This window comes from Megascapheus bottae, unplaced genomic scaffold (assembly GCF_031878675.1).
Source record: "Megascapheus bottae isolate mThoBot1 unplaced genomic scaffold, mThoBot2.hap1 HAP1_SCAFFOLD_40, whole genome shotgun sequence".
NCBI lineage: Eukaryota > Metazoa > Chordata > Mammalia > Rodentia > Geomyidae > Megascapheus > Megascapheus bottae.
In genome coordinates, this window is record NW_028327715.1 from 6,539,286 (window position 1) to 6,611,374 (window position 72,089).

Sequence of the window (72,089 nt, forward strand, 5' to 3'; positions counted from 1 at the left end):
TTCCTTCCTGGCTTGGCATCAAACCATGATTCTCAAGTCTCAGTCTCTTGAGTAGCTCAGAAAACAGGCATGAGCCACAGGCACCTAGCTAGGAATGTTAATGTTGATCAACTGAGTATGTTGTTGAACTATCTTTGTAACTTATGATACTTTTCTTTAGTAAATAATCAATGTGGTTACACTCTGATATCAGGAATCAGCTTTCGACCCACTTGAAATAAGAATCTTAGACTGTAGTCAGAATCATAAAAGATGAACAGATAGCAATTTTTTGTTTCTACTTTTCCTTTCTGGGCATTTCCTTGTCAAAAGTCTTCCCTTTCTAATGGAGAAAGGCCCTAGAATTGTTTCAGAAACTTTGAAAGTTCTGGGTTCTTTATCTCTAATTCCCATGTCCATGGTAAGAAGTTGATATAATACTTACTTGCCTTTCTACCGAGGAAAATTAGATTTGCCCTGCCCCCACATTAGACCAAATGCTTGGATTCTAATGCATTTTTTCGGGGGGGGGTCAGTTTGAGGCTTGAACTCTGGGCCTGGGTGTTGTACCTGAACTCTTCAAGGCTAGTGCTCTACCACTTTAGACACAGTGCCATTTCTGGTTTCCTAGTGGTTAATTGGAGAGAAGAATCTCATGGGCTGGCTTTGAACTGCAATTCTCAGATCTCAGTCTCCTAAGTAGCTAGGATTACAGGCATGAGCCCCCAGTGCCTAGCTTGTTTTTAAATTCTTATAATCAGTTCTTTATTATTTTGAATGCTTAATTCATGATGATCTTTTTGGCCTGTGAAAGCTTTCTGTGAAAGCTGAATACTTAAAACATGCCCTGATTATTCTTCATATAAGTTCTTCTAGGAAATCCTTTGACAGCTAAGACCCTAGGTCTTAGGTATCCCAGGAAATTCTTTGGCTTCTACCCTGTGTCACCCAGAATCAGCAAAAATAAAGTGCTAGATTGCTTCCCTACCCCACCAAATCTTGGTTTAATCCAACAATTGGCATTCAGAATCAGCCTGAAATTTCACAGGGCCTAACCAAGACCATAAAAGCCATGGGGAGGAAACTCCCTCAACTTACAATGCCTGAGCAATTTATCTTACCTTGCATAGTAGTAATTGGGGGGGACTGCTTCTTGAAAGAATTGGAACTGATATAAATAAAGCCCAATCAGATGCCCAGCAGTGAAAATTGCCAGCAGAACGCAGAGACAGCTGAACAGCAAAGGGTCAAAAGTCCGGCACCAGGACCACCAGGTACACAAGCCCAGGAATACAAAGAAGTAGACAGCTGATGTCAAAGATGGTAACATCATGCCTAAGGAGAAAGAAACACAGTCAGGTAACAGGGAACAGTCATAGAACTTCATCTTTCACTCAGCACATGTACAAATGGAAGTGATGTCATTTTCCTTTCTACATATGAAAATAATCACTCCAGTTTTCAAAATATTCACCACAATCTATCGATGTAAACAGAATATTGCTATATGTATTGCAAAAAAGTCACACATGAAATAGTAATTTGACAAGTACTCTAAGAAAGCACTTGAAGAAATTATCCCAATGGTAGTTGAGCTGAAAAGATCAATTTTTCACATCTGTAGAATTTACATTTATATTCAAATGTTTCCCTCTTTCTTCTTCTGGAGTCTTTCGGAAGCATATGTAGATCCATTCCATTGTTTTCTTTAGAATCCCTTATATTTTTCTGTTGACTAAGACTTATAATAATATGCATGATGGCAGCTTAAGTCTCATGAAAACTTTGTCCTACCTGGTAAGGTCTCCAGAAGAGGACATGTAAGATCAGGCAACGCTTTATACATATTTTAAAATATTCTTGACCATTTAGAAAGATTACCTCATTGAAATATTGGGTTATTCCTTGAGGAATTTCCTATTTCCTTGCCCTGTCCCATGAAGAAGCAGCTATTTTAATTTAATTTTATGTGGCCTGGGTATGTGATAGTATATGGCTTTAACTCAGGACCTGAGCACTGTCTCTTAGTTTTTTCACTCAGATTCTATCACTGGATCCACAGCTTCCCTTTTGGGAGCTGATGGGAGAGAAGATATTATGGATATTTTTCCTGGGGCTAGCTTAGATCTGGGATCCTCAGATCTCAGCCTCCTCAGTAGCTAGGATTCTAGGTGTGAGCCACTGGCACCTGGCCAATTGACTTATTTTTGTCTTTGTAATGGAAACAGTTGGAGTGCTAGTGGGCAGCAGGATGGAAGGAGGGCAAAGAATGAGACAATATTATCATGGAATAAGTAAATGGTGGCCAAAATTGAAAGGAAGTAAGTGTCTGCGGTGGAAGACTGCTATCTAACTTGAGAAGGAAAAGAAATTTACCCTGGAGAACTCAATTAAGATTTCAAATGACTGCATGTATACAGACATGCCTCTGCAATATACTAGTCAGGGGTACATTCACATCACTAATTGAAACAGATCACCATTCAAAGGTTTAGAGGATGAAGAAGAGCTGTTATTCTGCTCTAAACACAGAAAATGAAGTGACTTAGATACGGAAAAAAAGATTATTTGATAGAGAAAACATCCGCAAACACCAAAACTACAAATGAATAGGAAAGGAACTCTCTATGGGTGGTTTGTATATGTGAGTGGCTTTAAAAAGCTTCAGTGTTATTCCAGTGTCCTGGAATAGAATTGTTTCCTTGCTTTTCTTTGCTTTAACCATGCTTTTCATTATTCCTTTACAGACCAACCTGTTTTCTCAGTAGATTCTTAGTAAAGATCATACTCACCTGAGGAGCCCAGTAAGATGGTCACCACAACTTTGCCTGCTGTGGTTATCATGTTGCCAATAAATTCCTTAAGCTTGGAAGCAACTGAGGCCAGCCTGCGGAACATTTTTAACTTTGCACTTTCTTCCATCTCTCCTTCCATCCCATCTCCTTCATCTAAATCCTCCTCATAGATTAGTGCTTCTTCTGAGTCCATTTTTTTCTCCTCCAGCCTAAATAGAAAACAAACAAAATATCTTCCAGTGTACATCTTTGATGACTCAACATGGTAGGTGATACAGGTCCCAATTTCTGAATTAACCATACAGGTCAATTTCACCAATCAGGAAGCATTCAGATCACCAGTTTATCCCTAGGTTTCTGATAGCCCTGTACTGAAGTTCAAACATTTGGATCCATCCTGAAGAAGCCATTTCCTAGGAAAGGCCTCTAGTCATAGAATCCTGGGTAGTAACCTATGCGTGCTTGTTTTTGATAGGCAGAAGAAACTGAGACACATCTATTAACAATATCAATGTGGGGATGTCTGGGTTTGAGTCTTCAAATTTAGTTTTCCCTCGAGGTTCTGGTGGTTTAAACAGCAGCACCTAGCTGTCAGCAGGTCATCTCTTAGTTCACCACCTGCAGTGTTTTCTGCCCAGAAGATGAGCAGTCTCCAATTGCTTGGCTACTTATGGCAGTGTTTCTTAACCCTTACATTTCCAGAGATGCCACCCTGGCTGGCTCCTGGTGAGCACAGTGTAACTGCCATGTAGGGGAAACTCAAGGACCACATCTACACACATCTCCCTGTGCTACTTCCCACTGGGAATGCAATGCGGTGGGGATCTTGCTACTTTGTTGAAGTCTTGGTCGGGATTTTTATTTTTGCTCATTAGGAGGGTAAGGAATTTTAACAAATCTCCCATATAAGCAATAACTCTAAGACAAAAAATTCTGCCTAACTTGTGAAGCTGTTTGCATTTGTCCCTAGGCCAATAGCCTGCACATCTGAGGCAGCACAGGGCAGCTGGCCACAGAGCCACAGCACTTAGGCCCTGTCAGACATCTTCAAAGATGAAAGAGAGAAGCCTGGCCTCCAGGTTTCCATGTCACAAGTTCTTTCTGGAGATGTTCAGCTTAAACATTTGCACACTGATGGTGTCTGGTCCTCAGCATGTTTCATTCCCTGGCTGGGAGGGAAAAACCCAGGAAGGATAATACCATGGTTAAGGACATCCTGAATAGCCCTGAGGATTCTGAGAACTTCTGTTGATCAGGGAAGGTACAAACCACAGGAAATTGAGGAATTCAGGTTATAAATACACCTCCACCCTTCCCCCTCCAAATGCACATGCACACATGTATGCACATACACTCACACCCTCATAGACAACATGTACACACCCATGCCATACACACACAAATCCCACACACAACATACCCATAGAGACATATGTACACACATGTATACATACCTATGTCCACATACATGCTTTCAGAAATACACCCCAACAACACATGCATATACACAAACAATCCCTACATACCTATACATACAAATACACACATATACAGATGCACCTCACATACTTACACAGATTTTCCCAACATGCATGTACACACCGTTGCACATTATCACCAAATGCACACACCTTTTGGACATGTGCATATGTGCATAGACATGTACACATACACCCCAACAGGACCTCATCTTGGGCTGACTCCTGTTCACACGGGTAAACTGGATTCCACTCTGTTCTATTCCAAGTATTTGGAACTGTGTACTTGTGTTTCATTCACATCCATGGATTTAGCTTAGCACAGTAGAGATAAACTTGAAGACAACCATGTCTATCCTGAATACACAAAACATTTTCCCTCTAAACAATATAATGTAATAACCATTTTTATGGTATTTGCATTGTACTTGAACTTAGAAGCCAACTAGGGGTGTTTAAAGAGCATGTGGGGAGATGCACATTTCTATGCACTTTAGGTAAGAGACTTGAGAATCCACCTACTTTGCTATCCACAAGGGATCTTGGAACTAGTAACTGTGAACATTAAGAGATCACTGCTTTTATATTTTTCCCCTGAAGCAGAAAAAATATCTCATGCTATTTTTTACAACAATGCTTGTATACATATAAGGCCAGTCCCCCGTCCCCCCCTTTATATGTGTGTGTGTGTGTGTGTGTGTGTGTGTGTGTGTATGAAGAGATACAGCAACAAAAATGTAAACAACTAAAAGATAAGTCAACAAGTTAAGCATCTCAGGAATAAATGCTACTCAAAAAAGTCACATAGCATGACATGACTATGACTTAGGTTTCTAACCCAGGGAGGGCCTTCCCAAGGAGGTGAAATTTAAGCAAAGACCTGAGTGTCACAAAGTCACCAGCCATATGGAGGTCCCAGGGGACAGCATTCCTGGCAGATGAGGAAGATGGCCAAAGGCTCTATGGAGTGCCCCGAGGGAAGGGAATGTGTCCCATGCCATAACCTCTCCCACTCCCTCAGAGTACGACTCCTACATTTTCATTCCTCTAATTCTCACTGGCTGGCCATGCTTTATATTTCACAGAGGGAAGATGAGAAAGCTGTGTCTAGTCCATCAGATTACCTCTCCTCTGGCTGCCTATACCCCATACCCTCGGCCTTCCTCTTGGAGTTAGGCAAGCTGTACATGGCTGTACATGCCTCAGACAGTAGGTGGAAGTACAGCCTAGTCATTCACACTTCAGTCCTGTCTTACTTGGTCTCCATTTCTCTCAGATCGCTCCATTTAAGAAACAATATTCCCTGATTTCTGGCCTTAGCCATACACCCCTCTCTCACAAGTATTCTAACTCCCAAATGAAATTTTCCAAAAATTTTGGGTAGATATTTATTCCATGTGTCCATGCATAATTCCTCTTGAACCTGCTCTGATTGGACTTTGGGCTCTAATAAAGGATATGGTAGGCTTCATTTTACAAAGTACTTCTGTTCTCTAGTGGTTGCCTGGAATGAACATGAGTGGGAAGGAGCAATCAGAAGTGGAGCAGATGATGCTTGGGGGTGTGTGGGGGGGGAGTTGAGTTGAAGCTGAGAATCTACAGAGTATGGCTTGGCAGTCAAGCTGCCAAACCTGAGGTGGGAATGGCAGGTAGAGAGCCCAAGTCATTCCTGTCTTTATATCTTTTGTTGAGATAGAGCATCTAGAAGACTGTTTCGAAGTTCTGTCTGGAAGTACCAAGCCAGCAGCTAGCACAGTGGGTTGGACAGAAATGGTCCATCTGGGATTCCCTGGCACACTGGTAGATTTTACATGAGGGCTCTGCGGGGTTCCCTTAGAGAGAATTTAGAGGTGGCTCACCTGTATGCTGCCCACCTGAGACCACCTGACCTTCCTAGAAGCCTAGAAGCAGATCATGCAGGGAAAGATATAGGGAACCAGAACCTACAAACTCTTTGCCTCTGGAACTGGAGAACTCTTTGCCTTCCCTGCTAGAGGCCCCCTTTCCTCACACTTAAGGCAGAATCACTATTAGAATCCAGTCTGTATAGCATCACTTTCCTGGTGCCTAGAGGAGTGACACAGGGAAGGTCTCTCTCCTGGTAGGAAGTTTGTTTCAGCTCTTTCCTCACTTCCTTTGAAGAGGAAGGAAAAAAAGAACACATCCAGGGCCTCCTGGGTTAAGTTAACACACTGCAAAGTTTCCTATCAAATGACTTATGATTCAATTACAGAATGGCTACGGATGTAGATGAAATCAAATAGAAGTCTGGTCCAGGAGCCTTAGTGAGGTCACACATATGCATTGGGCTGACCTCTCCTGGGTATTTCTCCCTGTGATTTCTATCAACAGACCACACTGTACTTGAGACATTTGTTAGTTTTATACCACATTCCTGGGGTCCCCTTTTAGAAATGCTTTTGAAACCCTAAGCTGGGAGAGAGAACAGAGTGAGGTGGGCTCTGAAACTCCCTACTGTCCCAGATGGTGGGAGGCAAAACTATCATTCGTCACCTCCATTGGCCTCTATGCCCACAGGATTTCCCTCTCAGTGATTCATCTGCTGATATGTAAACAGGAGCCCTCCAAGCGCAGAGACTCACCCCGTCGTATTTACTAACAGAAATCTTGCTTGCTGGAGTCTCCATCTGTCCCTGCTGAAAATTCAACTTGGTCTTTAAGCCAACAAGACGTAGCTGGATACAAAGATTTAATTCCCTTGGTTCTATGAGCTATGTACAACGAAGTGAACCCTACACAGTTTAAAGAGTCAAATGAAAAAGCTTGGAGACTTATTAGCCTTGTCAAAATCTGAAGCGCACAGAAAGACATTTTTAAAGTCCTTCGTTTCATCGCTTTTAAAAAGCTGCTGCTCTCCACAGGAAATCCTGTCGTTTGTGACACAGGATGAGCCCAGAGGATTTATACTAAGAGACATAAGCCAAGCTTGAAAAGACTAACACTGTATGATCTCACACAGCATAGGGGAATCTAATGTCAACCGCCTAAGTTGATTCCACAGAGTGGAATCGTGTTTGTCAGCTGCGAGGGTAGGGAGGTGTGCAGAGAAAGAAGAGAGACTGGCCAAAGGGTATAATGTAACACTTGAGTAGGAGAAAGTTTTCTAGTTACAGATGGTACATTGTGGTGGGCCACTGTATTTACTAATGTATTGTGTATTTCAAAATAGCTAAAAGAGATTATTTTAAATATACTCAATACAAAGAAATAAGCATTTCAGCTAATAGCTGTGCTAAAAATGCAAGACTTGATGAGATTATACCATGACTTAATCAAGAATATAGCAAATTGAATGCTATAAATATTATAAATGCTCTTAGCAACTACAAATAAATTTTAAAAAACACCATGAATACTGCAAAACATCCTTGATTCCAAGCTTTGATCCCCTGCTTTAGGAGATCTCAGCCTCCTGAGTAGCTGAGATTGCAGGCATGAGCCATGTATGCCCAGCAGGGTAGAACTCTCATTTTATATAGTGCTGTGGAATTAGCTTCATACAAAGCTTCTTTTTCTCTGTATCCAGATAAGAGCCTAACTACAAATCAGCTTTCACATCTCACCCTAATTACTACAAGCTGTCCTTTCTAATCTTTTGACACAGAGGACATAATTATTTTTGGTAGGATCCAAGCATTCATGTTTCCATATCCCTAATAATCCCTATATAATCCCATCTTGGGAGGGACAAATACTAAAATAAGAAGGGCCATTTGGGGATGGGCAGAAGCAAGGTTCACCCAGCTCAATCAGACCTCCTAGAGCATTATGGGATTGGGTTCTCAGAGAAAAAGCCCCTTGGTGGCCATGCTGGACCCTATACCCGAGCTGTTGTTGGTGAATCTTACAATGGAGTGGAATTCACAACAAGCACGAAAGGAATACAACTTGTTTGAGCAAAAGCTCAGCAGACTCCCTTCCTGAGAAAATATTCTGAAGAAGTCTCTGTAACCTTCTTTAGGCTTCAGTGATGCTTCTGACTCCAGAGGAAAGCTTTATGTTTGAATCAAATCTGTTTCTTTTTCCCTATGGTGAAAACTAAACTTTAAAACATTTCTTTAGAAGTTTATCATATTCACATATAATGAGCCAAAAAGACTGGGAGATATAGGGAGCATTTTTCTCAAGTGTCACCATTGTTTGTTATTAAAAGTTAACAATTTATCTTAGCAGAATGGGCTCATCTCACCAGATGAGCCAAAGAAAGGGAGGCAGCGGTGTTGAGACATACAGCAGGCAACAAATGGCCTTTCCAGTATTCTCTGAGAAGGCAAGAAGTAGGAGAGAGGAAGGCAGAGTTATTTGTGAGTGATCACGTGTGTTATGCAAGCCTAACGTGACAGCATTTCACAGATGAAGCAAATATTATGTTCTTTGGCTAGACTTGCTTTGGGGAAGATTATTTTTCCATACTTATAAAGGCAGTTTTATTACTTGCCTATTCCACCTGGAAAAGTGAATATGTAGGTTTCTCTTTCAAACTCCATATAGAGAGCAATGAGAGTTTAATAAAAGACGGGCACAGACTAAGATGACATGGACCAACTAGATTGTTAGCCTTAAGTCCTGGCAGTCCTGTTTCTAGCACACACCCTTTAAACCTGAAAGTTCATAGCTCTAGGACCTATTTTGGCCCCAGAGTAACACTTCTTGCTTTAAATCTATTTTCTCTTATAGGAAGTATCTAAGTTTGGCCCTTTTACATGACACATCCCACATCCTGGTGCTTTTCTGGAAATTAAAAAAAAAAGTGAAGACAAAAGCAGTCTTCTGACAATAGACAAGTCTTTCCGGTCTCAAAAGTTTCCTGAAAGACACATAACACATAACTCATATAATCATTTGTAATAAATTAAGAAACATTTAAAAATATCTTTACACATGCGTTATAAAGGTATAAAGGTTGAGTATAGCGAAAGCTGTTTGTCCAACAGTCTTCCCTTCTTCCCCATCCATATCCATCCATCCATCCATCCACCTACCTATCTACCTACAAATTCATCTATCCTCTGTCCATCCTTTTGTTTGTCTTTCCATTCATCTACCCATCTATCCATCCATTTGTATACCCATTCATACATGCGGCCAGCTAGCCAGCCATCCACTCACCCATCCATTAATATACTTACCCACCCACCAATCCACCTGTTTACCGGTCCATTTATCCACCCATCTGTCCATCCATCCTCTCACTCCTCCAATACTTATCCTCCTATCATCACCTTATTATCAAGCACAACCTCTACTTCAAGCCAAATCTTGAGTTCAGGATGCAGTAGAAAAGAGAGCCTGGAGGGCATCCTTAGGAGAGGACCACGAAAGCTCAGTAGCTATGTGTATATGATCATATAAAATAAAGCTTATGAAATTGAAAACAAAAGAATTTTTATTTTACTTTTTGTGTTGTTTTCTTCTTTTTCTTTTATTTTTTCTTTTTAAATTTATTTTAATGTCAGGGTAATGTACAGAGGGGTTACAGCCATTCATCAGGTAGTAGGTACATTACTTCTCACATATTAACACCCCTTCTCATGTTTTTTCCCATGTTTCCATCACCCCTCCCCCTCCCAATCATCTTGTTTTCCCCTTTCCCTTCTCTATTTCAATAAACAAATAAATGCATATATAATATACCAGGTGTTTTTTCTTTTTTATTCTATTTTTTCTCTTTTGTTGCTGTTTATGATTTATGTACCTTTTGTCTTTTTTAAAATTTTATTTTACTGTCAGGGTGATGTATAGAGGGGTTACAGTTATATTTGTAAGGAAATGAGTATATTACTTCTTGAATATTGTTACCCCCTCCCATGTTTTCACCCATTTCCCTCCTCCCCACCCCCTGAGGGAAAAAAGTCAAGAGAAAATGAGGAAAGAGTGGAGAAGTGACACTGTCACTAGCCTTATATAATTACAACCCCACTAGATATCACCTCTGCAATAAGGATATATATATATATATATATATATATATATATATATATATATACAGAGAGAGAGAGAGAGAAAGAGAGAGAGAGAGAGAGAGAGAGAGAGAGAGAGAGAGAGAGAGAGAGAGAGAGAGAGAGAGAGGAGAGAGAGGAGAGAGGAGAGAGGAGAGAGGAGAGAAGCGAGGCAGAGGCAGAGGGAAAGAGAAAGAGAGAGACAGAGAACCTTCACAGAATATCTAGTACTCAGGGGAAATAAGCCAAGTATATATAACTCAATAAAGTTGAAATGTAAGATCCTAAGGACATTGTGAGTGGAAAGGATTGGACCTGTCTGCAGGGATTTGGAAAGCTCTACTTGACTTATTCCCAAAGTTGATGTGATTTTAATGAGGAAAAAATTCTTGGCAAGCAAATAAAAAAGAATAAAGATAATCCTTGTTAGATATCAGTTGCAGATCGCCTGACACATAGTGGGAACCATACAGAAGAAGTGTCCAGTAAGTGAACTCCTCTTTGGATGAATAACATGTTCTTAGCTTCTAGGGGAATGGCTGATCAAAACAACATTGAGATTCAATCTCACCACAGGTGATAAGGTTTTCTTGATAATGGCCACCATCAAGAAAGACAATAACAGCAGATGCTAACAGGGATGTGGCCAAAGGGAACTATTACATTGTTGGTGGGAGTGAAAACTGGTTCAATCATTCTGGAAAGCAGTATGGAGGTTCCTCAAAAGACTAAACAGGGACCAGGAGTTTGGCCTAGTGGTAGAGTTTGATTCCTCGGTACTGGAAATGGTGCTGTGGTTCAAGTGGTAGAGCTCTAGCCTTGAGAAAAGTCCAAGGACTGTGCTCAGGTCCTGGGTTCAGGCCCCACGACTAGGAAAAAAGACTAAACAAAGAGCTCCCCTATAACCTGGCAACCCTACTCCTGGGCATTTACCTAAATGATCACAAACCAGGCCATACTAAAGCTACCAGCACAATCATGTTCATTGCAGCATTGTTTACCATAGCTAAGATATAGAATCAAGCCGGATGATGTTTCTCAGTAAATGAATGGATCAAAAATATATATGCACAAGGGAATTCTATGTTTCACTAAGAAAGAATGGCATTGCCCCATTCATAAGAAAATAGAAAGACTTAGAAAAAATCATATTAGGTCTAGTAAGCCAGACCCGAAGAAACATAGGCTCCATGGTTTCCCTCATTTGTAATAGTGTATGCCTAGAATAGTCCTAACAGAGGTTCAGAATATTTCAAAAACTATGTACTTATGACCACATAAATGATACTAATCAAAATGATTTCTTTGATATGGAAAGAACAGTTTTCGTGGTTATTCTCTCCCTCTCCCTCTCCCTCCCTCTCTCTCTCTCTCTTGCAGTTATTTCATTTTTTTTCTCCTCTGGTTTATTTCTCATGGTTACAGTTTCTGATTTTGATACCCTTTTGTCTTGTGTATAAGTTTATCTGATTTGGGAAAGAGAAGGGTAATCACAGACAAGGGGTAAACCAATTCAACAGTGATACTGACACCATGTTGGAAATGAACTTTAAACTTGGGGGGAGGGGAGTCCTAGGGAGAGGGTAAGGGAGAATACGAGGGATGAGTAATACTATTTAAAAAGAAATGTACTCATTACCTTAATATGTAACTGTAACCCCTCTTTACATTGCCTTTGCAACCAAAAAACAAGCAAAAATAGGCCTGCCAACATATAGCTGCACCCCATATTTCTGGAGATAAAAACTTTTGAGCCACACTTGACCTAAGTCATATTCTTGTTCTTTGATTCCTTCAGTTTATATTTGGATTGCTTTGAACAAGCTTCTGTGTGAATCAGTTAGTGTTTCGTCAATGAACTTGGTAAGCATATGAGCACTACGAAGTGTGCAGTTTTCATTGATTTTGTCATGTTCCAGTCTACAACAGAGAATAAGATAGTAAGGATCCTCATCCTCATAGACTTAGTGTGAGAGAGGTGATAATTACCAATACAGAGCAGTATGGAGAATAACGACAGGTTATGATCTTAACAAAGCAGGTACAGCAATAGCTGGTATTCTGGGAAGCTCATGTGGGAGATCAGAATCTGCCATGAAGGGACCCAGAACTCTGTAACTTCTCTAATTTTCCATGCAGATACTTTGTTTTTGTACATTGCTGAATAAAATCACCTATCATTTATTCCAAGAACAGAAGAAAATACTCTTAAGAATTTGTAAAAATATTGTTTTAGAAATCTCCTTACGGACTAAAAAATCCTTTGACATTTTGATTCCTTGATAAAGGCAGAGAACAGGTACTGTTATACATGGCCAATAAATCGATAAAATAAGACAAAAATATTTTGTAATTGTCCTCCCTCCCTCCCTCCCTCCCTCCCTTCCTCTTCCTTCCTTCCTTCCTTCCTTCCTTCCTTCCTTCCTTCCTTCCTCCCTTCCTTCCTATCTTCCTTCCTTTATTTCTTCTTTCCTGGAAATAACATCCTCCCTAGAACAATCACAGGACAGGTTTTCATTCGGCACAAGTCATAAAATGCAAGGTTTGCAAGACACCTGGGCAGCTATCCAGTTCTTCACTGCCCTGAATGGTTCCATGTTGCAAATAATTGCTTTGTCTACTTGAAAAGCATGTCTAGGAAATTTAAAGCCAATGGCTTCAGAGGAAATCTCAGGTTGGAATGGAGAAAATGTATAATGCCTAATTAGAAGGCATCAATAAAGACTGATTTCTCCCTTTCTTGCTCATTTTTTCTCTGTAAAGAAACATTAACTAAAGTCTGAAAGCTGAAGTAGAAAGCACAGCATGGTTGGTCATTTATCTCAGATGTCACCACAGCCCAAGAGGTGTGGTAGATAAGAGAGCAGAGGGCAAAACCTGAGATTCAGAAGGAGTTTGCCAAGAATATTAGCAGGGTCTAAATTCTGCACCCCCCAAATGTTGGCAATTATTGGTATCAAGGCCTTCTGCTTGCTCTCCTACTTGAGCCATACCTCCATCCCTGCTTTTTGTTGTTTATTTTGAAGATAAAGTATCATAGACATTTCTGCCTGGGCTGGCTTTTGGAGATGAAATCGAACACACTTTTCTGCCTAGGATGGCTGCCAAGTGAACTAAGGACACCTGGAAGAGTATATGCTTTATACTTCATGTTTCTATTTGTTTGATTTGTCTGGCTATTAAAAAGATATATTTCGATCACTTGAAGGGTTAGGCGGGGTTGGACTAGATGGAAAAAAGAAGGAGGGAAGAGGAGACACTGATTATTACACAATATACACATAAATTAACATCATGAATTGGAATCCTCTTGAATAACTATTTAAAGATACAAAGTTAATTGGATTTAAAGACACTTTGTAAAGATACATCTAAGTAAGCAAGATATGACTGTAATTGCTACTGGATAAAAAACTGAATCTGTCAGAAACGTGGTTTCAAAACACATGAAATTTTATTTGCTTAAAAACATCAGGCTTCAAAACTATGCTTGCAAATAAAGCAACATACACATGACATCAGTCTAGTATTGTTTCATTGCGAGATAACACTTTCTACCTAATTTTGCTTTCACAATATAAAGTTTTATAAGCAAAATATTGGAGGATAACCTATTTTTTGGCTCTGACTGGTGGATCTGTTTCTGAATGAAAACACACAAAGGAAATGAATCATGTCTATCCAGACAGAACTTCTTTGAGGTGAGAGATGGGGTACTTTGCTTAGGTCTGTCTTCTGTGCAATTTCAGAGCAAGCCAAAGGCAACTGATATGGCTTTGTGGCTTCCACTTTTCCCAGGTACTTTCCATAGAAGCCTGGGATTGGTGAACACTTCTCAAAGCTTCCTTATCACATCAACCAAGACCCAAAGACAGCAATCCTGTCCTGATGTTAGCTGCTACTTTAAAACAGTGCTACAGCTGGAAAAGAATTCTCTTGGGCTCCAGAGGATTAATCTTGCCATTTCTCCACTGAGATAAATGAAAGAAGAAACAATGCCAGCAAACACTATTCTTCCAGCATCCTCAAAAACCAAACATTCTGGAGTGTAAAAGCCAAGAGTTATAAGCAAGAGGAAGTATGTTGGGCCCTTGAAAAATAAAATAAATTCTTCTGCTTATTTTGGCTGTGTATTCCCATTCCTTTCAGACTCAAGTCCAGATTGTCACAAGCAGGAATTATTTCCCTGTAGATTAATTGGGAAGAATTCACCTAGCACCCTGTTTCTCTTAAGTTATCTAGTGGACTGGAATGGCCAAGAAAATGGAAAATTAGTATCTATAATTTAGTTGAGGAGGAAAATAGCCCCCCCTATTTGCCACAGTAGTTTCAAAGCTGGAAATGAAAGATATCTAGAATATTTTGTTATCTTTAGGTAATGTAATTAATAATACATAAGTCTTAAGCCTAAACATAAAAATGGGGTATGGTACAGGAGGAAACATGATTTGAGAATTAACACATGCTCTCCAGAAAGAATTAATATGTTCTCTAGATGTAAAACCCTCACTCAGAACTTAACTGCCTTTCTGGGGGTCAGCAAATATTTCCCTAGCCTTGGCAAGCCAAACAGAGTCTATGATTAACTATGAATGTTGTCTTTATAAGAAGTCTTGTAGTTCACTGATCTGTTATGATTGGCACAGATCACTTGTTTCACCTCAAAAACACTGTCCAAATTAAGCTTCTAAGCTTCTGTAAGTCTTAGAGGAGCCCAACTTTGAAATTGCCCCACTACCTCTCAAATCAAAGAACGGCATAAAGAAACAGCAACCTTTAAGCTACTAAAATGAGCAAGCACTGTGGGGGTGGGTGTTTAGAAGGGTATGAAGGGGTAGTGGCTTTGTTTGTCAGTTTCTTTGGTATTGGTGACAACTATGTGCTAAGTGATTAATGCCTTTGTTTTTTTCTGGTGCGGAGATGGATCATTCCACTGTGTAGCAAAGAAGAGAATCAACAGTTTTCTGAAATATGACCCAACCATCATTGCTAGATAACCCAATCAACATGAATATTTTTCAACTCCAACTGTGATAGGAAAATAACTGACAAATTATCATCTCTTAATAATACAATGTTCTAAGTTTGCAAAACCTGAGTTATGAGTTAGATTGCTCACACATGTTACCTTAGCTACTTAGGAGGCTAATATCTGAAGATCTGCTTAGGCAGACAAATCTGAGAGACTCATATCTCCAATTAGCTGGCATAAAGCTGGAAGTTGAGGTGTGATTCAAGTGGTAGAATGGCAGCCTTAAATAGGAAAGCCAAGTAAGAACATGAGACCCTGGGTTCCAGCCCTGATACGGGCACAAAACCAAACCAAACCTGAGTTAATGGATTTATTTCCACCAAACTAGGGACAATTAGTAATGATTAAAAAGAATCTTAACACTGTACATAGTGTAAAATCCAAATGTAAAACCAGATATTCAACATTTTAGTTCCCTGTCTTAAAATTGTAAAGTTAAAAGCAAATCACTTTTATAGCTTTCTCCGGTTTTAGGAGTTGTAAACTTGAGGGAAAAAAATCTCCTCAGAAGCTGCTTTGCTTTAATTGTCTTTTACACTTTGCAGCTTTTTGCCCTAAAAACAGCAGAATATCGACACATAATATGATTCCATATCTTCAACTCATAAAGTTTATGGCAATAGTTTCTAGTTTCAATAGGATGAGATGGAATTATATCTTTACTAGTTACTTTCCTTTAAAGCATATGAGGCAATTTTCTGCCTTTTTATGAAGGACAAATCATTTAATATAATTGAAATCCTTCTTCCTTTAGCTCTTTCTTAGCGGTTTACATTATTAAAGCAAACAATGTCAATTAATTTTAGTTTTACATGTTTAATTTCTCCCCACAACCTGTGACTAAAAACATCTGGGAGTTGTATCTTGTGTCAAATATCTAGTCTAAGTGTTTTTAAATAACTTTTTCCTTTGTCAATTTAAGCTCTGTGTTAAAAAGCTCAATGGCTTTGTAGAAATGAGGGATACCTCAGATTTTGTGACATAGTAAGTTATTATTATCATGTAACAGTATTCCAGAGCAAGCCCCAGGACATTGTGACAGGTGTCTGACCTGTTCCCACACACCATGACAGAAACAAGAACACATTTCTGATCCAACAGCTGTGTCTGAAACCTTTCCACAAGCTAACAAACACACAGTTCACTCATTATTTGTGCCACTCTTTAAGTTCTCATACCTTTAAAAGTATAGGATTATATTTAATTATTAGTCATCTTCAAAATCACTTAACCAAGGCAATTAAACTTGGAGGGACAAGATACAGGGGAAAACTTCAAGGGAAAACTAATATTTTCTTTCACTAAAACCCACTAGATGCGACTTCTTTGCTGAATATTTTGCAATAACTAAGGTTTCCAGACCAAGTGGGTCAGAATTCTGTGCATGACTTTTCGGTGTTGGGCACTTGAACTAATACAATGCAATTGCTTGGGTGTGATGAAGAACCATGGGGCGAATGCTGGCTCCTAGCTGCTGAGGGCCTCGTGAAGGGCTGAGGTCAAGTCTCCTGTATCTGTCTCCTCATCTCGGAGGTCTGGGAGAGGACATGTGTCTGGGGCGATGCCTTTGGCAGGGCCATTCATGCCAGTGCATAGTTGGCCATCCTCTGCTCTGCCCCTTTAGCTCTTACTGTCCTGTTCTATGTATCTATCATTCAAGGAAGGATGAATCACAGCCCTATCATTCAAAGAAGAAAGACACATGGAGTCAGACTTACCAATTCTTCCTCTTCACACTCTGAATTATACTGTGCTGCTTCTTCTGTCTCTGGCTTCTGAACAATGTTTCTGCACACAAGCCAGATGGTCAGACTTGCAATGAACATTCCAATATCAGGCACAAACACCCTGATGCCATTGCCAGCATCAGCTCCTTTTAAGCTATGAAGGGAAAAAAATGAGAAGAGGACATTTAGTAAGTTCTTCTAGTTGTATTATTCTATTCAGTTTTAATGATTTCAAGTCAAAGGTGCTCAATTTCTACCCAGTAAGTCTCAGAAAGCTTTGCACTGACTTTGGCATCTTATGAAATCGATTGTTCAGGAAGATCCCAGCATTTCACGGTAGTTGAAGAACTACAAAGAACTCTAAGTCAATGGTTACTCCTAATGAATGCTAGCCAATTATATTGCTGTTAAATAAGGCACATGAGCAGTAAGAATACTACTGCTTGTGATGTAGGTGAAGCAATTAACAACAAAACAGATGCTAACAGCTAGAAAATACCTTATCCTAAATGTAAATCAAAGCCAACAGGTAAAATGGAGAAGACATGAAATCCATCCTCTAATCTGGGATCACATGATTATTTTGTGTCTAAGTTGCTATTATTTCTCATATTATTCAAAGACAGGTAGACCTCGATTAATTCTTCCAATCTCAGGGAAGAATATTCAATGTAGGATAAGAAGAGTCCTCATATCTAAATATACCTACAGCTAAAAATATTAAATCTCAAAAATAAATCCCCAAAGAAAGGTAGGTTAAAGAGAAACTTCTCTGAAGAGGAAATAAGAATGGCCTATAGACACATGAAGAAATGCTCTTGACATCTCTGGCCATAAAAGAAATGCAAATCAAAACAAGTTTGAGATTCAAGCCCCAAGACTGTCAAAAAAAGAATAGAACATCAAAGAAGGAAATGTTCATCAGAGATAAAACTTGATCAGGGACATGAATCAAAAGTCAGGGGCAAATAGTATATATATATTCGTGAATGACTGTCATACATATCCTTTTGTTTAACTCTTCTCTAAATGACTTGGAACAATGCAAATACTGTTGAATGCAACTGTATTGCTTAGAGAAGTGAAAAAAGTCTGTGTATGTTCAACACAGATGTAATTTTTTTCCCTGAGTATTTTCAGTCTGTGGTGGTTGAGTCACAAATATGGGACTTGTAGGTACAGAGGGCTGACTAAATATGTATTTATATCCACTTTGTGTGATTGCATATTATACTCATTGACATTATCTGTATTTAAAAGAATAATAAATAACATGACCTTCATCAGTTGGAGATGACCACTATTAACATTTACACAATAAAAATATCTGAGTAAGATCTCTACTTCCTGAGTACTTTGTTTAGGCTAAATAAGAGATATTTAATCTAATTAATCCTGAATAGAGTTAGGTATCTTTACCTGTCATTCACATATGGAAAAGAAAACCCTGCCAGATTCTGATAGCTCACTCCTGTAATCCTAGTTACTCAGAAGGCTTCAATCTGAGAATCCTGGTTCTAAGCTAGCCTGAGCACAAAAGTTGTAGAGACTCTTATCTGCAGTTTAACTTGGAAAAAATGCCCAATGAGTATATGTGAGTGTACATGTATTTATATGTGTGTATGTATGTATATGCACGCACTAATAATGGGGATTGAACTCAGGGCCTGGGCATTCCCCCTGAGTTTTTTTTTCCTGCCCAAGACTAGTGCTTTTTCACCTGAGCCACACCTCCACTTCTGGCTTTTTACTAGTTCATTGGAAATAGAACCTCAGACTTTCCTACCTGGATTTGGGTTCCAAATCTCAATCCTCAGATCTTAGCCTCTCAAGTAGCTAGGATTATAGGTGTGAGTCATCAGCACCCAGCAACATTATATCATTAAAGCATCTTTGTGCAAAATAATTGAGGCACTTCATGAAATTCACAAAGAAAGTGAAGTTGTGGGGAAAAGTTCTTTTTTTAAATTGCTGGGGTGATGTACAGAGAGGTTATAGTTATATTCATCAGGTAATGGGTACATTACTTCTTGAACATGTTTTTTTTTTTTTACCAATTCCCTTCCCCTACCCCCTCCCGCTCATCTTGTTTCTCTCTTCCTTTCCCTTTTTCAAATAAACAAATAAAAACATACATAATATATCAGGTACCATATTCAGATATAGTAACAACATGGGATAAACCATAAGGGGAAAAGAATAAAAAATAAATAGCTTCACATAGTACATTAAGAACAACAATCACAAATATAAATCTCTTGTTTCCATATCCTGGAGTTCATTCATATTAAGTGACGTAAGCATGACCCAAAGAAACACAGGCTCCATGTTTTTCCTCATTTATAACTATTAGTATATGTCCAGAATTCTCCCAGCATAGGGTCATAGTAGCTCAAAAGCTATGTATACACGGTCATATAGGATGAGGCTAAGTAAAAAGTTATCAAAGAAAAAAGTTATTAAAGAAAGGTAATATGCTCCGATGTGAGCTCAGTTTCTTGCACACAATACAGAGGAGAAAAGCCAGAACTTGGCTTTTCCCACCTGTGGATTTCATTAAGTGTCCAATTTGCTGTTGCTTTGAGTCAACAGCCTAAGCTTTGTGCTTTGTGGTCCCCAAAGAGACATTTTATGGCATACACGTACTGAAGAATGAAATGAACATAGCTTGCAAAAGCAATCATACCACCTGCTGTGGTAAAACCCAGCTACAGGCTCCAGGGCTGGGCTCTGATTTTCATTTGAAATAGAGTCAGGCACTGAGGTACTAAGCTATAAACTTGCCTTGTAGATTTAATGTTCATATACTGTCATCACAGAAACAATGAGACTTTTGAAGAGCATAATAAAGTGTATATAAAATGAACAGGTAGGTCATAGAGTAATTGATACATCATTCAGAGGCCATCTTTTCAATAAAACTTTCTTTTTTGTTTTGATCATTGTTTTATAAAGAATATTCATTTCAACTGAAATCTTCAGAACGCTGTGCAGTAAAAGTAAGACAAGGAAAATAGTCTGGTGAAAAAAAGTGTTAGAAAGTCTGGTACGAGTAGCTTATGCCTTAATCCTAGCTACACAGGAGGCTGAGATCTTAGTATCAAGTTCAAAAAAAGCAGCCCAGGGAGAAAAGTCCATGAGACATTTATCTTGAATTAACCACCTAGAAGCCAGAGTAGATCTGTGACTCAAGTGGTAAACTGCCAGACTTGAGTTTGAAAAAGCTAAGCATTAGTATTCAGGCCTTGAGTTAAATCTCCAGTATAATCACATGGCACAAAAAGGTGTTAGAAACTCCTAATTCATATTATTATCCTAAAAGACTTGAGAAGATCTGAAGTAGAACAAATGATTTGAATGTATTGAGCTGTGTTTCTCAAATTTATTTGACCACAAAATAACATCTGGCATCTATGACATTCTATGGATTTTGAGAGACACTAGCTGAGACCATGCTCATCAGTCTAGAATTTTTTTAAACAAAATTAGATGGCTAAATTAGAAACTATACTAAGGTACACAAAGACAGGCCCAGTCTGGCCTGTACAGCCTGTAACAGTATCCTGATAATTGTCTCAGGATGCCCCTCTGCCAGTCAAGCTTCCACATTGCTCCCAGAGTTTAATTTCTAGAAGCATTGAGCTGATGATGCCCAGTCTTGTAGCCTCAGAAAACACCCATTTTGCCTAGGCAGGGAACTAAGTTCTTGTTTCCCCAGGACTTGATTGCCTAATATCTCACTATGATTTCCTTCTATCCTCAATTTGTTTCTCCTCCCAACTAGCATGCAGATAAGAATGCGTTTTCAATTCTCTTCTGAGCTGGGCAGGGTGGTTCATGTTATTAATCTGAGCATTTAGGAGGCTGAGTCAGAAGGACTGTAAATCTGAGGCCAGCAGACGTTACGAAGAAAACAAATCCAACAAACAAATGTTCTTGCAAGTCTCATTCATAGCATCCCCATTGTAGAGTCCTTTCAAACTTGTTATTCAGCTACATGGTCCACAAATAACTGACTTCTTGCTATAGAAACCTGTGCTCTGCACACACTGGGGTTGAAAATGACTAATGCTTGGGTCAATCCCTTGTTTACCAGTGTACCCAGTACCAGGCTTCCTTCTAGTTTATCACTGGGTCCTGGGGACTTTCAGTGTGTGGAACAGTATGCATGACTCAGAGGACGGCTCAATGCATGTCAGCCCAAGACACTGTGGCCCTTCAAATATTCACTGTGCTTCCTAGAAATGAAGATTGCACAAACATGACTGATGAATTAGATAAGATAGGACCACAAGACCCCTCGTCATATAGTTTGTGGAAAATAAAGCACTAACATTTGTGAAGAAAAGGTTATTATTGCCCAGAAATGGCATGAGGATCACAGGATCCATGAATAAAACCCCAGTTGTATTTACAGAAAGATTTAATTGTCAAAATTGGACATTTTAAAGTATTAATGAAAATATTTTATGCATCTAGATGCACATTTGCCTGAGATCCTAGCCACACAGAAAGCATGGGTAAGACTCACAGTCCAGGCAAAAAAAAACATGTGAGATGCTATCTAAAAAAAGTAACTAAAGCATAAAAAGGCTGGGTAACAATCTAGTGACAGATCCCCCCTCCCACCCTTACCTACACACACACACACACACACATACACACATACTCATCACACATACTTATATATATATATATATACTTCATTTTAGTATATATGTAAGAGAAACATTTAAAAATAATTGCTGTTGTGTTATCTATGAATATTAAATGGATCAATCTGGTAGAAATCTTCATCATTACTTTAAAAATATTAAGTTTTTACTCATCACCATATACTAAAGAATTGAGTATGGGCCATAATGGTTTATCAAAGAAATGGAAAGATAAGGCAAGGTCAGATTGCACTAAGCTTAGAGATTTTTTTTTGAAAGAGTTCACATAACCAGACTTTAAAGATATAGAGCAAAGGAAGAAAGACCCTGATTATGAAGGCCACTGAGCCACAGGAGAGATAGTCATGGGTTCTGAAACTAAAGATGTGCATGAGGGATGCCAAGAGTCTGGAGTGCAAAGCTGCAGTTCGAAATGAAAGTCATATGGGCTTTGTACATGCAAGAAAGGAAGTCCTGGTTACAGGGGAAGAGTCAAGAATTATCCTTTCATATGTGTTCACCAAAGTCAGTAGGGTAACTGCATCCTAGGCAATGAATAGTATAAAGAAAATATACGTTCAAGGCTCTCTTAACTAGTCTATGTATTGTAGGACATTTAACAACATACTACATTTCCTTTCAAGTAATCCTAAGACAACAGTTTTCCAGACAGAGGCAGGTTCCCTGATTGCCAGAATAACAAGACCAGGGCATTGGCCAACCCAATGAACAGTCACAAGACCTAGCACATTTCTCCATATCCTAAGATTCTGAAAATTTTCCTTAAGTTTGACTGACTAGTGCCATGTCCTAATAATGAAGGAGTGTGTCAATGTATTGATAGAAATAAAATCCTCCAGTTACAGTAGGACAGGACTGGGGTAAGGCTCAGACAGAGCATTTGCAGAGTATGTGCAAGGGTCTGGCTTCTACACCCAGCCCTACAAAAACCCAAAAACAAACATAAAAATTTCACAAAGAATAATTACACTTAGGCAGCTCTTTAGAAGAGTGAATCCTTTGGTACAGAGGAGTTGGTAGAAAGGTCAACTTCAAATAAATGGCAATAACATGATTAAAATATCAAATGAGCACAGTTTAAGCAAATAACAGCTATTAAAATGCTTGCGCATGATTTTCTGATGGCTTCTGAAGTTCACACACCAAGACATACATCCATTGTTTTTTTCCTTTATCTTAACTACAGTTCTGTTTAGTTCAGGCATCTTCACTGGGTTGAGCTGTAATAGCATGGCAGGGACTGTGTATTTAATAATAACATACTAAAAGAGAGAAGACCCCAGAATCCAACTGCTTCACTCACCAAAAATTCTAAAGGTTACCTGGGTTGTGGCTGTACCTCATTTAACTTACACACTCCAAACCACTATTTTGACTAGGAGTTACCGGAGGACATGACTGTGTGTACATGTAGTCAACTCAGAGTAAATAAAAACTAACAACAGAAGCTTTCATTTTGAGTCTTTAATTCCTCCATTTCCAGTTCCTTGCTGGTTAGTTGGCTATAAAAACTTCAGGGAATTGAAGCCTGGGCTGGCTTCAAACCATGATCCTCAAAGCTCAGCCTCCCAAGTAGCTGGGATTGCAATGGTGGGCCACCAGTGTCTAACTTTAATTCTTTAATCCACCCAGGCCAGGAAACCATGGCCCAAAGATCAAAGATAATTTGTAGATCTCCTCCAGCCCTGGGATATGGACCGTGCCTTGAACTACTCTTAACAGAAGAGAAAACGGCACCATAACATTCTCAAGCACAGGGATGCATCCTCAGGGGCTGGCCTTCCAGATGAAAGACAACCTCAGTCACACAGACCAACTGAGGCTCCTTAGAGTGCACTTCCTGGGAAATTTACAACACGTCTCCATCATTCCACCACACTGACACAAATGCAATGCTAGCTCAGGCCTTCTCATCTGCTTAAATTGGTTCCTGGAATAGCTTGAGAAAATGAGCCAAATTCATTCTGCTAGAAGGAAAATGGGATGAGAGTGGCACATATATCCTCCTGATAAACATTCTAAAAATTCTCCTCAGGAAAGAGTAGGGATATTTGTATGTCAATAAATACATGTGTGTCTACTGTATCATATACATTTAACAGGCATTGTCCAAAGGGATGAGGAAAACAATGAGCTTTTTTAGGACAGGAGAGATCGATATAAGGTCAAACAAGTCTCCAAATGACATATAAAGTCTTCTGGTCATGTGTGTGAGCATGTATACATGTGCAAGAAGCTATGGTATGTGTATGGAAGGCACCATAGCATCCATGTGTGGAAAGCACCATAACGTGTGTGTACCAGATGTCATGATATATTAGCAAGATATCATGCTCAATGTGTTTACCAAGAAATTGCATATGTGCATGGCACTATGACAGCATATGTGTGAGCACCATAATGTCTGTGCAACTATTCACAATAGCCAATAATGTCTGTGCAACTATTCACAATAGCCAATCGATGGAAACAACCCAGATGCCCTACTGCAGATGAATGGATACAATACACACACACACACACACACACACACACACACACACACACACAATGGAATTCTACATAGCCAACAAACAAGATAAAATAATGGCATCTGCAGGGAAGTGGATGAAACTAGAGCGAATCATGTTGAGTGAGAGAAATTAAGACCAAAGAAACAAAAGGCGCAAGGTATCCTTAAATATGTGGATATTAGATCCAAACAGTACAAAAGCAATGACTCAATACTTGGGTCCCCAAGGTTATGGACATGGTCTTGGAGATACAAACATAACTACATAGACATAATGATGGGCTATATACTCTATAGACATAATGTTTTATTACATAGATTAATATAGATCTATGACATACAAAGCCTCAGCTTAATTTTAATTATGTTTTAAAATCTATGTGCCAGTGATTGCATATAGAGATTCCTTTTCTGAATGCTTGTTTGTTAAACATGACATTTGCATTAGGATGTAAAAATCAATGTTAATAAAATCTTTAAAAATAAATTAAGATAAATGTTTATTAAGTATAAATAAAACGTGTTCATATTTTGTAAAAAAATGTGTATAAGGTACTTTGCTATGTGGGTAAGGCACTATGATTCATGTGCATTGGGTTTCATAAGGTCTTCATGTATAATGAACAGTGACAATGAACTACGGTCAATAGAGCATGTGAAGTGTGTGTGTGTGTGTGTGTGTGTGTGTGTGTGTGTGTGTGTGCACATGAGAGGCTCAGCCAAAAACAGGAACTGGGACTGGGGTTGTAGCTCAGGGATTAGCACATTATCAGCACGTATGAAGTACTAACTTCCATTTACAGTACCCCAAAGGAGAAAAGGACAGTTCCTTCAGTTGGTCAAGTCTGAGATGGGTTTTGAAGGATATCAGGAAGAATATGATACATCCAGTGAATTAAAAGCCATGTGGTCATGTTGTAATATAAAATATAAGAATGAATGGGGGCCGGGAGTTTGGCCTAGTGGTAGAGTGCTTGCCTAGCATGCACAAAGACCCGGGTTCAATTCCTTGGTACCATATACATAGAAAAAAAGCCAAAAATGGTGCTCAGGCTCAAGTGGTAGAACTCTAGCCTTAAGAAAGTCCAAGGATAGTCCTCAGGCCCTGAGCTCAAGCCTAGGACTGGCAAAAAAAAAGAATGAATGGTAGAAATACTTTAGAAGATTATTTGGTTTCAGGTCTGTGAGAATCTTTGACATTTGGAGAGGTATTGGCAAAGCAATGTTAAGCTACTTTCTTGTTGGTCAAACATAGAACAAGTTATTTAACTTATTACTTAAATATTGCATTATCTATTTATTGTTAATATTATATATAACAATATATATTTATTGGTATATATTGCTATATAATATACAATATATTAATACAATATGTTTATATATTAATATATAATATGCCATATATTATATAATATATAAATTATAAACATGTTATATATTAGTATATTAATTCTTATAATATTAATATACATATGAATGTGTAAGATATATAATATGTTGTTATACTTTTATAACAATGAATATATAATGTAATATTTAGGTAATATACATAACATATATAACACATATAATAAAAATCACCATTTTTCTGACTGCAGTTGATTTAAAATTTGGAGGGACACACTCCCCAATTATATCAGTGTTCTATCCCTTATTTGAACCAACAGATAAAGAATATTCTTTTCTGTATTAACCACCCTATATATGTACATATATATATTCTATAGTAACCATGTAGCAATGAACTATGCCTATCTTTATTACTTAGTTTTCTGCTGACTGTAAACATTTCCTTTTCTCTCCACTTATTTTCCTAACCACAGTGTTGATCCTTGAATTGTTTTTCATTAGATGGCCTGAGATGATTGTTATTCATATGATGCTCAAATTGCTTTTGACTTGTGGGAGCCCCTCCAAGCTGGCATCTGTGACTTCTTCCCACAATTAATGGGGTTTTGGCTTGTTCTCTATTGCAACAAGATTTTCAGACCCATCTTTTACTTCTCCACCTTTCTTGTTTGTGGGCTTGAAGTGTGCAGGCATAGATTCAGAGCTGGCCTACATATTCGGGCTTTCTAAGTGAGCCGTGCTCCTGGGATCCTGGTTCTGGGCTCTTTCACTTGACCAATAGGAAATATATCTCTATGTATTTGCATATACTCGAATGTGCATATTAGGAATATTTCCATGACTCTCTGTGTTTGTTTTTTTAAACCTATGCATTCATTCTGATCACTTCAACTTAAAATTACCACCTCAGGCTTCCTTCTTGCCTTTTCTTTCTATGTTTATAATCTTCACTTTAGTGGTGAGAAATCTGGTTCCCTTGATTTCTAATATATTTAATTATATACCAAATCACTTAGTTGTTTAATATAACTAATTTGCAAACCACCACAGCTGCTTTAGCTCCTGCACTTTTGCCACCCATGCTGTAAACCACCCCTACGTGGAGTCCACTTCTAACACGCCCCCATTTGATCCCTGCCCCCAAATCCTGGCTTCTGCCAGGACTAACGAGCTTCAGGTAACCATTCCAGGTGCCATGTGATCCCTTTACTAGGTGCATGTTGCAGAAACCAATCCCTAAATGCTTGATGGGAAAGGAAAGAAAACAGGGCAAGGTGTGCAGAACCGGACAGGTTCTACACATGAGATGTAGCCAACATGGAGCCAGGTGACTTGAGAAGATGAGTGGTGTTAGGTGAGATGAGGGGAAATGATGGATGAGGTGGCCCTGATCAAGATTCATTGTACTCGTAAACTGATATGATGAAGTGAAATCCTTTTGGGCAACTACTTGAAGATAACAAAAAATTAAATATTAGATTTTTTAAAAGGCTAATGAAAAAGCTAAAAACCACAGGTGGAGAGAGATATGCAACCACATGCAGGTCAGCCCTGAAATACACAGAATCTGCTATCCACCATGTTGTTGACTCCAAATCCAGCTTTCCAGCCCTTCCCAGGACTTTGAGTTTCCCCCATTCTCTGAGGTACCAAGTGAAAAGAGTCCCAAAGTGCTTAAAGAGAAGGAAAAAGACAGCATAAGAGTTTTTTACCAATGTGTGTTAAATAGAACTCAGAATACTTCCTGAGAAATCTTTTGCTTTTGAAGCCCTTAGGCTTTGAACCACAAAGCCAATCACTGTATTCTACATAATATGACTGTTATGTCTTTTGAGCCTTCAAGAAATTCATCCTTCATGTTTTCAGAAGATGATGTAGGGAATGAATGTATAAAACAGTAATTTGCACTTTAGAGTCCTATCCTAAGTACTGGGCTGTGGCTGTCCCAAATCCATCAAGCTTGGGACTCCTCCTAACCCTCTATGGTTCTGAATTAGACACAGATGGACACACAATCTGAATTACTGCTTTTGAAGGTCTTTGTGCAGTAAAAGATAACATTGAGGCACAGGCAGGTTGCATCTCCCTTATGTTCCTCCACAAGGGATACAGTGCTTCTCGGTGAGGCAGCCCAGAGTGACAGCAGGCCCATTTCTGGAGGCTTCACTGACACTTCTTCAATATGGCAGCCATATCCAGGAAGGAGTTCCCTGAGATCCTCCAGAATGTCACCCATCTAGACACTTCTGTTCTCAGATGGACTGGTCTTCTTCCCTTTCAGACTTCACTTCCCCAACCTTGCCACACTTTATAGGGCCCGAATCCTAGGATGAATTCTTCTACCCACAATGCACTGACTCTTCTACATACTCCCACCCACCCAGACTGCTTCCAGACAATTCCTGTCATAAATATTTCATTGGCCTGCAAAACTTTGATGAATCCTTGTCAAAGAGAAGCCAGTGTAAACCTGCTCTGCTTGAACCGAAGGCCTCACTGCAGAGATTGGGATTCAGTCCCTCCTGCCTCCCCACCCCCTCTGCCCCTGCTCAAACCAGAACATATCCAAAGAAAAAGGAGGACTCCATTTGTTGCTTGGTAGGGTAAGGATTGTGATTTGAATACAGAATGCACATTGCTGAGAAAGAGCAGCTCTCATTTCTCCAGGTGGGGAAGTTTGCAAATGTCATGAAATATCAGCCTGTGCTGCCTTTGCAGGGAGTCAGCATAAAATAGCCACAACTAAACTAACAGGTATGTCATTATAGTGTGCTATCTAGCTTGCAGTTCCCTTACTGGGCATTACTTTTCAATAGTTAAGAAAACATTATAGCCATGATTAAGGATTTTTTAATAATACAAATTAAGGGCATATCAACCAATATTTTATGTTTTCAGAAATGTAGTAGAATGCAAGAAATTAAACCCTCCCCCATCTGCAACCACCTGGTGAGTTCAGGCTAGGTCAGGCTTAGTCATTAAGATTAAAAACTTTTCAATGCATTTGAACTGTAAGGCTGCAGATAAGGTATTTCAAATTTGTAATTATCTATTCTAACAAAGGTCTAAGCTGTAAAAACAGATCAAAATTGTTACAGAAATAAAATATTCAATCAATGAGAGAGAAACTGAGTTGTAAACTGTCACAAGGTTAAGAAAAGGGAACCTTTACAAACCAAGTAGATATTAGTTTAGTTACTACTAAGTTGTGGAAAGCAGCATGGACTTTTTAAAAAAAAATCACAACTGGAATGACCATGTGATCTGGATATATAGCCAGAGAATGAAATGCTGTTGCTTAGAACCACATAGATGAACCAGTAGGACACTACGTTAAATGAGGAAGCCAGGAATAGAAAGTCTGATACCACACAATCTTCCTATTTTGTGGAATAAAAATAGTTGACCTCTCAGAAGGCTGAGATCTGAGGATGATGGTTCAAAGCCAGCCTGGGCAGGAAAGTCTATGAGACTTATCTCCCACTATGGACCAAAAAAGCCAAAAAATGGAGCCATTGCACAAGTAGTAGAGTACCAACTCTGAGCAAAAGAACTAAAAAGATAGTACCCAAGTTCTGAATCCAAGCCCAAGTGCTGGCATATACAACACACACACACACACACACACACACACACACACACACACACACACACACACACACGCAAGCACACATGCACGCACACACGCACAGTAGTTGATTTCACAGAGTGGAAAGGCAGCTACTATGACGTGATTTATGAATGGCTATTAAGTCATGATTAGATAGGAGCAACAGTAGTGGTGTTCTGCTGACAGGAGGGTGTATATTTTAGAGCAGCTATAGGAAGGATTGTTAATATTTCACCCTAAAGTAAAGATAAATGTTTAAGGAGCGAAACCAACTGATTTAATTATCACATAGTATCTAAAGTTTATCACAGCCCATCGCAAGACTCAAATCCGTGAAGTTATTATGTATCAATTAAAAATAAGAAGGAAATTAAATAAACCCAAGTAGTGAATGTATATGTTTATAAAATAAATTCTAACATGGATATAGTTACATATTATAACAGGGATATATTACAGGATATAGTTGCTAAAATTAGATTATACTTCCTTGGGCAATTCAATTGTGATGGTATTCAAAGGCACATTCAAGTCAGGTGCTAGTGTTTACACTTGTAATCCTAGGTAATCAGGAAGTTGAGAGCCAGAGGTTTGCAGTTCAAAGCCAGTCCTGACAGAAAAGTTCATGAGCTACCTGGCCCCACAGGAAGAGTAATCTTCATAAAGTGTACCTGGCCATAGAGGAGGCAGATTTCTTTGCTATCAATGGGGAATCAGTGATGGACCCTCAGTGACCACATTAAGTTATGGTTTTGACACTCCAAAAGAGAGATATCAGAAGCTTAAAAGGCATTCCATGGACTTTTTGCCGTTTCAGTTTGGCCTTTGCACTTTTAAGTACACAGACCACACAGATTCAAAATATATAACAAAGTCATTGAACTTCTATGTTTTTCCCAAACCCTTCAGTAGATCCTCACCAGATGTCAAATTCATTTGTCAGAGCTCCAGCACTGATTTCCTAGCAAGCCAAGGATTTGATTTTAATAAAGTTTTTCTCAATGGAATTCCATATTTAAATCAGGAAGAATGATAGCTGAGAGAGCAATATGATGAAAAACGTTCTCAGGCTAATGGCGAGGGGGCACTGGCCTACATGTCTCCCGACACTTCACAGTGTCCTGTGATGATTCCTGAAGATCAGAAGAAGCTTATTGAGCAAGTTGTAATGAAAATAGAAGACTTACTACAAAGCGAAGAGAACAAGAATTTGGATTTAGAGCCATGGAGTGGGTTCCAAAGAAAGCTAATTAATCAAACTTTGAGCTGGAAGTATCCCCAAAGCATTCATGTTGAGACTTGAGAAACAGAAAAGAAGGAGCGGTACATAGTTGTCTGCAAAGTAATGAGGGCGAACGCAAGAGAAGGGAGCAGCAGAAACATGCTAAAGAACAGGAGGAACTTAATGACGCTGTGGGATTCTCAAGAGTCATTCATGCCATCACTCATTCTGGGACACAATATGCTCCTGAACATCATGCACTCAGTCCACCAGTTCTACTGCCCTCTGCCTCCGCATTTGAATGGCTTTAAGGAGATGATGATGTGTGTCTTTCCCAGGCTCTGGGATACTAAATTGATGGCCAGCACACAGCCTTTTAAGGAAATCATTAACAACACATCCCTTGCAGAATTGGAAAAGTGGTTAAAAGAGACACTTTTCAACCTTCCTAAAGTTGAAAGTGCGGAAGGTTTTCCAAGCTTGCGAGCAGCTCTGTGATGTTTCTATCACCTGACTGCGCTTCAGCCCCACATGAACATCCGGGTTCTTTTCTTGGTCCACCAAAAATTCATGTGTCTGCCAAATCAAAACTCACCGAGCTTTTTTTAAACAAGCTATCTCTCATGGGGATCCTAGACCCCCTGATCTAAACCTGGAAGGGCCAGACTTGCAGTCTAAATGTGACCATGACTCTATGTGACATTTCCTAAGGTGTGGAAAACCAGTGACCTTTACCAGCTTTTCAGTGCCTTTGGTAACATTCACAAATCCTGGATTGATGGCACATTGGCCTTCGCATCTCTCAGCCAGCCTGACTTAGTTAAGATTGATATGAATACCAGCAAATATGCAGAAAGCTATGGATCCAAAACTATGCTGAGAATGTTGGGAAGAAATGGGAAGACAAGTAGACCAAGAGAAAATGGAAAGAAGACAGTTGGCAAGAAGTGGAGCAGAAGAAGCTGGACACGAAAACCTCGTCTCATAAGTGACAGAACCATGACTTCTGCACCAACAGCTTCTCGGCTACCAGCACAGTGGGAAAGAAGATTACAATGCAGGAGAAGCCAGCTTGGGAGATGGAGCAAGAAGGAGGGATGCAAGAAGGCCAAGAAATTGAAAAGGATGAAGGAAGAGCTTCTTTTGTTAGGGAGCCGTATGGTCAGCCTGGCCAAGCTCTTCGAAGTTCCTGACACCAGCTAACCAAGACCTGAGGAGCATGCTGGGAAACCACACTGCATTGTGTTACAAAAGCATGGTGTGGGAGGGGCAAAACCATGAGGGTTTCCAGTTTTTACTTTGGTGGCTGCTGCTTTTTTTTTCCTTTCTTTCTTTCTCCTTTTTAATCTAAACTAACTATGGACACACATCACAGCTGTGGGCTGTTGTGAGCATCGGAGTTACTATACTAACCTGTTAATTATTTTCTGCACCTGGAAAGCTTTCCTGCTGGTCTGTATGAAAACAGAGCCCACATCTGGTGTCTTGGCCTCAGGTTCAGGCTTGAGCTCTCTACTGCCTGTCCCAGTCTGTGGGGCAGTCAGAGGTCAAGGGCATGGCTCCTGGAGGCCACAGCTTCCCACCACAGCTGCTTGAAAACATCAGTCAGGCTTGTTTCCTGTGGGAATGATGCAGGGTGGATCCCTGGGGGAGCCGGCGTGGGCCATTACACTCTCCTGCCATGCCAGCTTTTGTGAAGTGGCCCAGAGAAAAATCTAATGCTGTTATAAGTGGGTGCTTGGCTCGCTCTGCAGAGTTTCTTCATTGCTCATCCTTGCTTGATGTTTCTGTGTGCATGTGTGTACGCAATGTGTGTGTGTGTGTGTGTGTGTGAGAGAGAGAGAGAGAGAGAGAGAGAGAGAGAGAGAGAGAGAGAGAGAGAGAGAAGAGAGAGAGAGAGAGAGAGAGAGAGAGAGAGAGAGAGAGAGAGAGAGAGAGAGAGAGAGAGAGAGAGAGGAGGGGGTGGGGAGAGGCAGATCATGGTGAACCCTGACTTGGATGTGAGCACCAGTGACAACTGCATGCTCAGAACCTCCTCCCTATCGTCTGCTTCCAATAGATCATTAGTAGACATTGAACATTTTTGTATTGTGAAAATAAAAATGAGAAAGTGTATTTCCAAAAGGATCAAATTAAAGAAATTTTCATAGAAAAAAAAAGAAAAGTTCAGGAGATCAGTCCCCAAAACAGCACAAAGCTGTCACTCAAAGGAGTGACTCTAGCAAGAGAGACCATTTAAATAAACAGGCTAAGCAGGGGCAAGGTTCTGAGGTCAAGTCCCAGTACCAGGGGCTATTCAACAAACATTTATGGGGGACACAGAGTTGAGGCAGATAGACTAAAAGTGGAAAGTGGGGATCCCCTGAAGGAAGGGGAACCAAGGTGCTCAGCCACACAAAGGCCTGCACGTAATGTTACTAGTAGCTGTATTCATAGTCATGTAAATTGAGTATCATTACTCCACCCAGTGACCCAGTCTATGCTAACAACCCACCCAGTAGAAGTGGAGGCTGATGGATTGTTGAGAATCCACAGATAGAGAAATCTAAAGTTGTTGCTGTGCGGAAGGAGGAAGACAAAGGCATAGACTGCAGGATTCTAGCACACGACTAGCCAAAGCTATGAGTCATTGTAACACATCTGCTTAGTCATTGCTGAGGGAAGACTTTGGGGGTGAAAATACTATGCATTTTTATTGTGGTGGGGTCCCATGACTGGAAGTATGTAGTTGGCATAGTGAATGTAGATAACACCTCACTGGCAGAGAGGGAGGGAAGGTGGGAGGGAGAGAGGGAGAGAGAGAGGGAGGGGGGATGGGAAAATAACAAGCTACAAGAGGGAAAAGAAAAGGTATGAGAGAAAGAAGAGGGAGAACGAGAAATCAAGGTAGGAATGTTGAGAGGAAGGGGATGGGAAGAGAGAGACAGGAGAGAAAAGGATCCAGAAATAAGAAAAGAGTAGAGGTTGAAGCTTGTTTTCCTTACCATGAGCGCTCATGAGCCAGTAGCTCATGCCTGTAATCCTCGCTATGCAGGAGGAGATCTGAGGACCTTGGTTTGAAGGCAAACCAAGTAGAAAAGTTCTTAAGACTCTTATTTCCAATCAACCAGCAAAAAAAAACTGGAAGTGGAGCTGTAGCATAAGTGGTAGACTGATAACCTTAAATGGAAAAGCTAAGGGGCAACATCCAGCCCTGGAGTCTAAGCACTAGTATTGACACAAAATAAAATAACGCTAAGGAGGAACAGAAGAGAGGAAAGGCACGTGTAATACAGAAACATAGAAAAAAGACAATGTAAAAATTTAAATGAATAAGTGAAGAAGCAATGGCAACCAAAATCCAAAACAGACACTTGATATAAAGGAGCATTCTAAATAAGCCATATCTGGTAGTGTGTAAGTGTTGAAAGTAACAAAAATTGTACTAATTTCTAGTGAGAATTCTTTATGACATCTCAGCATGAAAAAGCAATACAGTCCAGAGGTCCATGAGCCTAAAGCATGGTATTATTTTAACAGAAGCTACTCCTGGCTCTTCTCCCCAGGGAGTTCCCTGCTACAATAATTTATGGCAAGGGTAAGATGAACAATTCTGGATGCAGTGGAAATTGTTTCTTTGGTGAATCATTTTGCTTGAAATGTTGGGAAATGATGTCTTAATAAGTTCAAGACCTATTAAAAATCACTGATTTATGTGATTAGGTTATTGAGAGATTTTTCTCCTGCAGAAAGATTTGTTATTTTCATAAATAAGAACATCATGGATCTATCTATCGTTCTATCTATCTACCTATTTATCTCTATCTATCTCTACTGGTACTATATATATATATATATGTATATGTATATATACATGTATACTTTCACATCTGTACAGAATCTATCTATCTATCTATCCATTGATCCTACTGGCCAGATCCAAGCTTTCTAGTCTAATGGGAACCATATCCCACTGGCCTTCACCCAGGTCACATACTACTGAGCCTGTCTTGAATGCTGTCATTGCCCTTTTCTTTCCTAGGGCAAATACTAAACCTCTGACTCACCTCCATACATCCAGCTTCCCAAGTCAGATGCATTTCCTCTCCTGTTCCACCATGATTCCCTCCTTGGGGATTCCTGATCCTTCATACAAGCTTTGTCTGGACGTGGACATCACAGTGTCCTGTGTCCATTCTGAGAACAGTGAACAACACAGAGGGGGGCTTCTGCTGCTTCTCTTCTGTCTCCACATTGAGCTTAAGGCTGGCATGTGGTCCTTATTTACTAAATATCTCTTAATTGAATTGAACAAGAAATCATCATTTATTATGGCCCATCAATTTGGCAAGGCTAAAAGTTCCGTAATGGCCTGTTGGTGCTGTAATGAATTTTTCCTTTTAGCACGCCATTTAACAAGCACTTCCACTCAATGTCCTCTGGGTACCTACAAAGGCCGAGAGCCCCTGGTGGGGCTCCCTATCAGCTTTCTCCTCCTAAGGTTCTCAGACTAGATGTCTTCAGATTATGACATCTCTCTTTTTTTTGCCAGTCGTGGGCTTGAGCTCAGGGCCTGAGCACTGTCCTTGGACTTAGAGCTCTGCACCTGAGCCTCAGCACCATTTCTGGCTTTTTTCTATGTATGTGGTACCGTGGAATTGAACCCGGGTCTTCGTGCATACTAGGCAAGCACTCTACCACTAGGCCAAACTCCCAGCCCCTGACATCTCTCTTCTTATTGGGAAGCCACTAACACTTAAAGCCAAGATTTGGGCCATGTTTCTGGGTACTGAAAGCCCCCTGGATGGTTCAACCAGCTGTCATCAGCCTAGAGAGCTCGTAGGTCACTGCAGTGCTTGTGGGCTGAGGGCGTTGGGCTCCCCCTGACTTGGAGGACAGAGAGTCAGTGACTTGTGAGGCTGAACACAGTGCTGGGTGGGGACTGTGGCTGCTTGTTTGCACCCTTTACTGAGCACAGCAGCAGACCTCAGTGCCTGTCATTTCCACCTTAGGCTGAAGCACTTATCTATTCCTCTCATTTCTCTTAGTAGGAAGTGGCACTGGGCTTGTTGTTTTCCTTGATCATAACTTTCTTCTTTCTTTTCCCTAAACTAAGGAATCCATGACCGTGAAAACACAGTAACTCTCCTAGGGTATGGGAACTAAACCAAAGCCACCCAGGAAAATGTGTCCTAGTGACAAAGAAAGATTCCAACAGAGCTAATATTATTCACTATGATTTTTTTTTCTTGAACAAGTCAAGCACCTGTTTTTTGCATACATCTGATGACCACTCAGTAACTCCAGGCCCAAGCTGATCTTTTGGTTTCAGATTTCTCAGGAGAAAGATTTCCTTGTCCTCCCTACTCCTGCCCTGTGATCTATATCCATTAGTGTTCTAATGCAAAAAGAAGAGGAAGAAGATGAAAATCACTGGCAAATTCACTAAAATGACATCCAGTCCTATAAGAAATTTGATTATCTATGGGGATGACTAAATAAATATGGTTAGCTGGTCAGAGGAGAGTGCAGAGAAGTTTTCAAACCCAAACATTTCTCATGATGGCCGAGTGAAAACAGTGTTCTTTCTGTTTACAGCAAGCAAGTCAATACATGGCTTCTGGTGCAAGCCATTTGAAGCTCTGTCTGAGCCTTTCTGGTCTCTAATCTGATATTTATTCTTTCCTGTGCTATTACCTTGGCCATTGATCAGGGTTTTCCATTTGCTCTTGGAATGACATCCTCTCAGACTATTTATTGCTCACAGTTACAAGGCCAAGCAAACTGAGGTGGGTAGATCTGGCCTGGGTCACCACTTGGCTCTGTCCACTGATGGAGTTTGGTCTGGTACCACATACTGTGGCCAGGAGAGGTGCAATATTCACAGTTATTTGTCTCTCTAACAGGGCCTTCCACACAATCCATAAAAAAAAATTCTTCTGAACCTCTCAGAATAAAGAGCGTCACTTAGAACTCACCTTAGTAGATGGATGCAAAGGCAGGGTGAATACCTTGTGTCTGAAAATCTCAAATCTGGGAACATTGATAGCTTATCAATAATCAAGATGACGACAGGAGAGGAAATTTCCAAATCCTGAAGGTTGGCTTCATATAGAGAATTGTTTAACAAATATCATCAATCAAGATGTATTGTATTCATAAACTGATCCATGGAATGGTAATTCCATAACTATTAATGATAATACAAATATAATTTAAAAATACCATGTAAATGACTCCAGGCTATGTGAATCTGGATCATAAATAATTTTTTTCATGTTAAGTCTATCCAAAAAATAGCTCATTATGTATAAGGAAATATTCTTAAAATTGAAAAATTGATTACAGGCATGAGTCACCCATGCCCAGATGATTTCTAAATCCTACAATTCCTGAAAGAAAAAAATAAAGATACTAAATATCACTAAGTCCTCCTCTGGCCATGCCTGTTAATAGCCTATTGCTTTTTTTTGCCAGTCCTGGGCTTGAGCTCAGGGCCTGGGCACTGTCCTTGGACTTTCTCAGGGCTAGAGCTCTACCAGTTGAGCCTCAGCACCATTTATGGCTTTTTTTTCTATGTATGTGGTACTGAGGAATTGAACCTCACCAAACTCATGGCCCGAGCCTATTGCTTTCTAATAACTTTAAACACTTTTTTTCTTTTGGCAGTATTAAGTTTTGAACTCCGGGCCTCATACTTGCTAGGCTGGTGCTCTATCATTTGACCCAAGCCTCCACCCTTGCTCTTTGCTGGTTATTTTGGAAATGGGGCATAGCAAACTTTTCTGCCTTCGCTAGTCTCAAACTGAGATCTTCCAACTTTCTACCTCTTGAGTGGCTAGGATTACAGGTGTGGCCATGAGAGTTTTCTTCACCATAAGCATATTTAGAATGCACATGGATAGCTTCACATATATGCAGAATAAACGGAAAATGTAATCTGTTGACAATGAAGCGTAACTCTTTCATATGACCCATCAGCAATAAGAACGACTTTTATGCAAAAAACAAATTTACTATTCTTTCCTCTTCCATAGGAAGTGATTGTTCAGCCTTAACGAAGGCAGCTTTCTCTGCTAGAAATGATGGTCTAGCTTTAACAGAGCTCTGCAAGTCCTTTTTTTTTACACATATTTTTTAATAATTTTTATTGTAATTAATAAAAGGGTTCCATGATATTTGAAAGATAGAGGGTGCATTAATTCACATACATTGATATCCTTTCACATGTCTTGTTCCCCATTACCCTCCCCCCCACCTACCCCCCACCCGAATCTTGGTTTTCCCCCCTTCCCTATCCAATTTCAAATAACCAAATACAAATATATCCAATATATCAGGTAACAAAGTGAGATACTGTAACAATATGAGATAACCAAGGAACAGCAAAAGAGATGAGAGATAACATAGCACCTTAAGAACAACAATCATTCATTATGTGGTTTCTGTTTCTATATCCTAGAGATCCTTTCATTTAGCATCCTACTATATGGCCTTTTGTATCAAGGTTTTGCTCTATTACAAATCTCTGCTAGGAGAGCCCAAGGTTTCTACTGATTATGACAAATGAGGGAAACCATTGAGCCTAAGTTCCTTTGAGTCTGGCTTACATCACTTAATATGATCTTTTCTAAGTCTTTCCATTTCCTAACAAATGGGGCAATGTCATTCTTTCTGACAGCAGCATAGAATTCCATTGTGTACAAATACCACATCTTGTTGATCCACTCATCAACTGAGGGACATCTAGGCTGGTTCCGTATCTTTGCTATGGTAAATAGTGCTGCAATGAACATTGTTGTGCTGGTGGATTTAGTATGTCTTTGTTTCTGGATGATTGGGTAAATGCCAAGTAGTGGAATTGCTGGGTCATAGGGGAGCTCTATGTTTAGTCTTGTGAGGAACTGCCATACTGCTTTCCATAGTGGTTGAACGAGTTTGAACTCCCATCAACAGTGTAGCAGTGATCCCTCCTGGCCATATCCACTCCAGCATCTGTTGTTATTAGTTTTCTTGATCCTGGCCATTCTGACTGGAGTGAGGTGGAATCTTAGAGTTGTTTTGATTTGCATTTCTTTTATGACCAGAGATGTTGAGCATTTCTTCATCAAAGAAATAGAACTACAGACCTATTTCTTTGATGAACATCGATGCAAAACTTCTCAACAAAATACTGGCCAACTGTCTACAACAACTCATCAAAAAATTATACACTATGATCAAATAGGTTTCATCACAGGGAGGCAAAGCTGGTTCAACATACGCAAATCAATTAATATAATTCAACACATCAACAGGAGCAGGGACAAAAATCACATGATTGCCTCAATAGATGCAGAAAAGGCATTTGACAAGATCCAACACCCCTCTATGTTAAAAGCTCTGGAGAAACTAGAAATCCATGGAGCATTCCTCAATATAATAAAGGCTGTGTATGACAAACCCACAGCTAGTATTATACTTAACGGCGAAAAGCTAAAGCCATTCCCTCTAAAATCAGGAACAAGACAAGGATGCCTATTCTTTCCACTCCTCTTTAACATAGTACTAGAATTCCTAGCCAGTGCAATAAGGCAAGAAGCAAGCATAAAGGAGATCCAAATAGGGAAAGAGGAAGTAAAACTTTCCCTCTTTGCAGATGACATGATCCTGTATTTAAAGAATCCTATAGACTCTATTCCAAGCTCCTTAAGCTGATTCAAAACTTTCAAAGAGTAGCAGGGTATAAAATTAACCCTCAACAATCAACTGCCTTCCTCTATGCCAACAGTGAGAGGAATGAGGCAACAATCAGTAAAGCAACTCCTTTCGCAATAGCCTCAAAGAAAATAAAGTACCTAGGAATTACTTTAACTAAGAATGTAAAGGACCTTTTTGATGAAAACTTTAAAACCCTGAAAAAGGAAATTTAAGCAGAACTGAGAAAATGGACAAAACTCCCTTCCTCCTGGATTGGAAGAATCAATATCGTGAAAATGACAATCTTGCCAAGGGCAATCTATAAATTCAACGCAATACCAATCAATATCCCAATGTCATTCTTTAAAGAAACAGTAGAGGCAATCCAAAATTTCATATGGAATAATAAAAGACCTCGTATAGCAAAAACACTTCTTAGCAGAAAGAACAGCGCAGGAGGAATTTCAATTCCAAACTTTAAACTTTATTACAGAGCTATAATTATCAAAACAGCTTGGTACTGTCACAAGAACAGGCCTGAAGACCAATGGAATAGAACTGAAGACCCAGATATTAAACCATAGACCTATGGCCACCTAATCTTTGACAAGGGAGCCAAAAAAATAGAATGGAAGAAAGATAGCCTCTTCAACAAGTGGTGCTGGCAGAACTAGTTAAAATATGCAGAAAGCTAAAGTTGGATCCTTCTTTGTCACCCTGTACTAGAATTAACTCCAAATGGATCAAAGACCTGGAGGTAAAAGCTGACACTCTGAAAACGTTACAGGAAGGAATAGGAGATACACTAGACCTCATTGGCACAGGTGGAAACTTTCTTAATAAGGACCAAGATTCACAACAAATCAGACAAAGGCTGGATAAATGGGACTTCATTAAACTGCAGAGCTTTTGTATGGCAAAGGACATAGCTAGTAAACTAAGCAGGAAGCCTACAGATTGGGAGAAGATCTTCACCAACCATACAACAGACAAAGGCCTCATATCTACAATATCTCAACAGCTCAAAAAATTGAATCAATCTAAAACTGATCTCCAAAGTAACAACCATCCCATTAAAAGATGGGCCAAAGACTTAGAGAATTCTCTGAAGAAGAAACAAAAATGGCCTATAGACACATGAAGAAATGCTCAACATCTCTGGTCATAAAAGAAATGCAAATCAAAACAACTCTTAAGATTCCACCTCACTCCAGTCAGAATGGCCAGGATCAAGAAAACTGATAACAACAGATGCTAGAGGGGATGTGGCTAGGAGGGATCACTACTACACTGTTGGTGGGAGTGCAAACTCATTCAACCACTATGGAAAGCAGTATGGCAGTTCCTCACAAGACTAAACATAGAGCTCCCCTATGACCCAGCAATTCCACTACTTGGCATTTACCCAATCATCCAGAAACAAAGACATACTAAATCCACCAGCACAACAATGTTCATTGCAGCACTATTTACCATAGCAAAGATATGGAACCAACCTAGATGTCCCTCAGTAGATGAGTGGATCAACAAGATGTGGTATTTGTACACAATGGAATTCTATGCTGCTGTCAGAAAGAATGACATTGCCCCATTTGTTAGGAAATGGAAAGACTTAGAAAAGATCATATTAAGTGATGTAAGCCAGACTCAAAGGAACTTAGGCTCAATGGTTTCCCTCATTTGTCATAATCAGTAGAAACCTTGGGCTCTCCTAGCAGAGATTTGTAATAGAGCAAAACCTTGATACAAAAGGCCATATAGTAGGATGCTAAATGAAAGGATCTCTAGGATATAGAAACATAAGCCATATAATGAATGACTGTTGTTCTTAAGGTGCTATGTTATCTCTCATCTCTTTTGCTGTTCCTTGGTTATCTCATATTGTTACAGTATCTCACTTTGTTACCTGATATATCGGATATATTTGTATTTGGTTATTTGAAATTGCATAGGGAAGAGGGGAAAACAAGATGAGGGGTGGGGATGGGGGGGAGGGAAATGAGGACCAAGACATGTGAAAGGGTATCAATGTATGGGAATTAATGCACCATCTATCTGGCAAATATCATGTAACCCTTCTATTAATTACAATAAAAATATATGAAAAAATAAATGATAGATATATAGAGAGAAATAAATCAGAAAAATAAATAAAAGAACCATTAAGAGCTGTTCATCTAGGATGATGTACTTCCCAGGATTCTGATGGGAAACCCAGTTCCCATGAAATCTCCTAAATTGAAGCTGTTACTTCAGGTTAACAATAATATCTTTGCCATTAAGTAAGGTATGCTACTGGCTGAGATAAGAAAGGGGTGCAAACCTATAACAAAGCTAATTTCAGACTTCTAAATAGGAATCAGATCAAGTAAGAAATATAAACCTTTGGCTTCTGGATAATCGGTAATTAACACCATGCCCCCAAACACTGCAATTCAACCTCCGCTACTAACACCCTGAGATCCTGCCTCTAATTCATCATGCTGTCCACACTTGACCTGAATTCTTCATGGAATTTGCTGTACAGCTCAACTGTACAAGCCATTAATGAAGCCTAAGACACTATGCTGATCCATTCTGTGCCTATCAAGGTGCCAACAAAGCCCCTGGGGACTCCAGCTGTTACATTCCAGGCCACAGTGTTCTCTATAGTTCAGATCAACTCACAGACTATATTAGTTATAATGACCTTATTTAACAAAGACAGAGTTCATAAGACTGTAGATATTTTCTTTCAGCCATGTTTTCAAATAGATTTTGTCACCAAGTATACATTATCTAGTGTTACTGTTTGAAAAATGAAGAATACATGAAAGAAGGGAACAGGGGACAAATAACAGCTTGCATAGTCAATATATGTCTGTGATCAAGAAAGTTGAAAATGTGAAATGGGTCTGAGGGGAGGGAACAGATCAGATAGTGGGGAATGATGGGAAAGGTAACTCTGAACAGGAGTCACTAGACAGACAGACACATTAGAAATTAGAACTCCCCTGGCCATACAACCTTTTGAAATCTGGAAAAAAAATAAAGTTCAGATTAAACCTTATAAAAGACTTGCTGATTATTTTTCTAGTTGGAAGCAAACAATTTAGGAAGACAAAGCTTTCTATAGCCTGAAAGAATGTAAATCATGTATTTTTTGTTATCTCCTCACAGATACACAAATATAACTAAATAGAAGACTATTATTTTTCAATAGGTGGGAGTAAGATCTCCCAGAAAATAAAGCTTTCACCTCTGCTGGTAGGCTGCTATGCTCAAATCTTATTATTCGATGCAAAAGAGCAAACATTGGGGCCGGGAGTTTGGCCTAGTGGTAAAGTGCTTGCCTAGCATGCACAAAGACCCAGGTTCAATTCTTCCAAACCACATACATAAAAAAAGCCAGAATGGCTCAAGTGGTAGAGTGTTAGTCTTGAGAAAACCCAAGGACAGTGCTCAGGCCCTCAGCCCAAGCCCAGGACTGGCAAAAAAAAAAAAGAGCAAACATATTCAGACCTTGTTCAGACCTGACTGTTGCATCTACTGCTAGAACTTTGTAGTTTTTTTGCTTTTAGTCTCTTTGGAAAACATTACAGAGTCACCTGTGAACCACGAGCAACAATGACAAATGTCATTTTCAGATGGGAGCACTTAAGACACAGTGTGTGATTTTCCAATTTGTTTATCCCATGATATGATGTTTATCCCATGATATGATGGCAGAAAGACAGCCTCTTCAACAATGGTGCTCGCAGAATTGGTTAAACATGAGGAGCTGGGAGTTTGTCCTAGTGGTAGAGTGCTTGCCTACCATGCTCAAAGACCCAGACTTGATTCCTCGGTACTACATACATAGTAAAAGGCAGAAGTGGTGGCTCAAGAGGTAGATTGCTAGTTTTGAGAAAGACAGTGCTGAAGCCCTGAGTTCAAGCCCTAGGAGTGGCAAACAACAACAACAACAATAAAAGAATTGGTTAAACTCATGTAGAAAACTTAACTTGGATCCTTATTTGTCACTCTGCACCTGAATTAATTCCAAATGGACTAAAGATCTTGAGATAAAGGCCAACACCCTGAAACTTTACAGGAAAGAATAGGAGCGTCTTGGCACAAGTCAAAACTTTCTTAACAAAGGCCCAGAAATACAACAAATTAAAGAAAGTTTGGACCAATGGGACTGCATTAAATTGCAGAGCTTCTGTATGACAAAGGACATAGCTAGCAAGTTATACAGAAAGTCCACAGAGTGGGAGAAAATCTTCACTAGCTATATAACAGACAAAGGTCTCATATCTAAAATGTAAAATCCTTTTAAATAAGTGCTGCAGGTGGCTTCTTGTTAGGTGGGTGTTTACAGAAAACAATATTAGCACTTAGTAAAATACTTAGCTATTTCACAATAGTATTTTTAAACACATTCAAAAGTTATCTTGAAATACTTGTACAACAGAGTTTCAACTCAACATGAAAAAGTGTCAGCTCAGGACTGCTCCTGAAAATCTTCAGGGTCTGTGTCTTATAGGAGTGGCTGAGTGCCCTCAAGCAGGGGCTTTATTTATTTATTTTTTAATAAAAGAATGAGTTTGGCCACTTTTCCTATTTTGTCTTACGGCCAATCTCTGTCTGCCTACCTGTCGCCCCCATCTCTCCCTCTCCCTCTCCTTCTTCCTCTCTTTCTGTTACACACACTAAACGCCCACTTCTTAAAGTTCTCAGTTATTTCTGCTCTCTATTTTTCCCCTTATGGTTAATTTCATGTGGTTATGGTAGCTGACTTTGTTACCTAGTTTATTATTATTATTATATATATATATATACATATTTGTTTATTTGAAATAGGAAACAGAAGGGGTAAAACAAGATCATTGGGAGGGAGTGTGGGGAGGGAAAGGGGCACCAAAACATGAGAAAGGACATCCATGTTTGAGAAGTAATGCATCTACTATCTGACAAATATAACTGTAACCCTTCTATACATTACCCCAACAATAAAAAAGAAAAGTTCTCAGTATTGATGTTCTGGGAAACAAAGCTCCAACAAATGGCAACACGGGAACCTACCCAAATATAGTACAGGGTGAAAAGCTGGGTATTTCATAGTCCTGGCAGCATGGTACAGACACAAATAAGTTTTCATTCCTGTCCTTGAGGACTAAGGATTTAACTTGATTTACAGCAGCTCCACCAACAAAACAGGCATGATTCCTGCCCTGGAGATGTTACAACAGGGTCATTTCACTGGGAGTGACTAGTGCTAGGCTTAGTTTATTAACCCAGAGAAGGGAGAGTTGGAAATGGTGTTAGTGACAGACATGTCAGCAACATAAGATAATGCCATGCACATACTAAAGTCACATTTTCCTTCCATTCTTCTCAGAAGCAAGCCTGCTCTATCAGTAGGTAGTGTGACTGTCTACCAGATTACTACAAGGTAGTTGGGAAAAGGTGGAGTCCTTTCCCAGTTTGCTCTTTGCAGAGTCTACTCTTCTGTTAGCACGCTCCAACCAAATGCCCACGAGTTTCCCTATGGAATTTACTCCACAGCTCTGGGCTTAGCCTGCATGCATGGTGGGCTCCTTAGCTGTTCAGGGACTTCTGTGTGGGGAGTACATACAGGAAAATCATGTCCACACAATACATCTAACGTGATGATGGAAGGATGTAAAAAGTATCATGAGAGGTCTGTGGACCTAAGCCCTCAGGAAAGATCTTGCCCAGTGGTAATGCCTAAGCCCTGAGTTGTGAGTCACAGCAGACCTGGACGAGACAGCACTGCAGAAAGCTGGAGTCCCCTCTAAAGACCATGCAGGGCCTTCTGAGTTACGTCTACATTGGACAGGGTCCTGGGAGCATATGTGTTTCATTGCGCTGCTCTATTTTTAGGGTGGCTTATATTCTAATATGTTCTTAGGAAGATTAAGATATTTCATTCCACAATCCACTCCATACATCAAATAAAATCACACACAGTAATGTTATAACTAATGTAAGCTGAATCACTGTACTGATTATGTGCCATTATTGACAATAATGTCTTTTCTTTTTAAGTGAAAATGGCAAGTGATCAATAAAAGACTATTATTTTTCAATAGGTAGGAGTAAGATCTCCCAGAAAGCAGAGCCTTTGCCTCTCCTGGCAAGTTGCTATGCTCAAATCTTTTTACTCCAATCCAAAGATGGATTTGGAGGTGAGATGTATGTAGGTTGCAGATATGATCTGAGATTACTGATTCCGTCACACAAACTGTGACAATGTGTATAATGCATATAACAAACTGTATCTGAATATTCATATATATGCACAACACACACACACACACACACACACACACACACACACACACACACGCACACACACACACACAGGGTTTCCAAAATGGAAATGGCTGGATGCTGCTGTCTTGGACTTCTCTGTCTCTCTATCTCTGTCACTGTCTCTGTATGTATGTCTGCCTCTTCCTATTTCTGCTGGCACCAGGGCTTGAACTCAGGGCCTCGTTCTCTTACTTAGCTTATTGCTCATGGGTGGTACTCTACCACCCCTCAATACATTTCTCCAGTCAGGCTGTTGGCTGGTTAACTGAAGATGAAGTCTCAGAAACTGCCTGTACCCATGCTGGTTTTCAACTCTCATCCTTCAGGTCTTGTGTAAGGATTACAAGTGTGAGTCTATTCTAATTACAAACTTTGAAAAGCTTCACAGAACCACTAGCTCTCTGATGGAAGCTCTAATATGTTAAGTACAGGGTCTTGTTGTTATTGTTTTTTGTTTCTTTTAAAACAAAATATTAAATTAACTTTGAGTAAACCTTTTGGACATGAAGAGACAATTTAAGTATCAAGAAGCTGAAATGAGATTGTGAAGGGGAATGGGAATAGGAAGTAGACAAAGGTGTAAAGGAAGAGTGGACAAACAGCCAGGATCTTCAATATGTACATATGAAAAGGATGTAAACAATGTGAAAAGTGGGGCCAGGAGCATAGCCTGGTGGTAGAGTGCTCACTTAGCATGTATGAAGCTCTGGGTTCAATTCCATGCACAGAAAAAGCAAAATGTGGCACTGTGCCTCAAGTGGTAGAGCACTAGCCTTGAGCAAAAAGTGTCCAAGGACAGTGCCCAAGCCCTGAGTTCAAGCCTCAGGATTACAAAAAAAAATGTGCAATGTGTGTGGGAGAAGGGAACCAACAAGATAGATAAGAATGATGGAAGGGATGACTTTGATCCAGAAGCAGTGAACACTCAGGTGGACGTATTAAATTGTAATCCACCTGGACAAGCTTTTGAAGTTTAGGAAATAAAAAAAATAGAAAACAATTAAGACTATTTTGTTGTGTTGACAGCAACATCGTAATATTGTGTTGGAGGTGACACACAAGACAGGGTACTTCCTTTTCAGGATTCAAAATATCTCTCTATATAGGGAGTCCTAAAATAAAATAAGAATGGAGATTCAATTGTTTGTAAGGCAAACGTGCTCTGAGATCACTAATTTGTTCACACAAACTGTGACAATGTGTACAATTGTGCCTGATGTATATTGCCTCTGAATATATGTGTACATACATGTATATGTGTATATGTACATACACGTGTACATATAATATGTGTGTATATATATATATGTATATGCACATGCATTTATATATATTCATGTGTATGTGTACATACATATATGTATTCATGTATATGTGTGTGTATCTACATATCCACAGGGACAGCCGATCACATCCCAGCAAACATCATCCAAGTAGGGTCAAGTAGGTTGCCCCTCCCCCCAGTAAGCAAACATTTCCCAAGGAGGGCTTAAGGGGTGGCCCCCTCAATTCTTCCTTTAGGTTATCCTATATACACATACACACACATACACACACACACACATATAGTTTGAGACATCTGTGCTTTCTTATTCTAGGAGAAAGCTTCGAAGCTTCGGCTGACAATATCACTTCCTTCCCTTCTAATGTGATCACTTTAACATGATGTAGTGGATGAAAGAGGACGCAGCATTGGCAGGATCAGTATCTCTTAGAATTGCTCTAAACTCTCAGAGATGGAACTCAGGGCCTAGGGCTTGTTAAGTAGATGCTCTACCACTTGACTCTGCCTCCAGCCCCTTTCATCTTATTTTCAAGGTAGGATCTTTATGCCTGGGTTGGCTTTGGCTGTAAGCCTATTACTTGTGAGTTCGCTTGATGGTGGGGATGTCAGGGGTTTGTGCTGGTGCGCAGCCACTGGGTGAAATAGAGTCTCGTGTACTATAATGCTCTGGCAGGCCTTGAACTGTGATCCCGCATCCTCATCTCCCAAACAACAAGGATTATAGACTACTTGTGGAGCTCTCTGGCCCACAAAGAAAAACTGAGAAGTATCAACAGCACTGTATGCCCTCCCCCTGCCAAATCTAAAAAGGCCAGTAATGGTGCCAAGAAGATTGAAAGTGAGCACAGAGAAACAAGAGGCTTTGAATCCATCAACAGATGGCTTTTCAAGAGAGGAGCTGCAGATGGGTATTCTCTGTGGCTACTGGAGAAAGGCTGCATTTTAAACATTTTATTCTTTTTTAAGTCTTGATTTTTTTTCTATTACTCATTCTGGGTCATGAATTCAAGGCCTGGGAGCCATGCTTGAGCTTTTTTTGCTCAAGTGAGGTGCTTTACCATTTGAGACACACCTCCTCTTTTGGCTTTCCACAGGTTAATTAGAAATAAGAATTTCAACAACTTTTCTGCCTGGGCTAGATTCAAACCACAATCCACAAATCTCAGCCTCCTGAATAGCTAGGATTATACAGGAGCCAAGCAGTACAAAGAATTAGTCTGAGCACCAGAAAAAAACTTAAAAGAACTAGTAAAATATACTTTTAGACCAAAAGAAAGTGAAAAGTACTTTTGTCTGTTAGTGGCTACACTTACACTGACAGTTGCACAAACGGTGTAAAGGTCCTGGGACATAGCCCTCTGCTTTGCTCTCACTTTCTTAGCCAGTGGTTCTAGGATGCTGAGCAGGCCCCATACCCGAATGCTGATAATGAATCCATCTTCTTTTCTTGGAGAAAATGCTGATAAAGAGGTGCTGGCAGCTAATAGTGATAGGGTCCCAATTTTTCCTACTCCTGATTTTAATAATTGAGGTACATGTCACTATCTGCACAAATTTCTCCAGAGAAAAGTCACACCCTGGGAAGGTCATATAGGACACTGACAGTTGAGGAGATTTAGCTCCATTTCTAGAGGTTCTTTAGTAGCCAACTTACCTTCATACCACTAGGATCCCAGTGCCAGGACTTTGCACACACACTGCTTCAATTCACTATTTTCCTTGTGAGTCCAGCCCAGGTTTTCACAAAGACCCTGAGACTCAGGAAGAGGTGACTCACCCAAGGCCACAGAGTTGAAGCAATGGTGCAAGACAGACCCCTTAAAGCAAAAATTCCCTGGACACTGGCCTAACAACTGAGGGACAACTCAGTGCCATTTTAAAGTTTTCTTCTCTTAATAGTCTTCCCAAGTCACCTTGGGGTAACAAGATTAATGGGTAACAATTTTGTGATAATAGCAGAAAATAGTCTTCTCAACTGTGACCATCACAAACACACACACACACACACACACACACACCTAAAATTTATGAAAATACTCTGAAGACAACCCCAGGGTCCATGAGCCTCCCTGTCTTTCCAACATGGCTACATTCCACTAAATCTCCTTTCTCTGATCTCTGATGTTTATCAGTCTCTTTAATTGGTGTGTAGGAACAGGGATGGGAAGCCCAGGAAATGAGGGGTTTGAGGATTGAAATCCTCAGAATCGGGGTTTTTCACCCCTTAGGATTTCATATTGATCTAGCATGGGAAAACCACCTAGAATAAAGTGGGACTTGTTGACTCCAGCTTACCTTTCGAAGCCAATCTGCCGAAAAGCCTTCTCCCATGTGGAGCCTGTAAGGGAAGAAGAAGTGGTCAGTGCACTTCCGGTCTCAGACAAGCCTGTTCTATTGTTACTCAGACTTGCCGGGGCATGGTATTCCATTCCAATGAAATGTTCTGGTTTTTCCTTCCCAGGCCTGGCTCTCCTCTCCAGTCTACATGTAGTCCTTATGTTTCAGTCACTTGATTTGATTTGATTTTTCATTGGCAGTCTATGTCTGTGAATGGTGAGATGAGGAGAAGGAGAATATGTGGCACCTGAATTATAGATCTTTTCTTTGTGAGGACATTCAAACCCCTCATTTCCTGTTATTTGGAGATATATAAATTATTAATAATCCTTCTCCTACGGTGCAAATCAGCAGCAGAGTATTTCTTATCGAACTTTGTACCTGGTAGCCACTTTTTTTGCCACACCACCTTTCTCCTTCTCTAGCTTCTGAAGATTATGGTGAGGCAAAGGGTGAACAATTGAGTATATTGGAGAGACCTTGATCAAGTAGAGGTAACACCTCTTCTTCCCAAAGACAAGGCCTGTGATGACCCTAGAACAGATCTGTGCAGTAGACAGGTGCCTTTCCCTTTGGGATGAGGAGAATGATCTAAACACATGCCAGACAGCTCAGTTACCCCAAAGGGCGACAAAAGAGGCACTCCATGAAGCTGGTCTAGTGATAGAGTGCTTGCCTAGCATGACTGAAGAACTGGCTTTGATTCCTCAGTACCACATACATAGAAAAAGCCAGAAGTGGTGCGGTAGCTCAAGAGGTAGGGCTCTAGCCTTGAGAAAGCCCAAGGACAATGTTCAGGCCCTGAGTTCAGGCCCCAGAATTGGCAAAAATAAAAATAAAAAAGAGAAACTCCATTAGCCTCCATCGGGCTACTAATTTTTGGTCCTCCTGTCTCTTTTTCAATGAGAAGTCTGTACTCTTCTCCTCCATCTAGTTAAGAGTACTGGTTGAGGGCTTATAATAATCCAACTATCATAAATAAAAGGCTCTCTGCACTTCTCTGGCTTCTTACTTGCAAATAAATGTTACCTCTACTCTCACTTTTTCTACTTCATAATTCTTTATTTGGTGGAGGAAAGGACCCAAGACCCTTAGACTGATCAACAATTTTGCTCTCCAGTTCCAGGAAATGAACCTTTCTGATTCTGCATAAGGACAAAGCAAAAATGTACAAATGGGAATCCATCAAATTTGATGAAATCTAATGTCCAGACAACCACCCTTCTGAACTTCTAAATATGTCTACTTCAGAAGAATATGAATGAAACTCTTGCTAGGGACAAAAATAAAACATGGCTGGGTGTTGGTGGGTCACACCTACGCTCCCAGCTTAAACATATACGTGAAACCCAATCTCAACCCATCACTGGCTTCAGTAGCATGGACATGTTTTTTCAACTACAACAGAAGCACAAATTAGGTAGATTGCAGCTCAAGCACCAGGTCAAGAAGTGAAACTCTTATCTCAAAAATAACTAGTCTGAAACATGTGCTAGGGGCATGTCTCAAGTGATAACAGCACCTGCCTGGCAATTTGTGACACTCACTTCACAAATTAGGAAAAAAAAGAAGAGGGAAGTAGAGGGGAGGGAAGGGTGAAAGGAAAAGAGAGAAGGGAAGAAGAGAGTGAGATTTGCCCTACTGCATTCAGGTCTTATCTCAGGAAGCTGGCTGATATCCAATCGACACTGCTAATCTCCATCCTTATACATCACATCTTCCTGTTACTAAGGTTCAATCATGAGTTTAATATTTCATTTTTTAAAGAACTTGGAAGGCCAGGCACCAATGGCTCATGCCCGTAGTCCTAGGTACTCAGGAGGCTGAGATCTAAGGATCATAGCTCAAGGCCAGCCTAGACAGTAAAGTCTGTGGGATTCTTATCTCTACTAAACTACCAAAAAAGGTGAAGTGGGCCTGTAGCTCAACTGGTAGAGTGCTGGCCTTGAGCAAAAGAAGCTCAGGGACAGCACTTAGGCTCTGAGTTCAAGCCCAAAACAAGCCCTCAAAACAACAAAAAAGCTTTATGCTAACAATTTTAGTCAGGAGAATGCAAAACTGGGATTTGAAGTCTACAAATTTCCATGTAATAACTGTTCCTCACTTGCTAGGCATATAATAATGATGCCAAAATGTGTTCATTTATGTAAAATAGCATTTAAAAATTATTGTGAAGGTGATGTACAGAGGAATTATAATTACATAAGTCAGGTATGAAGTATATTTCTTTTTGAAAACTGTTACCCTGTCCCTCCAATATCATTTTAATAAAAATAATTCGACATGTGTCATATGTGGGGAACTTGGATTCTTTTTAGATTTTGAGACTAAAACCAGTGGCAAAAGTTCTTTGATTTTAATAACTACTGTGATTCATGTTGCCCTGAATTCCTAGCATGCGATGTTCTGGTTGATAGCCACGGTAGAGTACTAAGCCAGTGTCCCATCCATACTGCTTTTCTGAGAAAGTATGCAGCAGGACTTCATTCACTTTAGGCCAATAACATCTTCTGATGACCATTCTATAGTCAACGTTAATGGGAATGGTGTTTAAGTTTCTTACAAACTCTGCCTCCAATGGTATATCTGTATGTGTCCACAAAGGACATTAGCCAGACTTTGAGGAAAGCCAGGCACTCACTAGAAGGAGTAGCCCCAGGAAGTCTGAGCTAGCTCCATGATAGACAGAACTAGACCTCAAGGAGTCAGACTTAGTCCCTGGGGGGACAGAAATGGTCCCCAGGGAGTCAGGGGTAGTCCCCAGGGAAACAGAGCTATTTCTCAGGGATACAGAAACTAGGTCAAAGATAGTATGGAAGGATCAGTTCATTATAAAGTTGGGTCTCTATTAATTGGTCATAGTAATGTTTAAATATTTTTATGGAATCATTAAGGATTGCACTTTGGATATGAACTATACATAAATTTGAAATAGATTTAAGCTTATATGCTTGGATGATGATATCACTGTGATCCAGCTGAGTTCCAATGTGGTTTACTAAGTAAAAGGGAAAGACCAGGATTTGGACTAACCAGTCATGAGATTTCACTTGGTACCCAGTCAAATGAAACAGAACACCTGTAAATGTCCTCTGTCCTGTGAATATTCTTCAAAACAATAAAACTCCTATCTCAAGCCAGGTGCCAGTGGCTCACACCTATCATCCTAGCTATGGGAAGTTGAGAAGGAGAGGATACAGATTCAAGGACAGATTGGGCAAAATAGTTTGAGAGATCCTCTTCTTCAACCCACAGTTTGTGCTTCAATGGTAAAGCACCAACCTAGGAAGAAGCTTAAAGCTCTCAGTTCAAAATCTAATTACCACCCCCTCCCCACCCTTGCCTGATAGGAACTGTTCAAAGACAAGACAGTACTGTGGCCCCTAGAGATCCTACTAGTTAAGACAGTTTTCAAGAACTCCTAAGATTTTAGTAGCGGCTGCATTGTCTTCTGGGAATGTGGGCCACTGCCTGACTCAGGCTAGTTAGTGGAGGAGAGCCAGCGTTGAGTGCAGCCAAGGTTCTAGTGCTGGGAAAGTGTGGTGATGTGAAGGTTCACTGCTGTTCTTGACTTCTCATGCCTCCAGAGAGGAACAACACACCTTTTAAAGTGTTCTATATTTCCACGGTTCTCTAATAGCTCCTTCGGATATTACCGTTTTTAAAAAAATTTAAGAAAACAATAATTAGGAATCCTTTCCTTGGGCTTGGAGTTTGGCCTAGAGGTAAGAGTGCTTGCCTAGCATGCGTGAAGACCCAGGTTCAATTCCTCTGTACCACATTTATAGATAAAAGCTGGAAGTGGTACTGTGACTCCAGTGGTAGGGCTCTAGCTTTGAGAAAGCCCCAGGGCAGTGCTCAGGCCCTGAGTTCAAGACCCAGGACTGGCAAAGAAAAGAATCCCTTTCTTTCCTTTCTCTTTTTCCCCATGTCCTTTTCTTCACCCCCCCAACCCCATCTTGGGCTCTGTATCTTAGCTTTGTTCATTCAAGGTTGTTGCTCTACCATTAACAAATTATTTTAATGTAAAGATGATGTACAGAGGGCTTACAGTTACATAAGTATGATAATGAGTATATTCCCTTTCAAAGTGTTACCACCTCTATTGTATTCTCTCACTTTCCCTCCTTCCCCCTTCCCCAAAGTGGTAAAGTTCATTTCCAACAGAGTGTGTCTAGTGACACTTAGTTGTTGCAAGGTTTGACCCTTTGTCTCACCCTTTCTTTGCTTCCCCAGCCCTTCCCCAAATCAGATAAACTTATACACAAGACAAAAGGGTACCAAAATCAGAAACAGTGACCTCAGGGAATAAACCAGAGGAGAAAATAAATGAAACAAAGACATCATTTTATGTGGTCATATGTACATAGCTATTGGGCTGTTGTGAATCTCTGCATATATTAATTATTAAAATGAGGGAAACTAGGCAGCCTATGTTTCTTTGGATCTGGCTTACTTCAGTTAATGTAATTTTTTCTAAGTCTCCATTTCCTTACAAATGGGCCAATATCATTCCTTCTGATGGAAGCATAGAACTCCGTTGTATATATATACCACATCTTCTTGATCCATTCATCTACTGAGGGGTATCTGGGTTGGTTCCATATCTTAGCTATGGTAAGTAATGCTGCAGTGAACATTGTTGTGCTAGTAGGAAGTATGCCCTTGTTTCTGGACATTTTGGTAAATGCTAAAGAGTGGGATTGCTGGGCCATAGGAGAGCTCTATGTTTAGTCTTTTGAGAAACTGCCATACTGCTTTCCAGAGTGATTGAATCAGTTTACATTCCTATCAACTGTGTAGTAGCATTCCCTTTTGGCCACATCCCCACCAGCATCTGTTATTATTGGCTTTGTTTTTATTTGCATTTCTTTTATGGCCAGAGATGTTGAACTTTTCCTCATGTGTATATTGGTTATTTTTATTTTCTCCAAGGCAAGGGACAAATGTAAAGGGGATTCAAATAGGGAAAGAAGAAGTAAAACTCTCTCTTTTTGTAGATGACATGATTCTATATTTAAACAACTCCACAGACTTCTCTACCAAGTTGCTTGAGCTGATTTGAAACTTAGTCAAAGTAGCAGAGTATAACTTAACCAACAAAAATCAATAGCTTTTCTGTATGCCAACCAATAATGAGTGAGTCTGAAACCTGAAAAGCAACTCCTTTCGTAATAGCCTCAAAAAAAAAGCCATAGGCATTAACTTAACCATAATCGCTGAAGGAATGCCATGCTGAAAACTTTACAATCCTGAAAAAGAAAATTAAAGCAGAACTAAAGAACCTCCCATGCTCCTGGATTGGGAGAATTAACATCATGAAAATGGCAATACTGCCAAAAGCTATCTACAAATTCAATGCAATATCCATCAATATGCCAACAACATTCTTTAATGAAATAGAAGAAATCCAAAAATTCATATGGAGTAACAGAATATCCTGAACAGCAAAAACAATCCTTAGCTGGAAGAACAGTGCAGGAAGAATATGAATACTAAACTCCAAGCTATATTATAAACACATAGTTTTAAAAGCAGCTTGGTATGTCACATGAACAGACCTGAGGGCCAATGGAATAGAATTGAAAATCCAGAAATGACTCCATAGACCTATGGGCACCTAATCTTTGACAAGGGAGCCAAAATCATCACATGGAAGAAAGACAGACTCTTCAAGCAATGGTGTTGGCAGAATCGACTATACACATGTAGAAAACTGAAGTTAAATACTTAAATATCACCCTGCACCATAATCAATTCCAAATCGATCAAAGACCTAGAGATAAGAGTAGATATCCTGAAGATATTACCAGAAGGGACAAGGCCTACATTAGGGTTGGCACAGGTTGAAACTTCCTAAATAAAGACCAGAAACACAGCAAATCAAAGAAAGGCTGGATACATGAGATTGCATTAAACTGAAGAGCTTCTGCATGACAAAGGACATAGCTAGCAAGACAAATAGGAAACCCACCGATTTGAAGAAGAGCTTCACTAGGCATAAACAGATAAGGGGTTCATATCAAAAATAAACTTAGGGCTCAAAAAATTAAGCCTTCCTCCAAACAAATTCTCAAAGAAACAACCACTCCAGTAATGGGTGGACTAAGGAATTATAAAGAGACTTCTCTGTTACTCTACTATTTGAGCCACATCTCCAATTCTGGCTTTTTGGTGGCTAACTGGATAAAAAGTCTCGCTGACCTTTCTGCCTGGGCTGGCTTTGAACTGGGCTCCACAGTTCTCAGCCTTCTGAGTAGTTAGAATTACAAATGTGAGCCAGTAGCACTTGCCTGAAACTCTCTTCTTCTTCTTTTTCCTCCTCCACTGTGATGCTGATGCTGATGCTGATGTAGTTGCAGAAAGGGGTTACAATTCCCTAAGTCAGGTTGTAAGTACAAATGCTCCTTGGTCAATGTCACCTTTCTCTTTATTCTCCCTCATCTTCCCTTTCCTATCTCTACCCTCAAATTACTTGTTTCTTTCTCTCTCTCTCTTTTTTTTGTGGTCATAGTGCTTGAATTCAGCCTGGGCACTGACCCTTAGCTCTTCAGCTCAAGGCCACTGCCCTGCCCTTGAGCCAAGCTCCACTTCCCATTTTCTAAGCTTCATTGGAGATAAAAGTCTTGGGTCCTTTTGTGCCCCAGCTAGCTTTGAACCTTGATCCTCAGATCTCAACCTCCTGAGTAGCCACGATTACAGGCATGAGCCACCACGCCTGGCTACATGTTTCATATTTTGAAGCCTTTTTTCATCATTGATTATTGTAACTGTAAAATAAGTTCATTATTTTATTATACTGTACTAATAAACTTTGAATATGGAGTTTTGATTAAGAAATAGATCCCTCTTCATTTTAATAAGAAATGTGAATTTATCTGGTGAGGAGAAGTTAATAGTTTGGGGGCATGTATCCCACGACTATTTACAAAGAACATTATTCAGCCACTCAGCTAAGTGCACTGGAGATGAGAATATGGTTTCTGGTCACTAGAACTAAATCTCATTTGTGACTTGAGTGTCTCTTATTCTCCAGGCTCACCAAGCTTAGCAGTCATCTTGATCTGCTCAGAATGGGACTGGATCTATTGAAGTATGGTTTCTGCCCTTAACTTTCAAATACACACGAGAGGATTATGTGTGTTGTGAGTTCTTGGTGCCAATGAAATAAGAGGCACACCATAAATGGAACAGACATATCCAGATCCTTTGGCATTGAAACTATTTTTGGCAGCTCATTATTCAGTTACTGGGGAATTCTTTTAAAGCCATTAACCCCCACTCCCTTTACGTGGTAAGGGGATACTAGTCTCCATTGCCAAAGAAGTCCAAAGCCCAGGAAACAAAAGCGCCTGGCAGACTTTCTTAAATCTCATTTTTAGATGAGATTTACAGAGCCCTCAACTACATTGCTTTGTGAAGTATTTTGGGATCCAAAATATTAAATGGATAGCTTTTAGAAAGAAGTGGGTCCTATGTTTTAAATATCTTTTAGTAAAGGAAATTGCTGTAATTGTTTCAGTTTGTTACTATTTTTTTAATTCTACGGTTCCTAATGGATTCTATATCATAGATATGCGTATGGAAAAGCAAACAGCATGTGCAGGCCTCAGTTTCAGACATCATGGGAGGATCTTGGAATGTGTCCCCATGGGCAAGAGGCACTATTGCAGGACACAGAGCCCTAGAATATACTACACTTTCAAGGAAAAAGCAGGCAGCAGCAACATTGAACCTATGGAAGGCATAGCAGTCGTGAGAGTGATTTTTTTCCTTTCCAAACACAGCTCCTATAAATGAACAGGTCATACACCTTATGTGTTTGGGGAAAAAATGTGTGATATCCTTCCTGGATGACTCCAGGAAGGGATGGTTGCTATTACATCAATAAGCAAATAAACAAAGTTATACGGATTATGTATCAGTCATAATTTTTGGCACTGAAATGTAGGAAGAGAAAAGGAAACCACTGAAATGCTGTTCCCAGTTTTTCACTGAAACCCCACATGTGTGCTTCCCTCTTGAATCTGTTCTTATTGATAAGACCCAGGACACCACACATGCCTTAAGCTTTGCTTACACTTTAAGCATTTGTGAGTGATGTGGTAACATCTTTTCTCAGTTCGGATCTGCATCCACATATGGACTATCTGGGCTTGGTTTTTCACTTTAGGTTTTCCAGAGAGGGTTAGTCCCAGTGTTTCTAGACTTAATCTAGTGGGCACTTCTAAAAACGGTCACACATTCACATTCAGTGATGTCAACTTTGGGATAAAGGAAAACTCAGGGGCTTCCACATCAATACGAATAGGAAAACCCAGTTGGATGATCGTCAGAGAAAACAGTGGCAGTCCATTCTCATACATAAGCAATAGGTAGTTCCGTTGTATATACGGAGGTACTCATTTTTTTAAAGCACTGTATTCTCAAAGTTCCAGCCCTGAATAGGAGTTGCTTGTAGCTTATAATCTTGTTTCTGAGGCCAGAAATTATTCTAGTTATGTTGAATTTTAGGAATGAGTCTATGGTGGTTTGATAAAAATTTGCATAAACTCCCATTTCTCCAGCCTTTCTTAATGTGTATTAAACATTTAAATAACTTAGAAGAGCCATTATAGGTTCTTCTTGAGACAGGAAAATCAACATGGCATCTGGAGTCATAACTACCAGCGTGAATGATCATAAGATGCTTTTTAAATTCAATAATAAATGAGAAGAGTGGAAACAGAAGGAGTCATTATTTTCTGTTCTGTGTACACCATGGTCTTTGATTATTCCCCCAAAGCATCCGTGAGTAACAAGGAAATCACCATGTGTGACCTTTCCCATGACTCCTTGCAGGTTGGGTCAAGCCCATTTCCCTTTCCCTTCATGGAAACACATAACTGTTTTACTTACCTATGGACTTGGTCCAGGTCCTTACTTCTTATCATGGCACTATGTTAGCTATACTGCATATTGACTTAACTTGGGGAGATTTTGTTTCTATAATTGTACAAGGACTTCAAATTTTAAAATCAGATAATGTTTCCTACTGAAGTATGAGCTTCAGAAAATAAAGTTATGTTTTTTTTAGGGCCTTGAAGTTCTTGTTAGGCACCTGAGAAAAATTTTAAACTTTATAGAAACATACTTTAAGAACTACATATACAATGCAACCTCTCTCTTACATTGAGTAGTCATAATTAAGAAATCTCAGCTGCCATATGAAGGGGGTATGACAGGAGCCAGGTTTCCTATCCCCTTCTCCTACTGAATAGCTTGGAAATTCAAGCACTGCTCTGCTTTATTTTTAATTACTACATTCTTTCCTGAAACCCAATATGTAAATGCATATACCAATATTGCCATGCCATCTGCCTTTGACTTAATCTTAACTAGCCAAAATATTCCAGATGTACTGCCAGGACTACTAATAAACATCTAATGGGAACTTACAAAGGCAAAATAGCTGTATAAGTGACACAGACATGACCTGCTCCCTCCTAGACCACCCCTGCTGTAGAGTGTACTTTGTTTCACTGAATACAGCAAAACCCAAGATCTTAGATAAGGGCAAGAGCTTATTATCCTTGTACTGGGGAAGCCAAGAGAGCAGGATCAAGAGTTCCAGGCCAATCTGGGATTCATAGCAAGATCATGTGTCAAAAAGGAAGGAGGGAAGAAGGGATGGAAGGAAGAAGAAAGGAAGTAAAGAAGTATGGTAATAAAAGGCATGATTCTAAATAGGAAGCACGGAACACTGAGACACATTAAACTATAATACCCTTGTATAATCCTTGGAAGTTCAGAAAAAATAAATTAAAAATTAAATGTAAATTTATATCCAAGGATTCCCACAAAATACATTCCAGCTTCACAAACTGTATTATGGAATAGTAAAATATCTTACCTTGCATTGTTGCTCTCGTTGGTTCTGAGAAGAGAGGAATGACCAAGAGGTAGATAAGGTAGACAAAGGACAGTCCATTGTATCGGAATGCACATGCTGTGATTAGGAAGAAAAGATAGGGAATATATCATTAATAATGACAGGATAACAGAATCTAGGGTGTATATAATTGCTGCAGTGGTATCAGATATTACTGGATTAAATAGTATCACTTCCTATATACATATGTCAATCCCAAAGTAATTTCCTATTGATTTCATGTTCATTACTTTGAGAACAATGTGAAATAGGAAATTAAAACACCTGGTTCCCTATCATTAAACCTCAGTAGGAAGTATGGCAATTAAGTTAGAGGAGCAACTAAAATCATAGCAGTGACAATATTTTTTTTTGCAAATCCTGGGGCTTGAACTCAAGGCCTGAGCACTGTCCTTGAGTTTTCTCAAGGCTAAAGCTCCACCACTTGAGCCTGGCTTTTCTTCATATATTTTTTATTGTAATTAATAGAAGGGTTATATTATATTTGCCAGATAGAAGGTGCATTAATTCACATACATTGATACCCTTTCTCATGTCTTGGTCCCCATTTCCCTTCCCCCCCATCTTGTTTCCCCCCCTTCCCTATCCAATTTCAAATAACCAAATACAACAAAAGCCATATAATGAGTGATTGTTGTCCTTAATGTACTATGTTATCTCTCATCTCTTTTGCTGAGCCTGGCTTTTATCTATGGCTATGGTACCCAAGTCTTCATGAATGCTAGGCAAGCACTCTACCACTAGGCCAAACTCCCAGCCGCACAATAATTTTAATATAGACAACATAATTATGTAAGTTATGACATAAACCTAAAATTCTGAAAGAAGTGTGAGTGAAAAGTATAGATATTTAAAGTGCATTGCCATCAGACTAAGATGATCGCAATCGAGCTATCAGACGCTTTCAGTAAGTTTTACTGTAACCATAAGGCAAAAGCCAGCAGTAGATTTACCAAAGTTCAGAGTAGGATATATCAAAGCATACCACTCGAGAAAAGTCCTCAAAACAAAAGAGAGAAGAAAAGAAGGTAAAGAATTAAGGCTACGAACAACATGACAATAGTGAGCATTCCTCATCACGGGTGTGAATGTGTTAAATGCTACAACCAAAAAGTATAGCTAAACAGGCCCTGTACTGCTTACAGGAGGCTCATTCCACTTTTAAGGACAGACACAGACAAAAGGTGAAGGGATAGAGAAAGATATCCATGCAAAGGGCAATGTGAAAAAAAAAGAGGTAGTTATACTTACATAAAATACGACTTTATATTTAAAATACAAATATAAAATGAGTTGAGAAAGATCATGATATAGTTGTAAATCTATAAGAGCACTAAGAATGTAAAGTAATTGAGGACAGGTGTAAAACAAAAGAGGGCCTGCAATATAGTAATAGCTTTCAGCAATGGACAGATCATAGGGGCAGAAAATCAATGATTAATGTCAGACTGAAACTCAGTCAGTGTTAGACTCTATGAATCTATCAGATAGAGACAGCAGCAAAATCACATTCTTCTCTGGTACCCATGAGATTTTCCTAGACAGAATACATGTCACAATTACAGGCTCATGCCTGTAATTCTAGCTACTCTGAAGGCTGAGATCTGAGGATCATGTTTCCAGCCAGGAAAATCCATGAGACTTTTATTTTTGATTAGCTGACAGAAAACCAGAAGTGGCACTGTGGCTGAAACTGGTAGAGCTTCTAGCCTTGAACATAAAGAGCTCAGAGACAGTACCCAAGCCCTGAATTCAGGCCCCATAACCAACAACAATAATGAAAAATAATACATGCCCTGCCACAAAACAAGTTCTCAAACATTTAAATAGAGTGAAATCTATCAAGTACCTTTACTAGCCACAATGAAAGGAAACTGGAAATCAGTATTGGGAGGAAAAGTTTTTAACTTATAAATACATGGAGAATAAACACCAAGTTCCTCAACTACCAAAGAACCAAAGGAGAAATCTATAAGGAAAATTCTAAAATATAGTGAGAAAGTTGAAACACAAGCAGATCCAAATTTATTGGTTACAGCAAAAGTAATTCTAGTAGAAAAGTTAACTAAATTCACAGAGATAGAGATAGATAGAGAGAGAGAGAAGGGGGGAGAGAGAGAGAGCTAATTATCTAATATTATACCTCAAGGAACAATAAAAAGTCAAAGTAAGCCCAAAGATAGAAGGAGGAAATGATAAAAATCAGAACAGAAACAAATGAAATTATAAAAATTAGACTATAAAATGATTAAAAAGTGAATGAATCTAATAGTTGTTTGTTTTGAAAAGATAACCTTTGTTGAAGGAAAACACAGAGAAGACTCAAGAAGAAAAGAAAGAGACATACCACATAAATAGAAAAATTATGAGATGAAAACCCACCACCCCTTCCCGCCATGGGCAGTCTAGAGGAAATGGAAAATTCCCAGATAAAGGCTACTAAAGAAATAGAAAATATAAACACACCAAACATAAGCAAAGCAACTAAGAATGTAATTAAAGTGGCTTGTCAAAGAAAAGTATAGGTCCTTAAGCCTTCCCTGCTTGTTCTACCTAACACCCACAGAGAAACAATGGCCATCTTTCTCAAATTCTAAAACTTTAAAGAAGTAATTCTCCTGAAAGACTGAAGATATGTAAATATATTACTAATGTTCATAGACACACTCTGTATCCACAAATATACCAACAAATTGAATTGAATGGCACTTTCAAAGTTTCATTCAACAAGATCAAGTGGGCTTTTCCAAGACAGCAAGGATAGTTGAATACTTACAAATCCATAAATGTGTAAATAACATGAAGGATAAACCTACCTGACCATCTCAAAGATGCAGAAGAATTTTAACAAATTCCAACTTCCTTTCATGGTCAAAACTCTGAGTAAATTAACTGTGGAAGGAATGATCCTCAATATAATAAAACTCACATAAAATCCCACAGCTAACAGAATACTAGACAGTGAGAAGGTAAAAGCTTCCCTGAAAGAGAGCATATACAAATATATGAAACATGTGTGTGTCTGAATCCCTAAACTTGTCACTAAAATTTGTTAGAATTTTTGAAAATCAGTTAAGTTAAATAATGCAATCCCACTTCTTAGCTAAAATTGAAGTTTCTTCTACTAGAATGCAAAGACTAACTCATTCCATCAACAATGCTATGTGCTGGCTTGGGATATAACACACAGAAAATGGCGAGGTCAGAGGCCCTACTGCCTTCGTGGGTGGGACAAAGAAGAATAGGCAATATATTAAAATCTATGATATGTTGGAAGTATGTCAGTAAAAAGAAGAAAAGGAGAGAGGACAAGAACAGATGATGGGAAGGTAGGCTATAGCATTCATTAGAAGTAAAAAAAGTAAAGGAGTTTCAAGATAATACGATAGCTCATTCCAGAGTAGAGAAGGGGACAGAAGTAAGCAAGCAATCCTGTTGATCTTGTAAGGGACATGCCAGGTGGTTTAGCCTTTGCATCACAAGTCCCCAAAGGATGCAAGTCTGACCATTCTGGAGTGCCAGACACAGCCCTGAAGAAAGCATAGGTGTGAGCAGAAACCTCCCAAGAACCAGATCTCACAGGTCCTTGCAAAGTGTCCAAATCCTAACTGTTTACTTTGAATGGTGCATAAAGAGATTCTCCCCATTCTTGGTTTGAGGCTCCAGCTCCACTTCCTACCAGGACCCACCCTGTGCTGCTGTCCACCTGAGTTATCTGCCCTCTCTGTGCAACTGCTCACTGACCCTGCCTCAGACACTATCCCCTGCAACCAGACCGTGTCAAGCCCCCTCTCCATCCCACAGACTGTCATGAGCACACCCTACAGCAAAGGAGTGCCTCTTCCTTTGAGGGTCCTCCAGCACATGTCCTACTTGTCACCAAAATCATTTATTCATCTTGGTATCTACCCAGTTTCCAGGACTGTCTGATCCATCCAAAGTAATTGAGTAAATAAGAGTGTAATCAAAAACACTTGTGAGTATCTATGTCCGTTGGCCTCCTTTCACTCTAACTTGAGATAATCAACTTAAAAGCAGGAAAAAGTTTGCCTTGTCTAAAAAAAAGCAGAGGTATAACTCTGGGACTATGACTGATGGCATAATATAGTGTTGAATGAGCCCATGCAGAGGTGGTCAGGAAGCAAGGGGAAAGACAGGAAAAACGAGGGTCCCAACATCCTCAACAAAAGCAGCACTCCAATGACTTAATTTCCTTCCATACGCCTCACCTCCTAAGAGTTCCACCCCTCCCCAGCAGGGCCAGGGAATGGAGACCAAACCTTTTAACACACAGGACTTTGGGAAATATTCAAGACCCAAATTATAGCGGTATCTAAAAGAAATTGTGGAAAATCAAGGTTTGCAGCATTTCTGGTGACATAAACACACCCCAATTTGGCATGGCCTACAATAAAAAGTCAATAACAGTAAGTTTTCTTTGTCTTTGTATTGAATGGATTCATTGTCAATGTTAATATGAATAGTGTTGCCAAATCGCATAATTCTGTGAACTTCTGGGTCAAGAGCAAAATGGAAGTTTCTGCGTGTGTGTCATTTGAAAGAGAATCCATGGTGCACGTACATATCTTTACTTGTGGTGCCTTACAACCAAATGCTCAATGTCAAGCCCAGAACATGCACTTCATGTATGTTACTTCATGTAGTCATGGCACTTTATTTTATACGTGGAATGCTCTTCTCTTTTCACATATGAAGAAGTGGCCAATTGTATGTACATGTGTGTGGGCAGCATCAATACTGAGGCTTGAACTCGGGGCCTCTAACTCTCACTTGGCTTTCATGCTCAAGGCTGGCACTGTACCACCTGAGGAATACCTCCGCTTTCAGCTTCTTTGCTAGTTAATTATAGGTATGAGTCTCACAGACATTTCTGCTCAGACTTGTTTTGAACCATGATTCTCACATCTCAGCATCCTAGTAGCTAGGATTAAAAGCATGAGCCATGGGCTTCCAGCTTAGAAGCCGGGTTCTTCTTTTTTAACCAGAAAATGCAGAATATTTTATTGATTTTGAATAATAGTACTATTTAGATTATTTCAAAATGTTATCTCTTTGGAGCTGGAAGTTTGGCCTAGTGTTAGAGTGCTTGCCTAGCATGCGCGAAGACTCGGGTTCGATTCCTCAATACCACATACATAGAAAAGCTGGAAGTGGTGCTGTGGCTCAAGTGGTAGAGCACTAGCCTTGAGGAAAGCCCAAGGACAGTGCTCAGGCCCTGAGTTTAGGCCCCAGGACTGGCAAAAAAAAAGTGTATCTAAGGGGTACTGCGGTAGCCTGGAGCTGAAATGCTCAGAAACAGTACCCAGGCACCCAGGCTGAGTAGGCCAGTTCAAGCCCTACAAAAAAAAACGTATCTATTCCCCATACATATTTTTCCTGATTTTCAATATATGTATATATATAAGTATATTGATTCATATATATAAACATATGTATATATGTGGCTCTTGTGTGAGCAACATTAAGTCAAAGCAGAATTAATGTATATCAACAAAGTTTATTATAAAATGAACTAAATTTAGAATGTTTAAAGGATGGATTTGAGAAAATTGCGATATTAACTAAATTGTTAGACTAATGTCAAAATAAATTGCTTCTGAATTAAGTCTTGAATTGTGCACAAGTGTCTGTGTGTGTGTGTGTGTGTGTGTGTGTGTGTGTGTTTGTATTTACTAATATTAGGTTTTGAACTCAAGGATAGAAGTCTGGTTCTTGAGTGATCCCAAAATGCATGACCCCAACACCATAACATAGATATATATATAGATAGATATAGATATATATATATAGATAGATATAGATATAGTGCACATCTTTTTCTCCCCTTAAATGTCAAAGTCCTGGGGAGGCCAGGACGAGAAACTCATACATCCTCAGGGCTTAGCACCAGGTCTTCCTTGTATATAACAGCAAGGATTCTGTGTTGTTTTCTTTTTCAATGTTTCATAACCATATCCAGTTACAGCTTCATAACTATAATTGTAGAGATAGGAGAATGTCTATTTGTGTGTTTTTCCATATCACACCTTTTAGCTATCATTGATTTTGTAGGCTGGGTCTCATAAATTGCTTCTAATTACTACAATACAATAAAAAATACTAGGATGCAAAATAGAGGTGCAAAAGTACTGTAGCTCTGTTTTGGGCATCCCTCTTCTTTCCTGCTCACACTGAAGAAAGCTCACCACTATATGGTGAGTTATCTTGCAGAGTGTCCAGGGTGATGAAGAACAGAAATCCCCAGTTAATAAACAGCCAATAATTGCATGTATAACTTGTAAGAAGGTCCTTGCATGGCTATCTGCTGACCTGGGTGTACTTCAGCTGCAGTCCATGAGGGAAACTGAGGCAAAAGATTCAGCTCTCAGGACTATGGAGACTGTGCCTGTTTGATAGGTCACTGCTTGGCTAATTATATGTAATAACAGGTAAATAATATCCAATCTTTAAAAAAATGGAATTCATTTATTTTTTTTTTGAGTAAAGGAATCCCATTCACCTAATGACAGAGGAAAAATTACTGGATTTTTTTTTGCATGAAGCTGCTACCTTGGAGATATCTAGGCCACTGAAGGCATCATGTTGTATCTAAGTTAAGTTACTCCCATCTAGGACAAAATATGGCAAGGCAGCATATTCAAGCTAGAAAAGCCTTAGAAGGCAAACCTTTCTTCTTCATCAAGAATGATGTGCCTTTGTCCAGGACCTGGAGATTAAGTCCATCCATCACTCTTCATAATGAGCCATCCTACTCCAAAGCACAGTGTTCTCTAAGCCCCACACTCTCCAGGGCCTCTCAAGCCAGCTGCATCTCTGTTCACTGTCTGCAGGATGTTGCTGTTGGCAGAGCATTACGAATGTTCAAAAGGAACAGATGATTCGCTTAAGCAAAGATGCCCTATGTCTCCCCATTTGCAAGTGGGTTTTGCCATCCAGAAGTGTAAGGAAAACGCTTCAGAAGGAAGACAACTTGGTAGTTTCTTTAAGTAAAGGCCCTGGTCAAGCCTAGAGGTGCACAATTAAAATCCAAGATGAACACATCATGCTTGTAATCTTAGCTAGACAGAAGGCTAAGCTCTGAAGATTTTGAGCATTTATTCACCCTAAACAGAAAATTCTGTAAGATGCTGACTTCTTATTAACCAGAAAAAAAGTTAGACTAGAGCCTTGACTCTTGACTCAAATGGAAGAAGACCAACCTCAAGTGAAAAAGCCAAGTGAAAGTTCAAGGCCCTAAGTTAAAGCCCTCGTAGCAGCATAGAACATACACACACACACACACACACACACACACACACACACACACACACACACACACACACACGCACACACACACACACACGCACACACACACACACACATACGTGGGTACAAACAAGATAATAGTGCTTTATAATGTCACTGCTTGAGCTATTAGCATTTCCATTTGCCTTTAATTACTTACATTTTCTAAAAATAAAAGTTGGCATGCAATTTTGAAAAGAAAACCTCTGCAAGTAGGAAAAATGATAGCCTTCACGTGGACACTTATAATTTCTTAATAGATGAACGGGAAAACCCCTTGCAAATATGAAATGGGGTTGACCACATAACATTTATATAAAAGTACATGTCCTTCATATATAATGATTTCCCTATTAGCATAATATGATCCCAAAGAAATCTATAGTACTTCAAGATAGTAATTGTATTGTTAAAGGTAAATGTGCTCAGCTCAGAGATGAATTTCTAGCATGATCAAACACCATCTCACTATTAATGGCAGGCAAACAAGCCCTTCTGTGTTTAGAACTCCCTTTCCACTAAGGACATTTTAAATGCTCTTTCTCACTCCAAACAGTTTGTTTATTTTAACAGTTGCCAGCGGAGTAGATAAGCTGATACACATTACTCTGAATAAGCAGACCCCATACCAAGTGACAAAATAGTTGTCAATTCAGCTATTCTCGAAATTCCTGTTTAGTTTTTTTTGTAATATTTTTCTTTCTGTGCTCTCAAGCAGTCAATATCTCTTCTTTAAATGATGTCTTCTCAAGATTATGATAATTTCACTAAGTTTTAAAAAAGAGAAAGAGAAACAGCTGCAAAGTATTTACAATGAGACAGGAAACAAATTAAACAATCATAGATTCTCCTCAGGGAAGTGAAAACTGTCAAAGAAACTGAAGACAGGAAGAAGGTGTTGTGTCACCTGATTCATTCTCTATGTGCATAGAATTATGTCCCCATTGTGTGTTGCTGTGCTTTACATCCTGCTAATACTGCTTCTCAAAAAGTGACACTCAGGGGATTATGGACAGTTGAGACAGAAGCAGACTTTACCAATACAAAAATTAGCATTTATTTCAAAAGAGATGATCGCAGACTTTTCCACTATCCTTTACAAAGGCCAAGATAGAGACTTGCATGTCTTCTTCCACCATGGAGTTCCCATCTGGCATTCTTCATGCACACAAAAGAACACTCAAATATTTGTGACCTAAAAGATTAATAGAAAAAGAGAAAATATGCCCTCACACTTGGAAAACAGCATCCTTGTGCTTGAACTTTAAAACTTTATCCAGAGATAGATGAAAGCTGAAATTGTTGCAACAAGTGTGTCAGTCCAACATTGAATCACTCATTTATTATATATATATACTTGTAAAAACAGAAATATTATACTGCACATTAATTTTGTAAAATTTGCTAATGCAAGGTATGGGGTTAATTAATTGAATAAGTGAGATCAGGAGTGTCAAACTTCAACATATTAAAAACCAAGTTCACAGAGCCTTTCTCAATAGCTGGGTGAAGTAATGCACACATGTCTTCCTAGCTATTTTATGCCCAGGCCATCCCAGGCTTAAAAATTTGCAAGATTCCATCTCAACAGAAAGAATCTGGGCCTGGTGACATGAACTTCTCATCAGCATTGTAGTTGAGGAAAAAAGGGGAAAAAAAAGAAAAACTGGAGGTTCAACATAGGAAGTAAGAGCCTACCTGGAAAGTAACCAGTGGAGAAAGGGGCTGGCATGGCTCAGCAGGACAGAGCAAACCTAGCAAGTACAAGGTCATAAGTCCAAACCCCAGGAAAGAAAGACAGATTTTTAAAAAATTGTTATGTTAAAGATTAAATCTAGGAGGGTTGTGGGCATGCTTCACTGCAATTTTAAAAAGGTAGGATTGTGTTCTACTCTGTTTTCTACAGCAGTAGATAACAGTTAAACATTAACAACATTATTTAAATCCCTAAACTCATCTTGATAAATTGAACAGTTTGCATGAACTTAAAAAATAAGCATTTTTCTCTGTTAAAAATATCATTTGATGTTATGGACCATTTTGTAAGCCTATTCAAAGAAGTTATTGTATTTAAAGCTTAAATCCCTCTGCTCAAGTTCAACCTTGAACATGCTACATAACTCTGATATAGGAGAAAAGCAGCACAGTTTGCACCTCATGATAATAAATGAGGAAATATAGCTCATATATAATTTAAGCTATGTGTAAATTAAATTTGAATTTACAAAAATGTAGGTATAGCTTGGTGGTACAATGCATGTTTAGCATGTGCAAGGCTCTAAGTTCAATTTCTAGGAACAAAAAAAATAATAAGGAAGGAAAGGAGAGAGAGGGGAAGACAGAGAGGGGGAGGGAGAAAGAAGGGAGGGAGGGAAAAAGGGAAGGAGATAAGTGCAGAAATGTTCATTGGACTCCATTGCCAAAAAAAAAAAACCAGTAAAATCCAAGTGCTAATGGCTCATGCCTGTACTTCTTATTACTCAGAAAGCTGAGATTTGAGGATCATGGTTTGAAGCTAGCCTATAGCTAGCCTATAGAAAAGTCCCAGAGACTCTTAACTCTAACCAGCAAAAAGCTGAAGTGGAGGTATAGCTCAAGTGGAAGAGCACTAACCTTGAGCTAAAAAGACAAGAGTACAAGGCCCTGAATAAATACTTGTTTAAATCATAAAAGTAAAATTTCCTGGTGGGATGCTTGTAGTATTTTTGGCTCAGTCCTTGGTGTTACTATCAACTGTGCACTTGAGTAAACTTGAATATCAGATAAAAAATCTGATATTTCCTAAATTTCCAGAACTAAATGTTGTATTCTTCCTGCTTTTATGGGTGCACTGGATTTGGTAACTGATGCTTAATGGTTGAGAATTGTTTTTTTCCAGTCTTGGGGCTTGAACGCAAGGCCTGGGCACTATCCTTGGGCTTTCTCAACGTTAGTGTTCTACTTGAGGCACAGCGGCACTTCCAGCTTTTTCTACATATGTGGTACCAAGGAATCAAACCCAGGGCTTCATGCAAGCTAGGCAATCACTCTACCATCAGGCTACACTCTCGTTCCCAGTTTCAGGACTTTCATAGTGAAGTTACTTTGGTATCAGAACCTACCTCCAAGAAGTCAGAAGAAGTCATAAGCCACTACAAGACCTCCAGGATATTGAAACAAAAGCCATACAATGAATGATTGTTGTCCTTAATGTGCTATGTTATCTCTCATCTCTTTTGCTGTCCCTTGGTTATCTCATATTGTTACAGTATCTCACTTTGTTATCTGATATATTGGATTTATTTGTATTTGGTTATTTGAAATTGGATAGGGAAGGGGGGGAAACTAAGACGGGGGGGCGTGGAGGGGAGGGTAATGGGGACTAAGACATGTGAAAGGGTATCAATATAAGTGAACTAATGCACCTTCTATCTGGCAAATACCATGTAACCCTTTTATTAATTACAATAAAAAAGACCCAGCTAGACAATTTCATGGGCTTATTTTTTGTGTGCACAAGCATCTTAGCTACACTTAGCAAAGGGACAGGGATCAGGGGGCCTCAAATAGTGGAATACCAGCTGAGTAGCTAGGATTACAAGCATGCACCATTAGTGCTAGGTTTCTTGTAACATTTTAACACATGTGTACAACACACACTGATCAAAGAAGTAATTATCATCTGCACCTCCTTATCATTCTTTGAATTTGAAGCCCTAGAGCTCCACTCATCTAGACCTTGAGGTTTATCTTTCTTCTTTTCCTCCTCTAATTAAAAGTGGGGAGGAATCTTTCAAAATTAAAAGGATTCAAGCAAATGGCATCCAGCCACATTGTCCACAGAATTAATATAGTAAATCTAATTATAATTATATATAAGCAATTTTTAATGCCAGGAGTTTGGCCTACTGGAGTTGGCCTGGCATGCACAAATATGTGGGTTCAATTCCTCAGTACCACATTCATAGAAAAAAGCCAGAGGTGGTGATGTGGCTCAAGTGGTAGAGCGCTAGCCTTGAGAAAGCCCAATGAAAGTGCTCAGGCCTTGAGTTCAAGCCCCAGGACTGGGAAAAATAAATAAATAAACAAACGAACAAACATTTTTTTTACAGTGTCTGGGAAGGGAAGGATATACCACAATTTCTCTTTGCCTGCTACCAACCAAGTTGAGGTTGTTCTCACTGTTTTGTTTCAGTCTGCCATTTCTACCATGAACAAATAAATCCCTAAAAGCAAAGAACTCTTAGTTTTCTTTCTCTCCTAAAAATAAATTTTTCACCTCTATCCTGGGGAATACGTTTATTCTGTCCAGATTGCAACCTGGAAACTAACAGAAATCCAAACGTCCTATTCCTAGTTTTCCTGAGCGCCCTGAATACCTTACTTCAAGGCCTCCCAGATTGTAGTAACAGGAGCATGTCAATGAACAGTATAACGTGCCTAGGACATGGGAATGCTGAACCTACTTGACTGGGGCTCTCTGCAGTACCATGTGAGGCAGATGTGACTGCCTTTTCTAGAAACCACCTTGGTGGGCATGCCTTCCCCTGTTCTACTGAGCTCTCAGGATTAGACCAGACATTACTCCCAACAAAACAAGCCTCCAGGTTCCCTCCTTCTTATCCTGCCTCTTTACGCCTAACCAGTAGCTGCTGTAAGGACCCCATTGGATTCTGGACCAGGCAAATGTGAAATGTGTTGGTTTTCCAGGTGAAGCCTACATGGGAAAAATGACTTCCACTTTGTTTCAAAGCTGCTTGGCTGATACAAGAGGGACCAACACTACTTTATCTTACAGCTAGGATAACAATTGGTTAGAAAAACAATTGTACTTGATTGGACATTTTCCTAATGAGGTTCTTGATACAATGACAGATCCCAGGAAAGTTCAAGGAGACAATGTGGTTTGCGGCTTCTGAAATGGAGATAAAATAGAAGAGAAGCCTGAGCTTAAGTCAAAGCTACTGGCCAGAACAAGGTCTTCAGGACAAGCTCTGCAGGCATGGAGCCTTGCTTTCTATCGGAAGTAGGACAGAATCAAGCCCCCCAGTAGGAATCCATTTGGAATCCACAGACATAACCCCAGAACTCTGGGTTGTTACAGGCTGTGTAGCTGGGACTCACTTGACAAGAGAACTTCTTAAGAAAGCTGGATATACAGCAGTTTTATTCTAAAACCACCAGTCCATTTAGCCCATTTTAATTCTAAAGCTAATTAATTCAAGTGAGAGGAGAGAAAGGTGGAAAGGGACACTAGTTATTAGATATCTAGTAGAATTAAATTTACTTTGTAATCCATTGCTGAACAAATAAAATTTCACCTAGAGTATGTGCCAAATGCTAAGGAAATCGAACTGCTGGCACTTCTCCCATGACTAAGGGCCTTATCTCTCTGGATTCACACTGAAGGCCTGTCACCATTCTATCAGAGAAAGAAGAAACAAAAGATAAGAGAGGCTAACTAATCATAGCACCCCTATGATTTCCAGTACTCAAACATCAGGTTCCTCTTTTTTAAAAAACTGCACTAATAATTTATGTTAATTGGATTTGTCACAATACATTTTTTCTTTCTTTTCTAGGTTGCTTTTTTTTTGACAGTACTGCAGTTTGAATTCAAGGTCTCACACTTACTAGGCTAGTGTTATATTGCTGAATTATATTTTCTGCTCTTGTTTGCACTGGTTTGTTTATTTATTTGTTTGTTTGTTTGTTAGAGATAGGAACTCACTTCCAGGCATTCATTTAGACCAAGATCCTCCTGTTTTAGGCTTTTCACATAGTTGGGATAGCAGGCAAATATTATCTTGCCCAGCTTCTTCCATTGAGATAGGAGAAGTATACTTTTCTGTCTGGGCTGGCCTGAAACTGAGGTTCTCCTGATCTTAGTCTACCATGTAGGAAGACTGAGAGAAAGAAGTACCAACACTCAGGTTTGTTGTGATATTTC

At 39.5% G+C, this 72,089-nt stretch overlaps 1 long non-coding RNA gene and 1 pseudogene across 1 annotated transcript; one reads left to right on the forward strand and one right to left on the reverse strand.

The window, feature by feature from the left end:
• Positions 1-2,780: 2,780 nt before the first annotated feature.
• On the reverse strand, positions 2,781-48,925 carry LOC150039450 (uncharacterized). The gene is made up of 3 exons (XR_016534405.1): positions 48,883-48,925; positions 16,963-17,125; positions 2,781-2,983 (listed from the first exon to the last, which is right to left on the reverse strand). It is a non-coding gene; the product is annotated as an uncharacterized LOC150039450 (long non-coding RNA).
• Positions 23,872-31,547, forward strand: LOC150039451 (poly(A)-specific ribonuclease PARN-like; annotated as a pseudogene).
• Positions 48,926-72,089: the final 23,164 nt, after the last annotated feature.